This window comes from Nerophis lumbriciformis, linkage group LG02, assembly GCF_033978685.3.
Source record: "Nerophis lumbriciformis linkage group LG02, RoL_Nlum_v2.1, whole genome shotgun sequence".
Taxonomy (NCBI): domain Eukaryota; kingdom Metazoa; phylum Chordata; class Actinopteri; order Syngnathiformes; family Syngnathidae; genus Nerophis; species Nerophis lumbriciformis.
This window is the reverse complement of record NC_084549.2, coordinates 43,277,927-43,350,015: the sequence shown is the minus strand read 5'-3', so window position 1 is coordinate 43,350,015 and position 72,089 is coordinate 43,277,927. Positions and strand designations below refer to the sequence as shown.

The window sequence follows — 72,089 nt, the reverse complement described above, 5'->3', positions numbered from 1 at the left end:
CAAACGAGAACCATACAGTAACGTTACGCTAACGTTAGGTGTTACCTGGGCATATATACAACATATAACAATGACCATGTACAATATTACAGTATATACAGTATATGTGCCAGCAGCAGCATACAATAGAGAGTAGATCCAGCAGGAAATAGAAAATAGACTTTATAAACATTAAAAACAAAGAGAAATAGCTAACATGTCAGGTGTCAGGTAATAGGCAGATGTCATCTATTGCTGTATGGCGAGTGATTATACAGCTGGATGGAGTGTGGAATGAAGGAGTTCTTGAATCGCACAGTGCGGGAAGGAAGTTGAAGAAGCCTGTTGGAGTATGAGCTCCGCTGTCCCTTAATTGTCAGGTGGAGTGGAGTGGAGTTGGAACAGTTTGAATCAAATAAAAAAAAGTGGGAGTTGTGGAACTTTGAAGAATTTGGCAATTTCAGGAAAAGCAGGATTTTTTTAGAAAATGGTAAAAAAAAAAAATTGAATGGTCTGAATGAGTTGAAATGGTTGGTGTTGGAATTTTTTCAACCGGTTGAGAAATGTTGAAGTGGTAACATGTTGAATTGAAAAATGGTATTACGGAATTCCTGGAATTTCGGGAAAACCGGGAATTTTTCCAGTTCAAAAAACAACTTTGTTTTTTGTCCTGATTAAGAGGAATGTTTTGACGGTGGAACGGTTGAAATGCATTGAAAAATGTGGAAGGAGAAGTCGCCAGAAAAAAGGGTGGAATAGGGATTTGGAAAACCAGAAATTCTGGAAAATTCTGGAAAATTCTGGAATTGTTTTTAACTTTGGAAAAAAAGTAGTTTAAATTTCCAGGATGGTGAATGTGTTGAAAGTGGAATGCTTTGAATCGGTTGAAAATGTGGAAATGGTGGAAGTTTGAAAAATGGCCAATTAATTTTGAATGGGGAAAGATGTCCCGGAAAACCTGGAATTCTGAGAAATCTGGTACTTTTTGGAACTTGTCAAGGGAAAGCCTGCGATTCCCGAATAGGCTGGACAGTTTGAAGTTGTAACGGTTTGAATCGGGTGAAAAATTTGGACGGTAGAGCGCACCAACATCTGGAGTATGAGAAGAATTCTAAGAAGTTTATTAAATACATTAATTTTGGTGTAGAAACCCATGTGTGAATGCTTTGGAGCATCCACACAAAAACTGTTTTTCTTCCGAGGGCAACTGAACGCATCCGGAATCACCGCCCTGCAAAGCGTGTGGTAGACAAGTTGCGTGGTGACTCACTGCTGACTCACAACGTCGTGTCCCGCCCACACTGTGTGGCGGCCAATCAGGCTCAAGCGGTAACAGACAGCGGTGAGCTGTCACGCTGTCCAACTCTGTGTGCGTGTGTGCGTGTGTGCGTGTGCGTGTGCGTGTGCGTGTGCGTGTGCGTGTGCGTGTGCGTGTGTCTAAGGGGACCCCAGTGAGACTTGTGGGCGATGAAGAATGTTACAAGGCAAAAATGTAGCATTAGACTAATAATACTAAAAAGACTTCACATATGTTATCTTAATTGTGATAATGCTGACTTGGTACCTGCATGGTTTTGAGGTTTGGGGTGGAGCTCACTAGTAAGTAACTGACTTGATCTGGACCCAGGTCAGGATGTCACCACCTGGTTCGGGCCCCTACCTCCATCAGACTCCTAATTAGGTCATCAATTGGCCCCCTAACAATGTTCAAAACGCTCATCTGTATGATATTCACTATTCATGTACTGTAATATGTCACTGACTCATCTTTGTCTTTCTCTCTCCAATGTGCTTGGTGCTCCCTGCTGTTAGACTTTAGATAAGGCCAGCAATAGGGCCCTCACATTTATCGGCAGACCTTACCATTGCTGTCACCATCATGGTACTATTATTGTTAATGATTGGGGATGCAACGATTGTAGATTTTCACTGTACGATTATAGCCTGAGTAGGGTTGTACCGGTCTTAGTATAGTACTGTGATACTAATTAATCATATTCGGTACTATACCACCTCTGAAAAGTACCAAAAGGTATCGGTACAACACTAAGTCTGAGTAATAATCATGATTTCACGATTATTATGCATTGATTAATTTCACAAGAAAAAATAAAATAAAATGACATAAATGATATTCCTTAAAGATTTTGAAATTGTTAGAAATAACAGTAATCAACAAATAATATTATAAAAACAGTACAAAATAATTCGTATACAAACAGAATTATTAAAAATAAATATACATTAATAATTTCATTATTAATATACAACTAAAGTTAACTTTATTGAGCCCTAGCGTAAATTGTTACTCATGTGGGTAATACACTTAAGTGTTAGTGTCATCAGCTGTCATCCATGCCTATTTTTTAATTCATTTTTAATAATCTATTTTACACTGTGTTAATAATAACTGGAACGTACATAATTAGATTCCATGGTACAGTGCTGTTATTCTACAAGCGCCTGATGTTATGTTAGTGTTTTACACTAACATAAGCTACTGATTGGAAGTGACACCCTTTATCCAAGTATCATCTAGCCACCTTATGTTGTATATTTTCAAATATAAGTTTCCCAGTTCATTTTATCATCTATTATTACACCTGCAAATGTGATTTATTTTACTCTATCGATGTCTGTTTTTGTCAATCCATCTCTTTCATGTATTTATTTCGATTAAACTAATTCCACTTCTCAAGCGGTGTTCCTGAGCTTCAAAATAAAAGTCACCATCAAGTTTTAATGTGTAAGTTTGAAAAAGACTTATCTAACTAATGTCTGTCTTTACAAACGAATTTCAAAGACCTTCAAATATGTTCTTTGTAGGTTATCCATCTTTGTACAAAATGTTTATTTTGTTTACTTCGTTGTTGTAATAAAATTATATTTTAGAGCTATGTCCGGTTTTACCGGAATAGGAATGTGTTATTTTTACTTTATGGATATTTCTATGTCCTTCCATCCACTGATAACGCTCACTAAAAGTGATTCTAACCATGTAGAAATATGACTGATGTAAACATTTTAAGTTAAAATCCTGACTAATCTTGGTGTGATATGGTCACATATCAACCTGAAAACTAAATCACACCTTCTTGTTCAGATGTATCACAGTCGTGTATAAAGAGAGTATGGCCAACTAACTTTCAGGCGATCTCCTCAATGATTGGTCAAAAGGCAGTCACGTGACTACAGGGCGCCATGACTGCTACTAACTTTGAGCTGATGTTAAGCCTTTGAAGGCGATTCTTCGTTAGTTTATTTACGTGTGAAAATGCCCTGTTATGCAGCATGGGGCTGCTCCACCCGCGAGAATTGTGGAAAGCTTTTAAATTGTTTCCCCGCAACCCGGAAAGAAGAAAAGAATGAGAAGTGAATGTTTGGTGTCAACACTGGAGAACCACCGATTACAGCGTCTTGTGCCAGGGTTAGGGTCACGACAAAAAACGTCTGCGTTTTTGTTCAGGAGAAAACACACAGAAGACAATACAAATAATAACAAAATAAATAACAACATAAAGTGGCAAGAAATACCCTGCCTACTTGCCGAGTGCAGCGGCATAGGCTCCAGTCCCCCCCACGACCCCGAAAGGGTCAAGAGGTAGAAAATAAATGGATAGATGTCCTGGACCAAAAATCACTTCAAATTCTCTACTGTTCACCAGTGTTACCATACCTGAGTTATTGTGCAGAAATATGGGAAAATAACTACAAAGGTATACTTATTCACTTAGCAGGATACAACACAGAAAGATCAGAATATTACATAATGAGTGATACATACAGTGATTACAAATACATTGGAGGCAGACACCACAGTTGACATACTTCACAACAAAGTCACAATTTCTCCGAGACTGTTTGTCCAAAGCTAATGAAGATTTTGACAAAATGAGGGTAATAAGTTATTTTTTTGGTCGTTCTGTGTATTTTTTACATGTATTGCGTGTGAGAGTGCCTGTTGGTCATGAAACACTGCAGGAATGTAGTGGCATAGTGCGTCAAATACGCCGCAAAATTATCATACTTGCCAACCTTGAGACATCTGAATTAAAGGGCCGGGTTTGGTGGTAGCGGAGGTGTATATTGTAGCGTCCCGGAAGAGTTAGTGCTGCAAGGGGCAGAGGTGTGGACTCGAGTCAGACTCGAGTCATGAATTTGATGACTTTAGACTCGACTTGACAAAATGTAAAAAGACTTGCAACTCGACTTAGACTTTAACATCAATGACTTGTGACTTCACTTGGACTTGAGCCTTTTGAATTGACATGACTTGACATGACTTGCTACTTTCCCCAAAACCCAAAGATGAAAAAGTTATTCAGGAGCGCTCCGTATTTTTCATTGTGTACTTGTCTATCAGCGTTGCGTGTGTCAGCTGGTGTGGTCTCAGTACAACAGCCAATCAAATTAGATCTACTTTGTTTTCATCACACAGCATTCATCCAATCAAATTGCAGGACAACCAACGAAGAAGACATGTCCAAACCACACGCCAGTGAACAAAAAATGATACCTAAAATAATTTTGTTTGGGTATAAAAATTGCGAGGTGGTCAACACAAAACGGTTTGCAGTATGCAACACATGCGGTTCGAAAATTACTGATGGAGAGGCAACAACTTCCAACTTCGTCCGGCATTTGAAGTTGCACAAAGAACGGTAAGTTTTGAATGTAAGATAACGTTTATTGGCTAAGTAATGTGACTTTTATTTGCTGTGTAGTTAAATCAGTGAGGCTGTAAACTCACTGCTAACGTTATTGCAAACACGGGAATCTGTTGCAGTTCACTACCTTATTCATACTTTTTGTTCAGTGATTTTTTTTTAAGTAGGGTTACGTTAGTCAATATATCACACGTAACGTTAGACGGCGGTCAGCAGCACCGCGTATTTTAGCCACCTAAAAAAAGACAAAAATAGTAAAATAAAGGTCAGTTAAAATGTATACTATATTATGAATATGTGTACCGTTTTAGCTAGCTTTCTGACATACTGTTGGTTGTTTACCTCAGTGGTCCCCAACCACCGGGCCGCGGCCCGGTACTGGTCCGTGGATCGATTGGTATCGGGCCGCACAAGAAATAATTTTTTTTTTTTTTTTTTTTTTTTATTAAATCAACATAAAAAACACAAGATACACTTACAAGTAGTGCACCAACCCAAAACAACTCTCTCCCCCCTTTTGTTCTGGGCATTGAACATGAAGACTCTTCCTTCACTGTTCCGAGTGGCCATGAGAGTCTTGGCAGTGCCTGCCTCCAGTGCTCCAGTGGAGCGAGTTTTCAGCCATGGTGGCATCATACTACGCCCCCATCGTGCACAAATGACTGACAGACTCTTGGCTAATTTGGTCTTTTGCAAATGCAATGCAGCATAGGGCCCTGACATATAAAAAGTACAACTTTTTTGTTATGTTCACGTATATGTCATGTTTTTTCAATGTTAACATTTTTGTACAAATAAGTACATTTGCACTTTATTTTTCAATGTGTTTGTTCTGTAAAGGAATGAGTTAATGTTTAAAATGACTGGTTAATAGTGCTATTATATAGTGCAATGTCAGCACAATTTTATTTCCTGCAATTTAAAATGCACTTGTTTTAATAAATAAATACAGCGTTTGAAAAGCATACACAATCTGTGTTAATATATTAGTCTGTGGTTAAAAGGACTTGAAAGGACTCGAAACTCAAAATGCAGGACTTAGGACTTGACTTGAGACTTTCCAGTCTTGACTTTGGACTTGACTCGGGGCTTGCCTGTCTTGACTCGGGACTTGACTCGGACTTGAGGGCAAAGACTTGAGACTTACTTGTGACTTGCAAAACAATGACTTGGTCCCACCTCTGGCAAGGGGTTCTGGGTATTTGTTCTGTTGTGTTTATGTTGTGTTAAGGTGCAAATGTTCTCCCGAAATGCGTTTGTCATTCTTGTTTGGTGTGGGTTCACAGTGTGGCGCATATTTGTAACAGTGTTAAAGTTGTTTATACGACCACCCTCAGTGTGACCTGTATGGCTGTTGATCAAGTATGCCTTGCATTTGCTTGTGTGTGTGTAAGAGCTGCATATATTATGTGACTAGGCCGGCACGCTGTCCGTATGAAGGAAAAGCAGATGTGACGACAGGTTGTAGAGGACGCTAAAGGCAGTGCCTTTAAGGCACGCCCCCAATATTGTTGTCCGGGTGGAAATCGGGAGAAATTCGGGAGAATGGTTGCCCCGGGAGATTTTCGGGAGGGGCACCAAAATTGGGAGTCTCCCGGGAAAATCGGGAGGGTTGGCAAGTATACTTTCACGAAATAAAATAATGTTTTGCTGTATGTTTATGAGCTGGAGTATGTTTAGAAATATGTATAGATATATTATTTTTGGTTTATTTCTGTAGAAAAAATAACGTCAAAACGACAGCAATTGGTAGCAGTCATGGCGCCTGTAAAGTCGGCCATACTCTTTTTTGAGATGTACAATGTACTGCTGCCCTCTATGGGACTGGAACTGCAATACCATGCAGCATCAGCTACACTGACCATGGTGCCAAATCTTGTATGGCCCGCATGCTTATAGTGCATAATTTTTTATCAACTTGAGTATGTACAAATCATTACAGTACTATTAAGTCTTACTCTCACATGTATATTTAATTAATAGTTGCGTTTACAATAAAGGACTATCTCAAACTGTAGCTGCCCTTGCAGGGTGAGCAATCACACCTGCAAGTTTAGCAACGGTTTTCCCTATATGCTCTTCTGCCTTCTGAATCTGACCCATGACTACAGTGCCACATTTATCACAAACAACATCATTACATTTGCAGATGACTGCGGTGGGCCTGATCAAGGATGCCAACCAGGCTGCGGTGCAAGAACTCACAGCCCCGGGTGTGGGTCCCACAACCTTTTGCTAAGTGTGGACAAGACCAAATCTAGTGTGTGGGTGTGACTATCAGTGCTACTTTAACTTTAAATACAATGTGATAGATTATTTTAAAAACCTCACTTAGTCAGTATTCCTCTTTGAACAGCAGATGGCAGTCTTGTTCCATTTTAATCAAAGCTGGCCTCAGAATGTTTCTTTTGAAAATGTACAGTTTAAATATGTATCCTGGAGACTAACATTCCCGCTATTTTATTTTTCAGAGACCGTCATAAAAATACCATTAAAAGAATATACATTCACCGTTAAAAAACAAAAACAAACAAAAAAAACATTAAGTACACCTAATAAAGCGCTGCATTAAATGTACAGTATATTTTGTTGAATTAAAAAGCCAAAAGATTTAGATGACCTCCAGTTGAGTAGTTTTTTCTTTTGTGTGGTCATTTTTGCACTGTTCACTTGATTTTGATCAAATAATTGTATAATAGAAAGGGAATAGGTTTATGATTGTATATGTCTTGATTGTCTTATATTGTTGTATTTATACAGTATTTGTTCATCCATCCATCCATTTTCTACTGCTTGACCCTTTCGGGGTCGCGGGGGGTGCTGGAGCCTATCTCAGCTGCATTTGGGCGGAAGGCGGGGTACACCCTGGACAAGTCGCCACCTCATCGCAGGGCCAACACAGATAGACAGACAACATTCACACTCACATTCACACACTAGGGCTAATTTTAGTGTTGCCAATCAACCTATCCCCAGGTGCATGTCTTTGGAGGTGGGAGGAAGCCGGAGTACCCGGAGGGAACCCACGCAGTCACGGGGAGAACATGCAAACTCCACACAGAAAAATGACCCCGAGCCCGGGATTGAACTCAGGACCTTCGTATTGTGAGGCACATGCACTAACCCCTGTTCAAATTTGATTTAGAAAAATATTTGCCTTAAATATTTGTCCTGTGTATTATTCTGGATATAATAGTGATCAAAAAAATAAAAGGCAAAATAATTTCAAGTAAAACGCGCTGGTATAAGTATCTGCAATACTGGCCATTGGATCATACTTGCCAACCCTCCCGGATTTTCCGGGAGTCTCCCGAAATTCAGCGCCTCTCCCGAAAACCTCCCGGGACACAATTTTCTCCCGAAAATCTCCCGAAATTCAGGCGGAGCTGGAGGCCACGCCCCCTCCAGCTCCATCCGGACCTGAATGACGTGTTGACAGCCTGTTCTCACGTCCGCTTTCCCACCATATAAACAGCTAATGATAGAGGGCGAGTTCTTGGTTTCTTATGTGGGTTTATTGTTAGGCAGTTTCATTAACGTCCTCCCAGCGCGGTTACAACACACAACAACAGCAGTCAAGTTTTCGTCCCCCGTAAAGCAGTTCGTCTGCCGTAAACAGCAATGTTGTGACACTTTTAAACAGGACAATACTGCCATCTACTGTACATGCATATGTGACCCACCCATAATGTGTCACATTTTTGTGTTGATTTATTTATTTTATTTTGTGATTTGAATTCGTTTTTGGAGCTGTCATTACAGATTTATCAGTATTCACATTGGTCAGTAGGGGGCAGTAGGGCGTTTCTTCCCAATTGAATGCTATCACCTGCAGACCGGAAGTGTCTTGTCATTCTGATGAGCGCGACCAGTCTGTGAACAATTGAAACGTCCTGTGTGCTTTTTCCTCCTGTATAACAGGTTTGGTGAATCAACTCTCTTCTGATCCTAATTCAGACTCCCAAATTAGAGCTCCCGTTTTCTTATTGATTTTATAATGTATATTTGTATAATGTGTGTGTTCTGAAATAGTAACAGAGAATAGAACAAGGATGGACAATTCAACCCTTAACTCAACAATAATTAGATGAGTGTTATGTGTGTGTATGTGTAAATAAATGAACACTGAAATTCAAGTATTTCTTTTATTTATTTATATATATATATATATATATATATATATATATATATATATATATATATATATATATATGTGTGTGTATGTATATATATATATATATATATATATATATATATATATATATATATATCAATCAATCAATCAATGTTTATTTATATAGCCCTAAATCACAAGTGTCTCAAAGGGCTGCACAAGCCACAACGACATCCTCGGTATAGCCCACATAAGGGCAAGGAAAAACTCACCCCAGTGGGACGTCGATGTGAATGACTATGAGAAACCTTGGAGAGGACCGCATATGTGGGTAACCCCCCCCCTCTAGGGAGACCGAATGCAATGGATGTCGAGTGGGTCTAACATAATATTGTGAGAGTCCAGTCCATAGTGGATCCAGCATAACAGTAAGAGTCCAGTCCACAGTGGGGTCAGCAGGAAACCATCCCGAGCGGAGACGGGTCAGCAGCGCAGAGATGTTCCCAACCAATATACAGGCGAGCGGTCCACCCCGGGTACCGACCCCGGACAGCCAGCACCCCATCCATGGCCACCGGATCTGTGTGTCTTCCCCATATATATATATATATATATATATATATATATATATATATATATATATATATATATATATATATATATATATATATATATATATATATATATATAGCTAGAATTCACTGAAAGTCAAGTATTTCTTATATATATATATATATCTTAACCACGCCCCCAACTACGCCCCCCGCCCCACCCCCGACCACGCCCCCCACCTGCACCCCCCACCTCCCGAAATCGGAGGTCTCAAGGTTGGCAAGTATGCATTGAATAGATGCTAAAATTTGCATTATCGTCCACCTCTACTGAACTGTGTAATGCAGAGGTCTTCAATGTTTTCCAGGCCAAGGACCCCCAAACTAATGGAGAGATGGAGCATAGACCCTCTACTTATATATCCTGTATAAAATTGTGTTGGAAATCAAACTTGTCCAAAAAGGTACTCTGTACAATACTATGATATTCAAATAATGCAGTATAGCAGCGCTCATAACTATTTAACAAGGAGCGCGCTAATTGCTAGCTAACAAGAAGCACCTGAATCGCTAGCTGACAACTAACGTGCTAACCGCTATCTGACAACTGCCACACTCATCACTAGCTGACAACTGGCATGTGATTTGGGTGTCTCCATACGTTTCACATTGCCATGACAATATAATGTTGGAACCCATTTCCTCAGCGTATCAGCATATTGAGAACGACACTACCCATATCCTCATAGGTTTTATTTGTCAAAAATATATTTTGCCCTCTCAGTTTGAATACACATCAACAAGCGTATATTTCCGCCGTTAGCCTATGTGTCGTCGAACTGGGCTATACGTGTGCTCCCATTGACTGGGCTGGCATGCTAAGCATTCGTTGCACAAACATTCTAGCTTTGTTAGACAAGATCATAGACTGTAATGGACAATAAAGTTTGTCTAAGTCTAAGTCTAAATGCCTTACTTACCTATCAAGGAGGAAATTAGCAAATTTGGCGTCAAATTAAAAAACATTCTCCTCCTTCAATCGTCTCCATCTTTCAAAGGCATCCCCGATACAAATCCTAGTTTTGTTCCTGGCTTTGTCATGAATAAGTTGAGAATCTTAACGAGGCCTTTTAGATTTACTAAGGTCTGACATGTTAAGTAACTTTATCAGTGGCAGTAGCTAGATGTAGAGGGCGGTGCGTAACCGGCAACCTGGATGTAACACACTCACAGACTTTCTAATTGGTCTAATTGGCGGGACATCGAAATGTAAACCATAACAATATTTCGAGGCTGTAAATCTAATTTTGAAATGAGCATATCCCGGCTGGACTACTGTTATCAGTTATAAAGGTATTCGAAAAGAACATGATTTATTAATGCCTTTTTACATATCAGGGCCATATAATGATGACTTGACATGCAATTTTTACATATGGCTCCTTTAACGCCAATGTGTCTTATAAACAGTATAAAAATGAGTATGGAAGCTGGACAAATAAAAAGCTAAAAACAACCACTTTCATGTGGTGTTGGAAAGAGAGGAGGGCGGTTTACGTTCCACAATGTAAATTCAAAGTTGTGGAGCTTATCAGCAACTACTGTGAATCTTGTCTTATTATAAACCACGCAAGTAATCAGAATAAGGTAATACACTAACATATATGAGTGTGTCTGTATATATATATATATATATATATATATATATATATATATATATATATATATATGAGGTAGTTTACATCAACTTGGTCATTTGATAAGTTGCACACCTGCTGAAAAAGTGTGGGCACCCCTGGTTTACATGTATAGCTTTCTCCGATGCTGCCACAGAAAGACTAATGTTTTCCAATGTTGGAAAAATGCGTAGAATATATATTAAATATTAACATTTCTGTCAACGAAGATTTGCGTCAGCCTGCGACACACGTTTCTTTCAGCACTGCGTGCTGCCAGGTAGCTGGCTGTTGCAAACAAAACAAATACCTCTGCAAGCAGATATTCTCAAACATGAACAACATCAAATCTAAATACAAATAGGAGCTTGCAGTCTAATATAGCTAATATAGACACTTACATCATGTGTTGCTTTCATTACAACACTTATAGACGGCTTTTCATTTTTTGCGGCTCCTGACAGATTTGTCCAATAAGGCTCTTTGAACATTTTGGGTTGAGCCCTGGACTAGCGTTAGCTTGCTAACTCGCTTAAATGCTAACATGAACACAAGAAACATTAACGTCTTCCTCCATTAAGAAATCTAAACCAATCTAAAGCTGTATGAAGACATGACTGTCTGAACAAATAAGATATTCATTTTGATCATAAAGACTGTGCTGTTTTAGTACAAAGTGATCGATCTATTCTCAACACATAGTGGTGTCTTCAACAAGAAGTGAACTTGTGTGACGTCACATAAACCGTCCGCAAGTGAAGCAAATTCAACACCCAATTTGCATTTATCAAAAAAAACATTATAAAGTGTTTACTAATTAAAATAGAAGAAGATGAACATATTTAAAAATGTATATGGCTCCTATGAAGCCAGAGCAATATTTTTTTGTTTCTTCTGCTAAGAAAGTATATTGTGTGTCTATTTTTTTATTTTAATAAAACTTGTACATAATTACTTTTTGAGCACATTCAACAGTAATGCAATATTAATGATAACCCAGATAATTTTGGTCACAATAACTGTGATATTAAATGTTTATATCAGTGATTCTAATAGTGTGGTATATGTACCACTAGTGGTATGCAGGCTCTATCTAGTGGTACGCCAAAAAATTGTTTGATTAAAGAACAGTGTTTCGTTTTTATCAGTGATTCTAATAGTGTGGTATATGTACCACTAGTGGTATGCAGGCTCTATCTAGTGGTACGCCAAAAAATTGTTTGATTAAAGAACAGTGTTTCGTTTTCTTATATTCAAACAATGTATTACTGTTCAAACTGTGTGTAATGTTACAGTGGCTAAAAACATTGACTATACTACTATAAAACTGCTGCTTTGTGTTTTAATGAATATGTAGGCCTACTATGCTCCTGTATTTCAATATTGGTCATTATGGTGGTACTTAGAGACCCAAGTTTTTTCTGGGGTGGGACTTGGTGGAAAAAGTTTGAAAACCACTGTTTTATAACATTGCACCCTTTCAATAATATAACAATTAATTCATGTTTTTTTCTTTGATCAAGGTAGGGTGGTCATGTCACTGATTTTTTTTTACCTACACTACAGTGTGTTGAAACAATGTTAATGTGTATACCGGTATTAGTGTAATACCGCGATACTAATGAATCATATTCGGTACTATACCACCTCTGAAAAGTACCGGGTGGATCTACACCTAACATCCACTGTAATGATACCAAAGTACAGGAGTGTATCTAGTCGATACTACTATGATTATGTCGATATTTTTTGGCATCACAACATCTTCTTTCCTTTTTTTTAAAATGTATATTATGTTTATAAACTCGGTAAATATGTCCCTGGAAACATGAGGCTTTGAATATGACCAATGTATGATCCTGTAAATATTTGGTATTGAATTGATACCCAAATTTGTGGTATCATCCAAAACTAATGTAAAGCATCCAAACAACAGAAGAATAAATGATTATTACATTTTAACAGAAGTGTATATAGAACATGTTAAAAGAGAAAGTAAGCAGATATTAACAGTAAATGAACAAGTAGATTAATAATTCATTTTCTACCACTTGTCCTTAATCATTTTGACAAAATAATAGAATGGAAAATGACACAATATATTACTGCATACGTCAGCAGCCTAAATTAGGAGCCTTTGTTTGTTTACTTACTAATAAAAAACAAGTTGCCTTGTATGTTCACTATTTTATTTAAGGACAAACTTGCAATAAGAAACATATGTTTAATGTACCCTAAGATTTTTTGTTAAAATAAAGCCAATAATGCAATTTTTGTGGTCCCCTTTATTTAGAAAAGTATCGAAAAGTACCGAAAAGTATCAAAATAATTTCACTTTCGGGACAACACTAATTTGAATACATTCAAATTTGTAAAAGGGATGCATGGGGAATAGATAAAATGTTGTTGTTTTTCTTAACTCTAATCAACTAAACAGTTCACCATCCCCCGTAAAGTTCCTCTGCTGACCCCCTGTTGAAGACCTCTGGTGTAATGTGTGGATATTATTCCATAACATTAGTGTCCTTCATAGGAAATAAATACACATTTAAGAATAACGGTTGACAACTTGTAATATATTAGTCCGGAGTACTCAGAAATGTTTTTAAGTTAAAGTTAAAGTTAAAGTACCAATGATTGTCACACACACACACACACTAGGTGGGATGAAATTTGTCCTCTGCATTTGACCCATTTCCTTGTTCACCCCCTGGGAGGTGAGGGGAGCAGTGAGCAGCAGCGGAACGCCCAGGAATCATTTTGGTGATTAAACCCCCAATCCCAACCCTTGATGCTGAGTGCCAAGCAGGGAGGTAATGGCTCCCATTTTTATAGTCTTTGGTATGACTCGGCCGGAGTTTAAACTCACAACCTACCGATCTCAGGGCGGACACTCTAACCACTAGGCCACTGAGTAGGTTTCAAGTAAAACTTGCCAGTTTTGCAAATACTGTACTATTTTCTTGGTAAATGATCGATACCATTTATTTTCAGTATCGCCCACCTTGTGAATGTTTGCGTAGAGGAGAAGTGGACTGTTCCATTGTGGTATTAACACTTACACATGTACCAGCTTGTAGCTAGTTTTTGCATGCGATGTGTGTTTTATAAATTGTCATTATTTAAAACTTCACCTTTCAAAACTTTAGGCTACTCTTATTTGACTGTGGTTTTTTTAAAGAATTGGATGTCTGTGTGTAAAATGGTTTGGTCCACCTGTTGCCTTTAAGCTGCTAAATCTGTTAATCAGCGCCTCACTTTCAGCTGAGACTCGACGGCAAACATGAGCTACAATTCTTCCTCCTACCGGAAGGTGTTTGGAGATTCCAGCAGGTTCTCCGCCTCTTCTTCCCGCATGAGCAGCGCCGTGCCTCGGTCCTCGGCGGGGCTCAGGTCCATGGCGGTGTCCCGGAGCAGTAGCTCCTCGGTGGGTATGTACCGAAGGATGGTCCACCCCCAGACCTCCTTCTCTCTTGGGGCCTCGGACTCCCTTGACCTGAGCCACACCTCAGTAGTCAACAACGAACTGAAACTCATCAGAACCAACGAGAAGGAGCAGCTGCAGGTATGTGACGTCATACAACATATAACTGTATTTTACCCAATAACTAAACAACAAAAAGAAGATCAACATCAATGGAAGTGATGCAGCTGGTAGAGGAGTTGACAACTTCCATTCATACCAAATAATGTGCAGTGGGTACACTGCAAAAACTGAAATCTAAGTAAGATTAAATATCTCAAATAAGGGTGATATTTGCTTGTTTTCTGTCTGATAAAATCATTCTTCTCACTAAGCAGATTTTATGTTAGAGTATTTTACTTGTTTTAAGTCTTTTGGTCCTAAATGATCTCAGTAAGATATTACAGCTTGTTGCTGAGATGTTATGACCTATATTGAGTAAAACATGCTTGAAACTAGAATATCAACTGATGCAAAACTGTGTCATCAACAATCACAAGTATAAAACTATTTTTTAAAGTAATAATTTCTTATTTCAAGCATGAAAAAAAAAAAAAGATTTTTGACACAATTGTGTCTCATAATTAAAACAGATGACAGCCAAATTGACTTTGCTGTTTTATTTTCAATGAAACAATAGAAAATATGCACTCATATAGTAGTACAGTTGGCACAGTACAGTAAACTGACAGTTAATATTTAAACATTTAACATTTCAAACAATTTTGAACAGAAATAGTTCATGCACATTCAGATAAATTCCTCAAAAATGTTTGGCCGAAGGCCGGGCTGTATATATGCGCACTAATTGACTGAAAGAGCACGCACTTGGCGCGATGATGTCATGTTATCGATGGAAAAATGCATTTTTAGACTATATGATTTGCCTGAGCGGCTAGGAAACCCCAAGAGTAACAAGCGGTTGCCTTGTTGCCTTTCCATTAAGAACAATAAATTAGTTTTTACTATAAGTTTGCTGGTTTCAAGAAATGTAATGCTGAGCGCATATCATTATGTCAAGATAATGGCACTAGCATTTACTTAATTTAAGAATATTTTTCAACATATTGAGCAAAAAAGTCTTTTTTTTTTCTACCAAGAAAAGTGCACTTGTTATTAGTGAGAATATTCTTATTTTAAGGTACTTTTGGGTTCATTGAGGTTAGCTAATTTTACTTATTTTGGAAAGTCTTGACAAGCCAAATTTTCTTTTTCTATTGGCAGATAATTTTGCTTGGTTCAAATAAAATACTCCTAATTTTTGTTTTTGTTTTTCTTGTTTTTTAACACTGACTTTTTGCAGTGTATATTTATTGATTTAAACAAACTTATGACACAGTTTGAGAAACACTACACTAAACAAATAATCCCGAAGTATAATAATAACTACAGAAAGGTATTTAATACATATATTATTTTTTGATAATAATGAAAATATAAACTGTTCAACTGTGATGCACCACTGCAATCACATCAATTAACAAATTGAAACGTCCATCCATCCATCCATTTTCTACCGCTTGTCCCTTTCGTGGTCGCGGGGGTGTTGGAGCCTATCACAGCTGCAGCATCTTGATATAAAGCTTGCGAAAGGTTATGACCAACTGCAAATGCTTCATCTTCACAGCCAAGTATATTGTAAGGCTTTGATCCGAAACAAATGCTCAACAAACTACATTAATTCGATTTGTTCTTTTCTTCATTTTTTAGAAGCGCAAAACTTTTTTTAATGCAGATCTACAGGAGGCCAGTTGAGCCTTTAATGAACTGTGATGGACTAATCCCAGTACACTAGAACACATACTAAAAGTGGGCAGTGTGCCACAAAACGGCTCAGCCTTATTAACTTTTATATAACCGAGAGTATCGATTATTTTAAAGTCAAATAAGCTATTGATTTGTTTGTTCGATTAATTTAGTAATCGGATAAAACACACTTTGTAGCTTCAATGCGTAATTTCGGGGGAAAAGTTCAAATAAACAGATTTTTTTTTTTTTTCTAATAAATGCACCTCAGCATTTTAACAGCTGTGCATTAATAAGAAAAAAAAACCTTGTTTTGTGTTCAATTAGGACAAGGAGGCCAATTAAAGCTTCGGGAAGTGTTTAGTTTGTTGATTAGAGCGTAAACCAGTAGCTTACAATATTGAACGTTTTGACGATTGTAAAATTGTCACTGAATTTATTAATTTTTTATTCAACCAATTTTCGGTCAGTATGTGATCGCCTTTGCCAATGCCAATCACAAACACATATCACCTCTGGCTGAGAGTGTATTTCTGGGTTGCGTATGACGTCATAGAATATGTGTGGTGGTCAAGCAGTGTCCATTCTCGATGGGCACTGCGCGCTATTTAGCCTTTCTCGAAGAAAAATGCTCTATGGTTGCGTTGTTTTCGGTTGTACGAACCGTTCAAATCGCGAAAACAATAAACGTTTCTTCAGACTTCCTCGAGAGGTAATCAAGAAGGGCGGAAGAGTGCAAGAGTTTACGAAATGACAACGAGAAAAGTGGTACCCACTCCAGTCCAAGGGAGCAGTAGAAGAATGCATGAGTTTGCGGTCAGTCCCTTTTGTTAAAGGTTTGTTTGATATACTTTTAAGTAATATCTTGATATTATTTGTACATATTTTTGCTACGAGTGTTTCGTAAAGCACCAACTGGGCCACCCTAAATTAAAGAAAGTAAATGTGAGAAAAACCTAAAATAATTAAGCTTTTACCAAAGGCAACAATCATAAATTAATCTTTCAGCACATACACAATGTTGACATCTATTGTTAAATTCTGAAAAAGACGAAGGAAAAGATGCGTACTCGTAAATGACGCATGCAACAAACATTGCTGTAGATGTGAAGTTAAATCATGAAATGCAATCGTACCCAAGCAAAGACAATGCATATTTATCCGGGAGTCTTGATACCAAATTCCTTGACCCAGCCACACACAAAGAAGTTGTTTTCCAAGTTTTCATCTGTTTTGTCGTGTAGAATGGCGTCTGGAGCACACAATAGTTTGACGAATTGACGTGTCTGAAAGCGACCGATGGATAATCCTTGATATCACTCAACAAATCTTTTTTTTTTGATCAAGTATAAGGATCTATAGGAGGGTTGCATAAGACGTCATATTCATTTTTTTTCTTCGATGCCTAATCCACATGATGGTCAAGCAGCTTGAGTGTATAGCAGATTAAAACAAGGGAGTGTAGAGTTTGAGCAGAAAATGCTATATTGCTGTTCTGTTCTTGGGTGTTTCAGTCATTTAAATTGAGCGAAAGAAAATAGCTTTCATAGTCCCGAAAGAAGTCGTTCATAAAAGTAATAAAGTCGGGGGAAAAAACAAAAGTGCGTCAAAGGAAATTGCTCTTAAATATATCACTTTCATCATTGTATGGACTACAATCGGATCATGCTCTTGTCTGCAGCGATCACTTTGTAAAATGTTTGTTTAAACATTTGTTTGAGAAACTTTCTGTGATGCAATCCAGTTTATCCTCTACTATATTAGTAGTGTTGGAGAGCAGAAATAGATGTGATGAAAGGAAGAGAGATCTCATTAGCTTGTGTTCTTTTGTGGTTGCTATGCCTAAATATTACTACCAAGACCTGCTTGTGCAAATAAACTAACGTCATGTTAAGTCCTCAAAATAAATACTGTGATTGTTGGTCCAACCCACAGTATTTTCTTTCTCGATTTCACAACAGAAACTGAAAGCTTAGTAGTAGTAGTAGTAGTAGTAGTTGTTGTTGTGCAGGTTTTTGGACACGGATGACAACATTATAGGGTCTTTGGTGATGTTTGTTAGCATCAAGAAACTATCCTTAATAGTAATAATAAACTAGATGAATAAATCTCTCGTATATAGGCTCAACAGCCTATACTGAATCTTGATGTCGCAAGCAAAGATTCATGCTGAACAACAGGGAAATATATAGCTAAATAATGAGACAAAATATGAACTTCATAAAATAACTGCAGACATGAATTGTAGATTAGACTAATATTTGCAGCAGGAAATAAACTGCAATTTTTTTCCCCGTTTTTCTCATTAGCCTCACATTCACAGCATGGCACTTATGTCAATGTCAATTAACGATACTTAGCAATGCACAAATAGGTCCAACATTGTCTTTCACGAATTAATGTTTAATTTGTGGATCCCTCAGATGATAAATGGTTTAAATCTTTTAAAAATATTTTTCTTGAGTGTAAAAATTCACTGCATCCCATTTAAACCATTTTTTCATGATCACTTTTATATTTGCCTCTAAATCTGCACTGATGCAGGTAAATAATCAGGAGCCTAATGGGGGCTTAGACCATCACCTGAAACCTGGAAGAACCCGGATGTGCCTCTCGGTCACGTGATTGCAACCCACCTATCCCATTGCATAGTTAGATATTTTTCTCGTATCTGCTTTTTGCAGGAAGATCTAGGACCCTTGCGTACTCCGTTTGCGTGCCGCGCAACAGCCATCTTGGCTTCGTTTACAATCGCTGTTTTTCACTTCGGGGAAGAACTCGCGTGTCGGAATACAAGCAATTAATTTTGCGTCCACCGGCTGACAAGCTAGCAACTAATCATGCATCTCCTTAAACAGTGTACAGCCGTTGCTCATATAACCTTTTGAAGCATTCAATGAGCTTTATTTGTCATACCGTTCCCACTGCAGCAAACTTTGGTGCTGGAGTAGATTAAGTTTGGCGTCGGACGGGCGTTGGCAGCCGAAGTGGTTATACACTTGGTTCATTTTCCATTGCCCTCGGAAGCCGTGTCAATGTGTCACAGTGGTTACACCTTCGATATGATAAGAAAGGGAAGTTAGCGCGCAAACTGCGACATATTCTTCATCAACAATGACATAAACAAACATGCATATGTTGTTGCTGCTGGCTATGCAATTAAAATTAATAATTTGGTTATGTCATTTATTCAATAATAATCACCTACATTCCAGCAAATAGACTGCATATCGTAGTATCTTAAGTATCATTGTTAAGTGTCATTAACGCTGGAGACCGAGGCTAAACATGTTACACACCGAGAGTAAGCCTGGAGCAAGCATGCTAATAGCTAAACTAACCAGCTTAAAAAAAAAAAAAAGAAATACAGTAAGTACTTACTAAAGTTTAAAAAATGTTGATGGAACCGCATTGCAGCATAATGTGAGCAGCTATTAACAAGTAGATTCATTAGTGTCGAGAGAGGCTCTTAAATCCATGAATTGATGGTGTTGATACAGGGTGGTATCAGTATATGATCGATACTAGAGGGATTATTTGATTTTCACAAAACCTTTTTTTTTGTTTGCAAACTCAGAATAATTCCTTGGACACACGAGGGCTTTGGGGGCAAAACCCAAAGAATTTAGATAAGAAGTCGATAGTATTAGTTTTTGCTTCTGTTAAGTTATTTTGTACTCTTGACTATGTATTGATCAAACAATTGTATGTAATAAAAGAAAAAAAAGACTTAATTGTGTTGATATTGTTAAACTGTCAATAGCACTCACCATAAATACATTGAAAAATTTACAATACATGTGATCGGTATTGGCTAATCTTGCTCACAGATGATCGGAATCGGCAGCATAAAACCCTGATTGAAACATCCCTAGATTTTTTTAATGCTGTAAATTATAATTTATCACCAAAAATGATTGACAAATACATTGTTGAAATATTTCACTGTGTACAATTTGGGTCGCTGCCTATTTTCAAGAGGTGCTTACGCGCCAGTAAGAATTCAAGTGCAATGTTATCGCAGTTTTCTAATCTTGAATTTCTGACCATTAGTTAAATGTTGGATAGATCACCAAAATAGGAAGCCTTTTAAATATCTCGGAGTGTTGCAAGCATTTCTTTACACATACAGTATTATGGTTTAAGCCAAATAATGCAGGCTGTATGAATGGTTTATAAAGAGTCAAATTGAACTTAAATGTGCAGTTGAGATGGACATCCCCAGTTCAACAACAATAAGAAAGAGATGACAGGACCTACCTGAGGACGGGTTGAAGGTGTGCAGTATAGAAACAGTCATTAGAATTCAGGGTAACCAAGTATCTCTACTGTTACACAGGGTCTGAATGATCGCTTCGCCATGTTCATTGATAAAGTCAGACACTTGGAACAGCAGAATAAAATCCTGGAGGCTGAGCTGGTGACGCTGCGGCAGAGGCAGAGCGAGCCGTCACGCGTGGCTCGCCTCTATCAGCAGGAGATGAGGGACATGCGGTCCCAGTTGGAGGAACTGAACAGGGATAACAGCCACATCCTAATCGAGAGGAACAACATGGAAGAAGAGCTGCAGGTACAAAAAACCCAACCAAGACTGTCAATGACATCAAATGGTATCAGGTTTATTAAAGGCCACACTCAACAAGAAAATATGAAAATAAATATATTTATAATGTTACCTTCTCCACCATCGATTGTTACATAACTGTTTATTTTATTAGATTAGATGGAATCATTTCTGTACAAGTTACAATAGAGTCAAAGACAGCCCTTTGATGAGACACAAACATGCACATGCCAAAGTCCCCTACTGGTTATATGCATTAGCTAGCATGTAGGCTAACGTTAGCTTTTTTGATCACATACATTCCATACAATGGAATATACTGTATGCAAAGTAATGACACAGCCCTATACCTTTTTATCTTCAGACCATTCCTCCTTGTATTCCTAAATCATCTTTTCCCTGCTTTGACACTTAAACACGCCCCACTGTCACCTCAACAAACAAGCAGTCAAGTCTAAACGGCAGTGTTACCAACTTGGCGACTTTCCTGCAATTTTCCGACTACTCTTAGGGTCTTTTTTACCTCAAAAGCGACTACTTTAGCGATTTTTTTTCGGATATTTTAGGGAAATGAAAGCAGTTAATGTCCTCAATGAGGAGTGGGTGGTGCCGTGAGCCACTCCTCACAGGCGCTCAGGTTGACAGTAGCCTCACGCAGCAGTTCCAGCTGCAGTCAGAGCAGAGAGGAGACCCACACCCCTCCGTGTCTGTACTCCAAATGACAAGCTAAAAATATATCACTGCAACAACCCAATCTTTATTCATGTTAATGAGTCAGTCAATAATTCTAGTCTTTTGATCAAATTTGATACTCTTAAGAATGCAGTCCAAAATGTTATTACAATTTTAAGAAAACAAACTAAGAATCAACAGAAGAAAGTTAATTTACAGTTGTAATCATACTTTTCATGTTTTAGCTCACTTTTTATCTCTCTCATGATGTTATGCCTTTCTCCTACAGTCTGTCACAATCAATTATGCAAATAAAGCGATGACATTATAAATAAATGATAAATGGGTTGTACTTGTATAGCGCTTTTCTACCTTCAAGGTACTCAAAGCGCTTTGACACTACTTCCACATTTACCCATTCACACACACATTCACACACTGATGGAGGGAGCTGCCATGCAAGGCGCTAACCAGCACCCATCAGGAGCAAGGGTGAAGTGTCTTGCTCAGGACACAACGGACATGACGAGGTTGGTACTAGGTGGGGATTGAACCAGGGACTCTCGGGTTGCGCACGGCCACTCTTCCACTGCGCCACGCCGTCCCCATTATCTAGCAACTTTTATGACTGCCAATACCTACTTTCCTTACTGAGGATTTGGCAACATTGCTAAACACTCATATTGACTCACTATTTGCCTATTTTTATTTATGGGGTCCTATAATACAAACCCCGTTTCCATATGAGTTGGGAAATTGTGTTAGATGTAAATATAAACGGAATACAATGATTTGCAAATCATTTTCAACCCATATTCAGTTGAATATGCTACAAAGACAACATATTTGATGTTCAAACTGAAACATTTTTTTTTTGCAAATCATTAACTTTAGCATTTGATGCCAGCAACATGTGACAAAGAAGTTGGGAAAGGTGGCAATAAATACTGATAAAGTTGAGGAATGCTCATCAAACACTAATTTGGAACATCCCACAGGTGTGCAGGATAATTGGGAACAAGTGGGTGCCATGATTGGGTATAAAAACAGCTTCCCAAAAAATGCTCAGTCTTTCACAAGAAAGGATGGGGCTAGGTACACCCCTTTGTCCTCAACTGCGTGAGCAAATAGTCAAACAGTTTAAGAACAACGTTTCTCAAAGTGCAATTGCAAGAAATTTAGGGATTTCAACATCTACGCTCCATAATATCATCAAAAGGTTCAGAGAATCTGGAGAAATCCCTCCACGTAAGCGGCATGGCCGGAAACCAACATTGAATGACCGTGACCCCCGATCCCTCAGACGGCACTGTATCAAAAACCGACATCAATCTCTAAAAGAATATCACCACATGGGCTCAGGAACATCATGGACGCCCCTGCTTATTTCAGCAAGACAATGCCAAGCCACATTCAGCACGTGTTACAACAGCGTGGCTTCGTAAAAAAAGAGTGCGGGTACTTTCCTGGCCTGCCTGCAGTTCAGACCTGACTCCCATCGAAAATGTGTGGCGCATTATGAAGCGTATAATACGACAGCAGAGACCCCGGACTGTTGAACGACTGAAGCTCTACATAAAACAAGAATGGGAAAGAATTCCACTTTCAAAGCTTCAACAATTAGTTTCCTAAGTTCCCAATCATTTATTGAGTGTTAAAAGAAAAGGTGATGTAACACATTGGTGAACATGCCCTTTCCCAACTACTTTGGCACGTGTTGCAGCCATGAAATTCTAAGTTAATTATTATTTGCAAAAAATAAAAAATAAAGTTTGAGTTTGAACATCAAATATCTTGTTTTTGTAGTGCATTCAATTGAATATGGGTTGAAAAGGATTTGCAAATCATTGTATTCCGTTTATATTTACATCTAACACAATTTCCCAACTCATATGGAAACGGGGTTTGTACAAAACCAACTATTCTTACCTGTTGATACCTGTTTTTGTGTATTTGGGATCCCCATAAGTCCTGAAAATGTGAAATCAAACTAGCTGTTTGGAATTCGAGACTTTAGTAACGTTTTTTTTGCCTTAGTTACCTCTGGGATATTTCCATTTATGTACAGGTTTACCTGAATAGCTTTGCGCAAGTCTGCCTTTTGTATTCAGTTGTAGTCAATAAGTTCCTTATTTTTGTCGATCCTCTTGTTGCGGGGCAGACTGGCTCGTACATGCAGACGCATGGTAAAATCCTCTGCTGTTGCCATTTCTTAAAAAAAAATTGTAGTGTATAGTTCTAACTTTTATCGGTCGGTAAGCTCTAAAGAACAACATGGCTGTCAGGGTGGAGACGCAGTCGAAGGGGGCTTGGCCTGGAGGAAGGCTTCGGCACATAATTTAAGACAAAAAACGGTGCATCCGGAAGAGATGGTCAGAAAGCGTCTCGAAGATGGTCTGTAAAACATAATCTATGCAAAATGTTGACCAAAAAAACAACATAACATGTTATGTAGACCACAAGAGGTGTTGTAAAGGTAGAAAAAAAATCATATTTTCATTGCGATAACACGTTTGAGACGCTTGGTCTACAATATATTGAATATTGTACAATATTAAGGATAACATTTGTTTGATTATCTAGCTATATTTGTTTTAATTGACTTTATTAGCTTCTAATTAGCCTAAGTCCTGAAGCCCATACCACAGTACACCTCAACTTATGAGCTCAATCAGTTTCACAACCGAGCTCGTAACTCAAAACACTCGTATATCAAATCAGCGCTATTCATCGAAATTAATCTGTGTATCTTTTAAGATGTCTTTTTAAAAGAAATACAATTTTTGGATAGAAAACAGACTAGTAATGTACTACAACTGCAGTAGTTTTATGAAATAGTGTAACAATTATATAAAGCATTTACCTCTTCCAGCAGACTGAAGAGGACTTCAAATTTTTTTTGGTCTGTTCTGATTGGTCTCTTGTCGTCTTATTAGATCCAACATGGTCAATGAGCCAGGCTACAGAAGGAGGGCTGATCAGCAAGGTTGAGATAGCAGCCAGTAATGGTAGTAAAAAGCAGATATTCCGAGTTAGATTATCTTTCACAATCAGAGCCGTGGGTGAGAAGAGTGGCCACTTTTTAGGCAATTTGTTGGGAGGGTTAATATCACACTAGGCTAGGCAGCAGTGGGACTGGATACACCGCCGGTTTGAAGTGCAGCGAAGCTACAGAGCCGCTGGACACCCGGCGCTGCCTCAAGCGTGCGCAGGAAGCCAAGCCTCAGCAGCACCAACAGAGGACGTTGGCGACTTTATGAGGTTGTGGAATAGTTCGAATACAAAGTTATTGCAATCTCTTGTTATAAGCTAATGCCAACAAGTAAGAATGAATGATTTTGGGCAGATCTTCCGGGTTTCACTGTGGCATTCATTACGCCATCTAGTGGCAGGGAGGCTTGTAATTCAAATTGATGCAACTTGAAGCATAAAAAAAAGCTGAAAGACCGCTTGTATCTCAAAATACTCATAAGTTGGTGGTACAACTGTACGGTACCACTTCGAAAAAGGAGAATGGGGGCGGCGCCAATATCCCGCCTGTAGAAGGGGCCATCCGACACGCACATCCTGACCTGATTTATGAATAGCGTAAGTGCTTAGCTTATTTTTTCCCAGAATCCTTTCGGCACCCCTTATTGACCATCGCCCAGGACAATTGTGGCCCATATCTAATACCACCATTGCCCAAACATTTAAGTACAAGATGTAAGTGACTAAGTTGAGAAATTAATAGTGTTTATTTTGTCTGATTTCCTGTAGTTTCTCTACTTTGCCATTCAAAGCTCATGTGGCTTTTTGTGCTACCAACTCTGCATAGCAACAAGCTCAGATGTTGACGTTTTGAGGGTGGGGAAAAAAAGCTTTCTTTCAACTTTTCCCTCTCTCTCCCCTCATGTGTATCTGCCAACATGTTAGAAACTTAATGCAAAGTATGAGGAGGAGTTTAGAGTGCGGGAGGAGACAGAAAAAACCTTGAGGTCCTTCAGGAAAGACGTGGATGACGCCGTGGCTGTTCGTCTGGATCTGGAGCGTCGAGTCGAATCACTGATGGAGGAAATCTCCTTTCTGAACAAAGTCCACGATGAGGAAATCCAGGAGCTCAGCAGCTTAATGGAGGCGCAGCAGGTCTCGGTGGAACTGGAACTCGCCAAACCGGACCTCACATCGGCCCTGAAAGAGATCCGCAACCAGTATGAGTGCATCGCCTCCAAAAACCTGCAGTCAGCAGAGGAGTGGTACAAGTCCAAATTCGCCAGCCTCAGTGAACAGGCCACTCGGAGCAGCGAGGCCATGCGGGCCAGCAGGGAGGAGATGAATGAGTTCAGGAGACAACTGCAGGCCAAGACCCTCGAGATCGAGACCCTGAGGGGAGCCAATGAGTCACTGGAGAGGCAGACCGCAGAGATGGAGGATGCTCATAATGGTGAAGTCACAGCAATGCAGGTATGGAATGATCTATCTTGACATTACTATAAAAGTACTATATTTGATAGAGAATAAACTATCAAATGTGGTCAAATCAGGGCATAGCGTGTTTAAAAAAAAAAAAAAAAAAAAGCCCTACCAAATTATTGTTATGGCAACACTGAGTCAATTTATACCCAAATTATACTTATACACCAAAGTCATTGACACAACACAGAACACATGGACGACACATACAATACAGTAATGAAGTTTAAATACAATGTATTGTTGTCTTGGACACTTGAAGGGGCATTACACTGGGAGGTGGAAGTCTAATAATGAGACCAGTACGCTGCTTAATCACATGTTTAAAGATGCCATCTCTATCCTTCATGATGGTCACGTCATTGGTGTGCAGCCAATGTTGGTCGGTATTTCTCTACTTTCAGGGCATTTTTCAATGTCTTAACTTTTCATACATTTTTTTTGATGCACTGCCATCATAATATGCTGCCTTATGCTTGTGGGACATACTGAAGGTTCAAGTTGAAAAATGAACAAAAGTAATGTCTGTCCCTCCTTGGTGTAGCGACACACATCTATAACTAATTATTTTACTTTTTGTACAATAATAAAGTGCGTAACAACAAAACGTAAGACGAGGATTGCCTAAAATTTTTTATTGATTAAAGCTATTTCTTAAACACACACAGAAAGTTTGAGGAACACCAGTATGGAAAATGTTGCGGTTTCCAAACAGTGAGTTGTTAACAAATGTTTAAGTGTTTACAAATACTTCCACTAAGATTTTAAGCGGTGCTAAAAAAAAAAAAAATTACCTGTCAAGATTTGCATCTGATTCATCAACGATTCATCGTATAGAAAAAAGCCCTGATTTATACGGTGTTGCTTTAATCGTCAAGATTTGCATCTGATTCATCAACGATTCATCGTATAGAAAAAAGCCCTGATTTATACGGTGTTGCTTTAATCGTTTAAGAGTGTATCTAATACAAATTGACAGCCGCTGCAATAGAGCTCACATGAGAGCGGGCGTGTGTTAATGCTTGATCTTTAAAAAAAATGTTTTGAAGTATTAAAGCACGCATGTTAAAAGTGTAATTTCCATGTAGATGTACATTTATTTTGAAAAAAAAAAAAGAATTAATCTAACAAGTGGAAAAATATTGATTTCAACTATTTTGCATAAAATAGCAATTGAGGCTCTAAAGTGTTTGAGCCGAATAATTGAAAAAAAACTAATCAATATATTATTCGATTACTAAAATAATCAATAGCTGTAGCCCTAGTTCTGAGAGTATATAGTTACAGTATTTAAAAATACCCTCTATGGTGAGGTAGTAATGATGTGAATCTTACAACTCACAATTCTATTCAGATTCTTAGTTGACAAATTGATTCTTTATTCAACAAGATTCTCGATTCAGATTCTCACAACATATTTTGTAAGCAAGCTGCCCAAGGGGTTCAGCCGGCAAGAGGCACACCGAGCTCCGTGTCTGACAGCAGCGCGCCTTGACAAGCCGCAATCCACCCCTCCCCCCACACACGCAGAAACATTCTCCCAACATTAGTAAAACATTATTGTGTACAGACAAATAAGTATACACTAAGAGATGTAGTGGTCCAAAATACAGCCAGTTGTTTCCAAGACGTCACACTAGGAAGCACAACCTCGAAGCAGCAATTTCTCTCTCCAAAATTGTGAGCAGATAATAATTACCTTACTCCTCTAAAAACTACAGTATTTGTCTGTACATGAGTCCTTTACTAATACTTAAAGACAACACCATGAATGCAATCAATTTGTCCTCCCAACACACCTGCTTGACACGGGGACCCAGCATGTATTAATTTGCCTTCCTCCCACTGGGGGAGGGTAGAGATTTAATATCAGGCAAATTAAGTTTGAGGTTGGTAGTCGAATCAGACTGCTACGAATCGAATCGATGACTATTTGAAGAGAGCCCTAACCCCAAGTGCTGCGACCGCCATTGTCACTTGCCATGATGCCTTAAAAAATTGACCAGAATCGGCGGAAAGAACATGCCGTGACCGCCCTTGACTTTTTAAACACCATGTTTTTTATATTACTTATTTTTTTCATGTCACAAAGGTATTACTTAAAAAATCATTCATGTGACACAGCATTTTGTTAATATTTATTGTGTATAGTTAATTCCTATACAACATATTTCTGCTCAAACTCATAATGGATCTGTCCTGATACAGCATCTACATTATTTTTTTAAGTTATGCACATGTAAATGTGCATAACTTAAAAAATATATATACATTCTATATATATATACATCATTTTATTAAAATAGACTTTGACTTAGACTTCCTTTTTATTGTCATTCAAATTTGAACTTTACAGCACAGATAAGAACGGAATTTCGTTACATAAGCTCATGATAGTGCAGGATAAAAAAGCAATAAGGTGCATATATACATAAATAAATATAAATATATATGAATAAATAAATAGATTACTGTACAGATAAATATATTGCACTTTTTCACATGCGTCCACGTTTATGGATGTATGTTGTATTGTCTTTTTTTATTCCAGCGAGTTAATCCATTTTGGGGGGAGTTGAGGGTATTATTTAATTATGATGCGTTCAAGAGTTTTACGGCCTGAGGGAAGAAGCTGTTACAGAACCTGGAGGTTCTGCTTCGGAGGCTGCGGAACCTCTTTCTAGAGTCCAGCAGTGAAAACAGTCCTTGGTGGGGGTGGGAGGAGTCTTTGCAGATTTTCTGAGCCCTGGTCAGGCAGCCGCTTTTTGCGATCTCCTGGATAGGAGGAAGAGGAGTCCTGATGATCTTTTCCGCCGTCCTCACCACTCTCTGGAGAGACTTCCAGTCTGAGGCATTGCAGGCTCCAGTCCAGACAGAGATGCTGTTGGTCAGTAGGCTCTCTATAGTGCCTCTGTAGAATGTGGTGACAATGGGGGGAGGGAGCTGTGCTCTTTTCATCCGACGCAAAAAGTGCATGCGCTGCTGAGCTTTTTACAAGAGCTCCGGTGTGTAGGGACCAGGTTATATTGTCAGTTATCTGCACCTGCAGGAACTTTGTGCTGCTTACTATCTCCACTGCTGTGCCGTTGATGAAGAGTGGAGCGTGGCTGGACTGGTGCTTCCTGAAGTCGACGATGATCTCCTTGGTCTTGTTGACATTCAGGACCAGGTTGTTGGTTCTGTACCAGTCAACCAGATGTTTCACCTCCTCCCTGTAGTCCATGTCATTGTTGTCACGGATGAGGCCCACTACTGTCGTGTCATCCGCATACTTCACAATGTGGTTAGTAGTGGACCTGGCGCAGCAGTCATGAGTCATCAAAGTGAACAGCAGCGGACTCAGGACGCAGCCCTGGGGGGAGCCGGTGCTCAGGGAGATGGCACTGGAGGTGTTGTTGCCCACTCTCACAGATTGGGGTCTGTCTGTGAGGAAGTCAAGCAGCCAGTTGCATAGGGGGGTACTGAATCCAAGTGGGGCCAGTTTGCTCACCAAGTGTTGCGGGATGATGGTGTTGAATGCTGAGCTGAAGTCCAGGAACAACATCCGCACGTGTGTGTCCTTTCCTTCCAGATGTTCTAAGCTCAGGTGGAGTGCAGAGGAGATGGCGTCCTCTGTGGAGCGGTTAGGGCGATAAGCAAACTGGTATGGGTCGAATGTGGGGGGAAGTCTGGAGACAATATATTCCTTTACCAGCCTCTCGAAGCACTTCATTATGATAGGGGTGAGTGCAACAGGGCGGTAATCATTGAGGGAGGAGATTGTGGGTTTTTTAGGCACTGGAATGATTGTGGCCGTCTTAAAACATGATGGTACCACAGCCTGGGTCAGCGAGATGTTGAAGATGTCTGTGAGAACCCCAGCCAGCTGGTCTGCACATCCCTTAAGCACCTTGCCCGGAATGTCATCAGGTCCCGGTGCTTTCCGGGGGTTCACTCTCCTCAGGGTTTTCCGGACATCCGCTATATCCAGGTTGAGCGGCTGCTCATCAGGGCGAAGGATGGATTTTCTCGCCGGAATGGTGTTAAGTGCCTCAAACCTTGCAAAGTAGTTGTTAAGGTCATCTAGGAAGCTGATACTGTTATCACATGGACAGGGTGCAGCTTTATAGTCCGTGATGACCTGTATGCCCTGCCACATTCATCTAGTGTTTGTGGGGTTATCAAAGAAGTCCTGCACTTTCTGACTGTAAGCACGCTTTGCAACCTTAATGGCACAGTTCAGGTTAGCTCTGGCTGATTTTAATGCCACCATGTCGCCAGGCTTAAAAGCCTTGTTCCGAGCCTTCAGCATTGCACGTACCTCACTGTTCATCCAGGGTTTCTCGTTGGCCCGTGTGGGGATGACCATCCTCCATGGACTTCTGAATGTATGCGGACACAGACTCTGCATACTCCTCCACACATGTGTGGTGATTTTTGGTGGCGGCTGCTTTGAACATGTCCCAGTCTGTGGTTTCGAAGCAGTCTTGTAATGCTGACATTGCTCCCTCTGGCCAGGTCTTCACCTGCTTCACTGTAGCTTGCTTCCTGATCAGCAGGGGCTTGTATGCAGGAATTAGCATCACAGAATGATGGTCTGAGGAGCCGAGGTGGGGGCGTGGTGCAGCTATATACGCCTGTTTAGTATTACTATAAACCAAGTCCAGCTTGCTTCCACCCCTGGTTGCAAAATTCACATATTGATGGAAATGAATGTAATGTAAAATGTAAAAAGAGAGATAAAGGAATCATGTTATGACAAAAAGCTGACAAGTTGATAATATGAATGAATAAAAAAAACAAATTTGTCTTTAGATATATGGATAACGTTTATCTATAGCCTTTTTATTACACATTACTAATGACATTATGGTATTACGTTCACACCAACACTGCTTTACCTAACAATCAGTCATCATGATTTCTATATTGATAACAAGAATGTTAATTATTACTTTGGCCATAATTGGCAGCCCGAGATCTCATACATGAACACTATTTTTATATATATGGACAAAAAGTGCAGTTCCGTCTTATGGCCATCAGGTGCCATCTTACAAAATTCTTATATACCGGTACTGTATATGCATGCTTTGGAGCCCCTGCCTCGAAAGAAAATGTTTGTCTCGGTGTCCTAAAATGTGAGCCCTCCTTTAAGACAACACTTGCCTTGATTTTAAAAAGTTAAAATTTGAGGCCTGAATTATGGCTGTATACTGCGGTGTATTTATAGAGACCTGAGAACACAATGCAACCTAACCGGAAATTGAGTTAAAATGTATTTGAAAGACATCACTTGAGTAAATACGTGGCGATAGTGGGAACTCTGTCCAGTAATGGGATTAGATGGGGTCAAAGTCCTCAATGATGTCACAGCTTCAGTAAATCTATTAACTAACTGCATCCTGCTGGCTTGTCTCAACTTTTCTGTGTCAAGGACAGGTTGAAGAGAAAGAAAACCCTATGAACTCTATTTTGAATTGTTTGGGATTTTAACATGTTTGTGAAATTAGTCTTGTTTTGCAATAAGTAATACATACACAATCAATGCATTGCTGATTTCTCCTGGCAGTATTATTATAATCCTGTGTATATAGTACCGGTAGCTAAAAGATGCCCATTCAGCAATGAACAAGGGACATGCTAAGGCTCATAACCGCTCTCTTAGGGATGACAAAATTATGCTAATTGTTAGGACGTTTACTAATTCCTCTGCTGATTTACACTCAACGTATTGCGTCCATTTCTGTATTTGAATCCGGTTTTGTAACTTGTAGCTCATTTCATGAAAACGGTCTCAACACTAAGTCCAAGATCTTGTGTTTAACATGACCTTTAACTTCTTTTTCTTCATAGTGTTTGTAGACTTTGTCCCAAACAGTTTCCTAATCGTCTTTCGTTAATGCAGAATAGTTATACAGACTTCAGGTCAACACGGCTGGTCCCAAAAAAAGTGTGGCTTTAGTGTGAAAGTCACTTTGGCTTAGACAGAGAAAGTTCTTAGTGAATTGATCCTACATGTTTACTAGATTAACCGGGACTGTTGCTAAATCAGGCCATCTTCTTTTCCATGGCTTTTTTTAGGGAGGCTCAAATTAAGTACGGTCCCTTGTTTATCGCGGTTAATTGGCTCCGGGGTTCCGTCAAGACGTGCTACCCGTTGGAATTCAAGCACCCCCTGCACCTGCACGAGTGTATAAATCCAAAGAATGCGGTAATGTACGGTAATTAAAATAATATTTTACCGCAGTACAATCGTTATACTAAATAATGTTATTTTTGTCAATTAATATACATGCTTCACACGACAAACTATCAAGCGATCTAATGTACAATTTATCAGGTTATGTATTCATATTGAGATGTCAAAAATCAAGTGCCGCAAGGGCTTGCTGGGAGCGTTTTCGGTTTCCCAGCAAAAATAGTAAATACCTGATATCATACATTTGATCGTTTTGTAGTGTCAAATCTGTATGTTTCAGTTCAGTGTAGTTAATTTTGAACATTCATCCAATACAATTACAATGTAATGCATCACATATTTCCAGTTGTTTCAGTACAGAATGTCCAAAAAGGAGAAGGAAGAAGCAGAGTTTAAATTGCAAAAATATAGATTTAGGCTAACGATTGTACTCGCGTGAAATATTTTATATTACATTTCCGCATTCCTTTGGCTCATATGCATGCACAATGCAGAGGGGATGAATACCAACAGGGAGCCAACAAACCACGGTCAGCAAATGTCTGCGAAATAAGAATCATTAATCATAAATAAAATATTTTCAGAGCAAGAGCATAAACAACCTCAACACATGTTTCAACATGAGAGCATGTACATCAAATAACATCACCTAGTAATCTTTACACTCTTTTAATCTAATAAAGTAATGCTCCCTGAGACTGAACATATCAGTAGTCACGGTACTGAACAGCAGGTTTGTTCACCTGTTGGCCAAAACTACTGTTTAAAAAAATAAAAACAAAATGTATATACAGTGTATGTATGTATATGTATGTATATATATATATATATATATATATATATATATATATATATGTGTGTATGTATATATATCATATGATATATACTGTATAGCTATATATACATACATACATATACCTATATACTAGGGGTGTGGGAAAAAAATCGATTCGAATTCAAATCGCCATTCTCATGTTGTACGATTCAGTATCAATTGTCATTTTTCAAAAATCGATTCTTTTTTTCTTTTAATTTTTTTGTTGTTGTAATTTTTAAATCAATCCAACAAAACAATACACAGCAATACCATAACAATGCAATTCAATTCCAAAACCAAACCCGACCCAGCAGCACTCAAAACAGCATTAAACAGAGCAATTGAGGAGACACAAACACGACACAGAACAATCCAAAAGTAGTGAAACAAAAATTATTATCAACAACAGTATCAATATTAGTAACAATTTCAACATAGCAGTGATTAAAAAATCCCTGATTGACATTAGACATTTATAAAAAAAATAAATAAAAATGAACAATAGTGTCACAGTGGCTTACACTTGCATCGCATCTCATAAGCTTGACAACACACTGTGTCCAATATTTTCACAAAGATAAAAAAAAGTCATATTTTTTGTTAATTTAATAGTTAAAACAAATTTACATGATGGCAATCAGTTGATAAAACATTGTCCTTTACAATTATAAAAGCTTTTTACAAAAATCTACTACTCTGCTTGCATGTCAGCAGACTGGGGTAGATCCTGCTGAAATCCTATGTATTGAATGAATAGAAAATTGTTTTGAATCGGAAAAATATCGTTTTTGAATCGGAAAAATATCGTTTTTGAATCGAGAATCGCGTTGAATCGAAAAAAATCGACTTGTAATCGAATCGTGACCCCAAGAATCGATATTTAATCGAATCGTGGGACACCCAAAGATTTGCAGCCCTACTAAATTATATATATATATATATATATATATATAGATATATATATATATATATATATATACATATATATATATATATATATATATATATATATACATATCTATATATATATATATATATATATATATATATATATATATATACACAGGTAAAAGCCAGTAAATTAGAATATTTTGAAAAACTTGATTTATTTCAGTAATTGCATTCAAAAGGTGTAACTTGTACATTATATTTATTCATTGCACACAGACTGATGCATTCAATTGTTTATTTCATTTAATTTTGATGATTTGAAGTGGCAACAAATGAAAATCCAAAATTCCGTGTGTCACAAAATTAGAATATTACTTAAGGCTAATACAAAAAAGGGATTTTTAGAAATGTTGGCCAACTGAAAAGTATGAAAATGAAAAATATGAGCATGTACAATACTCAATACTTGGTTGGAGCTCCTTTTGCCTCAATTACTGCGTTAATGCGGCGTGGCATGGAGTCGATGAGTTTCTGGCACTGCTCAGGTGTTATGAGAGCCCAGGTTGCTCTGATAGTGGCCTTCAACTCTTCTGCGTTTTTGGGTCTGGCATTCTGCATCTTCCTTTTCACAATACCCCACAGATTTTCTATGGGGCTAAGGTCAGGGGAGTTGGCGGGCCAATTTAGAACAGAATAACCATGGTCCGTAAACCAGGCACGGGTAGATTTTGCGCTGTGTGCAGGCGCCAAGTCCTGTTGGAACTTGAAATCTCCATCTCCATAGAGCAGGTCAGCAGCAGGAAGCATGAAGTGCTCTAAAACTTGCTGGTAGACGGCTGCGTTGACCCTGGATCTCAGGAAACAGAGTGGACCGACACCAGCAGATGACATGGCACCCCAAACCATCACCCAACCATGCAAATTTTGCATTTCCTTTGGAAATCGATGTCCCAGAGTCTGGAGGAAGACAGGAGAGGCACAGGATCCACGTTGCCTGAAGTCTAGTGTAAAGTTTCCACCATCAGTGATGGTTTGGGGTGCCATGTCATCTGCTGGTGTCGGTCCACTCTGTTTCCTGAGATCCAGGGTCAACGCAGCCGTCTACCAGCAAGTTTTAGAGCACTTCATGCTTCCTGCTGCTGACCTGTTCTATGGAGATGGAGATTTCAAGTTCCAACAGGACTTGGCATGGTTGGGTGATGGTTTGGGGTGCCATGTCATCTGCTGGTGTCAGTCCACTCTGTTTCCTGAGATCCAGGGTCAACCAGCATGTCATCTGCTGGTATTGTGAAAAGGAAGATGCAGAATGCCAGACCCAAAAACGCAGAAGAGTTGAAGGCCACTATCAGAGCAACCTGGGCTCTCATAACACCTGAGCAGTGCCAGACACTCATCGACCCCATGCCACGCCGCATTAACGCAGTAATTGAGGCAAAAGGAGCTCCAACCAAGTATTGAGTATTGTACATGCTCATATTTGTCATTTTCATACTTTTCAGTATGAAAACCATCACTGATGTTGGAAACTTTACACTAGACTTCAGGCAACGTGGATCCTGTGCCTCTCCTGTCTTCCTCCAGACTCTGGGACCTCGATTTCCAAAGGAAATGCAAAATTTGCATGGTTGGGTGATGGTTTGGGGTGCCATGTCATCTGCTGGTGTCGGTCCACTCTGTTTCCTGAGATCCAGGGTCAACGCAGCCGTCTACCAGCAAGTTTTAGAGCACTTCATGCTTCCTGCTGCTGACCTGCTCTATGGAGATGGAGATTTCAAGTTCCAACAGGACTCATCGACTCCATGCCACGCCGCATTAACGCAGTAATTGAGGCAAAAGGAGCTCCAACCAAGTATTGAGTATTGTACATGCTCATATTTTTCATTTTCATACTTTTCAGTTGGCCAACATTTCTAAAAATCCCTTTTTTTGTATTAGCCTTCAGTAATATTCTAATTTTGTGACACACGGAATTTTGGATTTTCATTTGTTGCCACTTCAAATCATCAAAATTAAATGAAATAAACATTTGAATGCATCAGTCTGTGTGCAATGAATAAATATAATGTACAAGTTACACCTTTTGAATGCAATTACTGAAATAAATCAAGTTTTTCAAAATATTCTAATTTACTGGCTTTTACCTGTATATATGCGATGTGCATGGCGAGGGACGTCTGTACGACTTAAAGCTTATCGTACAAAAACTGACCCTGTCAATGTACCAGCTGGATCAGTGGTGTTACAATAATTGTCTTTATAATGCTTTGCTTGTCCTCTTCTCCTAGGACACTATTGGTCAACTAGATACAGAGCTGAGGAACCTAAAGGGGGAGATGGCACAGCACCTGAGAGAATATCAAGACCTTCTCAACGTTAAGATGGCTCTGGACATTGAGATAGCTGCTTACAGGTGGGATTAATTATGGTAAATCAAATCTATGAGGCATGTTTGTTTAGCCAAAGCGGCATAATACCAAACACTTTTACAGTAAACCCTTAGATACAATACTGCATACGAACATCTACTCCAAAACAGATGGGTAAGGTAAAAAGTGAAAACAATTAAAAAAAAGATAAAAAAAAGGCTTTTCATACTTTTATTTTTGCTAAAATGAAAACAACAAATCCATTCAGCAAGAAAGAGTGTTTTTCATTGTATGAATTTTTGTTCTGCACATATTTTCAAAACAGAATTACAAAGTTGTTATTGTCAATGATCTGAAATCAGAGACTGTTAGGTTTACTTTATTAAGAGATTTCTAAAAGCTAAAGCCAAATTATTATAGTGACCAAATGTTTTACTGTACTGCAAAGTATAAAAAGGGACTGACTTCCCACCTACACTCAAATACCGAAAACTGAGTATTGAATTGCCTCCCTTCTTTCCGGAGTAAAAAATAAACTATGGTTGACTGTTGTCAAAATGTGCTCACTACCATCACACTCTCCAAGTCCCTACCCCTTATGAGCACCCCTTTTTTAGGAACTTTGCTTATTGTTCACAATCATTATGTAAGACACATTTTTTTTAATGCATTCTAACTCGTTAATATAAGTCTGCTTACAATGGAGTCAATGGGAGGTCCTCTATTCCATCCATAAAGCTCCTTAAATAACAATCCAAAAATCGCTAACAATATTCCATTTATATTTTGTGACCTGAATATTAACCAAGTATTAGTAATATTGTTATTATGAGAGCTAATGCAGACAAGCTATAGCGGCGCATTGTCACAGAGGGCTAACAAGCTTGTGCTATTTCGACATCAGTTGGTAAGCTGCTTTCATGCCCCGGAGCTTGTGAAAGTTTATTTACAAACCCCGTTTCCATATGAGTTGGGAAATTGTGTTAGATGTAAATATAAACGGAATACAATGATTTGCAAATCATTTCAACCCATATTCAGTTGAATATGCTACAAAGACAACATATTTGATGTTCAAACTGATAAACTTTTTTTTTTGCAAATAATCATTAACTTTAGAATTTGATGCCAGCAACACGTGACAAAGAAGTTGGGAAAGGTGGCAATAAATACTGATAAAGTTGAGGAATGCTCATCAAACACTTATTTGGAACATCCCACAGGTGAACAGGCAAATTGGGAACAGGTGGGTGCCATGATTGGGTATAAAAGTAGATTCCATGAAATGCTCAGTCATTCACAAACAAGGATGGGGCGAGGGTCACCACTTTGTCAACAAATGCGTGAGCAAATTGTTGAACAGTTTAAGAAAAACCTTTCTCAACCAGCTATTGCAAGGAATTTAGGGATTTCACCATCTACGGTCCGTAATATCATCAAAGGGTTCAGAGAATCTGGAGAAATCACTGCACGTAAGCAGCTAAGCCCGTGACCTTCGATCCCTCAACCTGTACTGCATCAACAAGCGACATCAGTGTGTAAAGGATATCACCACATGGGCTCAGGAACACTTCAGAAACCCACTGTCAGTAATTACAGTTGGTCGCTACATCTGTAAGTGCAAGTTAAAACACTCCTACGCAAGGCGAAAACCGTTTATCAACAACACCCAGAAACGCCGTCGGCTTCGCTGGGCCTGAGCTCATCTAAGATGGACTGATACAAAGTGGAAAAGTGTTCTGTGGTCTGACGAGTCCACATTTCAAATTGTTTTTGGAAACTGTGGACGTCGTGTCCTCCGGACCAAAGAGGAAAAGAACCATTTGGATTGTTATAGGCGCAAAGTTGAAAAGCCAGCATCTGTGATGGTATGGGGGTGTATTAGTGCCCAAGCCATGGGTAACTTACACATCTGTGAAGGCGCCATTAATGCTGAAAGTTACATACAGGTTTTGGAGCAACATATGTTGCCATCCAAGCAACGTTACCATGGACGCCCCTGCTTATTTCAGCAAGACAATGCCAAGCCACGTGTTACATCAACGTGGCTTCATAGTAAAAGAGTGCGGGTACTAGACTGGCCTGCCTGTAGTTCAGACCTGTCTCCCATTGGAAATGTGTGGCGCATTATGAAGCCTAAAATATCACAACGGAGACCCCGGAATGTTGAACAACTTAAGCTGTACATCAAGCAAGAATGGGAAAGAATTCCACCTGAGAAGCTTAAAAAATGTGTCTCCTCAGTTCCCAAACGTTTACAGAGTGTTGTTAAAAGGAAAGGCCATGTAACACAGTGGTGAACATGCCCTTTCCCAACTACTTTGGCATGTGTTGCAGCCATGAAATTCTAAGTTAATTATTATTTGCAAAAAAAAATTAAAGTTTATGAGTTTGAACATCAAATATCTTGTCTTTGTAGTGCATTCAATTGAATATGGGTTGAAAAGAATTTGCAAATCATCGTATTCCGTTTATTTTTACATCTATCACAATTTCCCAACTCATATGGAAACGGGGTTTGTAGGTCAAATCTTGTATCTCACCTTGATAGTAGTAGAAGAATGAGGACGTAATCCGACAAGTTGGGTCAACTTTGGCATCCGATTTTAGACTCTGCAATAGCGGGAGACACGAAAAGACGCTTGGTTCCACTTCCCTTTTTTCTTTAAGGTTTATGAGTCATTCTTCATTTAAACAGGAATATATCAACATCCTAACAGTTAGCATCCCAGTGACAGCAGACATTGTACAGTAAATGTTTTATTACTATGTTGTCTCTCACAAAGTCTGCAATGAGTAGTAATTGGTGATGTTGTCGAAGGAAAAAGCGAATGTTGAGATGCTTAAAATGAGCAAATTCGGTAAATATTAGGTTATAAATGTGCCTGTCACTACATTACATATTACACCCTGGACAAGTCGCCATCTCATCGCAGGACTAATTTAGACAAGCATTCACACACTATAATTTTAGTCCAAATAGTTTGTTACTGTTGAATATATATTTACATTCATCCTCCAAAGGAAGCTGCTGGAAGGGGAGGAGACTCACTTCAACTCAGGGATGTCCTTCGGAACTTCCACTTACAGTTACCAGGCACCCGCCCCTGCCGGCTCCTCCAGGGGCAGCCAGCGAGAGAAAGAGGGAGCCAAGAAGGAAAGCCTCAAGGAGGAGAAGGATGAAGCAGACATCAACTCCAACAACTGAGGACAAAGACACACTCCGTGAAGGCAACAAATAACAAATAATGTATAAGTAATAGTATCACAATTATGTGACCGTATAAGCAATAGTATCACAATTATGTGACCGTAGAATTACTTAAGATAGGTCTCAAAGAACTTGATATGAGTGATTCGTTGACTTCTTTGGTGCAGACGTCAAACACACTGAAAGTATTTCTAAGACTACATTACAATAAGTGCTAGTATTCAAGTAATGTGTGTCAAAAGTGGAAAAGTTAACAAGCTAAAATCCACCGTTAGCATCAGCTCTAACATTAAATGTGAAACCTTTGTCAGAAGTGGCTGTGAACATATGTACTGTATACACAAATATGTTAACCATATTAATGTCTTCCCCGCTTATGAGGTCCTTTGCGCCAACTGGGGGATGAATAAACAAAGCTGAATAAAGTTGTCTCATCTTTGTGACACATGACATACTCAAAGGGGGAGGATAAGACCACACGATGTAAGATCTCCACCTGCATATAAGAGGATGCATCATAAGTCCACTGATAATTATCAGTAATCCAATGTGGTTGTCAGAACTGAGTTATTAATGGAAGAGAAAAAGCACAAACCACAATAGGTGTTTCAGTTTAAAATTTATTTAAAAAGACAAATTGTATCAAACTTACTGTAATAATATACCAATGTAAATGTACAAACCTCAATTCAGCAGCTAGAAAATGCTACTGTCAGTGTATCGAATACAAAAGTTCAATTAGGTAAATCTAAAGAATGTACATTGACATCACAAATATTTGGCAGTAATTCTCCTTGTGCAAAGCCCTTACCTTGACTATTAAATACATAAGTATTTATCCCTGTATTGCAAAGTACACAAACATATAGTAAGCTGTGTCCAACAAGCACAATAGACGTGAAAATAAAGCTTTTCCCATACTCGACATATTCAAAGAATGGTTCACAGTCAATATTTAGTGAGTGAATTTAAAGTTAACACAATAACCAATGCTTTCAAGCCTTTCTGAGGACCCCACTATAAGATACTTAGGATGACACAGATGGGAAATTGCTAATTCCCACAACAAGTGTGTGATACGGTCAAGAAATCCAACATTTGCATTTAACACTGATTGGGCAGGACTAAGCCAAAGTGCAGCACCAGCAGGCCATCCTGTGGGAAAATGGAAAAACATCACATTAGTGTGTTACGGCATCAATTCCCCGCCTGTTAAACCACCAATGAGCGCCTCTAACTAGGATGGCAGTCTGAACGGGATAAGCGATGGATACCTGCAGACAAATGAAACATTAAAAAATAGCAATGTTTATTTGTTATAAACTGTATACTAGTCAACACACAGGGACTATTGTCTAAATAGTTGTTCTCACAAGTGAGTAGATAATTGTGTCTTGCCTACGGTATAGCATGGCATAGGTTGCATCATGGTCTGGGGCTGAACGTCCACAGCAAATTGAGCACCTGTAGGGCATCCTCAAGTTGAAGTCTTAACATCCAGCAATAATATCATCATGGAGGAGTGAGAGGATTCCATTGACTACCTGTGCAGCTCTAATCAATTCCATACCCAAGCAGGATTGAGGCAGTGCTACATAACAATGGTGCTTACATTAACTATTTACACTTTGGGCACAATTTGGACATGTTCTCTGGGAAATGTTCACCTGGTTTTCCAGTGAATTAGAATATAATGGCTGTGTGTTGACTTTGTGTGGAGACAATAAATCTATGCTGCTTTTAAGTCTGTTAATTAAGTCATAGCATAGTAATATCAATGGGACAGCCTCCAGCTTGGCCACGATCCTAATGAGAACAAGTGGCACAGAAATTAGATAGGCAGAGAGATGGATGGATGGATATGGTGCAAACTTCAGATATCTTGGATCATATTCTGTGGTACAGCAGTTTAAAGTTATTAATCTGTTCCAAAGTATGTGTCTAACAATTTTCCACGTAGAAAACCTTTAAATCGAATAAATCTGTTGCAGACAGCCAAAATGTTAACACAATCACTTAATGTAGAACAATTACAGTTTTACATTCAAACAATGTGAAATACGTAAAAACATGAATAATAAAATGGATAAATTAACATTTTATTTATTTCTCTTATCTATTTAAGACAAAAGCTGCAATGGGGGGGGCAACCACATGGACGCTGCATTTGTACTTTGCTGCTACTTTGTTCTTAAATTCATTGGTGCTTCAGACTTTATCAAAGTGCCTAATAAATAACAACTAACCCCGTCTTTGACCACCTTTCAACAGTGTTGGCGCTAGGAATTTTCAAAATGGGGTCATCAAGTCATAAAAATGGGGTCCCACTTTTTTGTAACCGTTTTGAAAACCAATTATAAATGTATGCATTATCCTGTAATATCTCAAGGTTCAAGGTTCAACTTTATTGTCCCCGCGGGGAAATTTGTCTTGGGCACAGTGCATCATTGCTTTCTTAACATACACAAAAACAACAGAACAAAAACACAAGCACAGACACAACCACAACCAGACAACTAACATTTAAACATCAGAACATGGAGCTTGATAGACATAGGTGGCACTTTGATGTAGGCATAAAATCTACAGTATGGAGATAAAGATAAAGTACCAGTGTGCATTGCACTAGAGCTCATGGATAAAGTGCTGTGTGCTAAAGTGCTTAGTTCTAAAGTGCTATGTGCTAAAAAAAAAAAGTGCTAACCTATGTATTAACATTCTATTGCACATTGTTGGTCATCTTAATGGAGGCTGGGACAAATGATAATTTAAGGCGGTTAGATTTGCATAGTGGGGCCCGGAGTCTTCTCCCTGATGGCAGGGTTCCATATTCAGGGAAGAGTGGGTGTTGTGAGTTGGAAATAATTTTCTTAGCTTTTTTCCTAACTGCCTGCTCATAGATGCTCTGTATAGGCTCATATTATCTCACATTCTATATTGTGTTTTGGAAAAAGGTTGTCATAAACGTTACTTAATTCATTAAAAAAATAATACAAAAGAAAACAAATGTTTATGCATATGTAAATGTATTCAATTACAAACATCTTCTTCTTCTTCTTTCCTTCTTGGAAGTACAGGACATGTCCACGTTAACACATACTTTAAAAACTAATACTTTTTAATGCATTTTGGCCTCTTGTCCACACACAAATATATATTTTTGTCTTTTACATACCTGCCAACTTTTGAAATCAGAAAAACCTAGTAGCCAGGGTCCAGGGGCCGCAGGCCCTGGTAGGTCCAGGACAAAGTCCTGGTGGGGGGTTCAGGTTCGCCCCCCCGACGCAAAATGATTATTAGCATTCAGACAGGTTAAAATGTTGCTAAAACCATCACTTTTCTATCAGTCACAGTGACTTTTCAAAAATATTACAGCAAAAATCATATGGGTTGATTGACATGTTTATTCTGTAAACTAACTTCAATAGTTTGAAATTATTTTGACAGTTAATGCCAGTTATCCTGTCAACCTTTCACAAGACTTCAATTTGTTAATTGAAAGTATAAACAGTATAAACACTTTTTACAGTAAACAAATGGTAAAACAGTACTAAACAATTCCATTAAAAAAAAAATTGGTGTCATTAACTTTCTGTCCAAGCTTGTATAATCTACTGCCTTGTTCAATTGTAAAAAATATTCTGTGCCTAAAATTCACATTTCTATCACAATTATCATACTGTAAACATGGTAAGCTAACTTCATTAAAATTAATAGTCCTGTCAATAGCATGGAATTACAATTCAAATGTAGTTTTTTTGTAAGCCTTTCAAAAGAATTCAAAATATGAAAAATTTATGAAAATTAATTTAAGCCATCAGACACTTGAAAAGTGGCACATCACATCTCTAATGTAATCATTTGAACTTCTCAACAGAAATAGCACTGCAAAAATATTAAGGACATACTTCTGTATTTTGGTAGTTATGCTGTCAACATTTAACAAGATTTCTTCAACTTGGACTTGAAAGCATAAATAGTATAAACACTTTTAACAGTATAACAGTACTAAACAATTCCAATAGATAACATTGGTGTCATTACCTTTTTGTGGCTAAAATCCAAAAAACGTTGAAAGTTTTCCACTTGTATCGCTAGCAACGGCATTAGACTTGTGTTTTTTTGTCCCAACGTGGTCTTTTACATCGCTAATTCCTCCGTGTCCAATCGAAAAATCTTGTCTGCACAAGGTGCAATTCGCGTAGTTTTCACCCTTTTTGGAACGGATAATATATAAATAGTTTTCTTTTCGGTTTAAGACTCGTTTGCGATTTTTCTCCGGCTGATTCCATGATCGTTCGCTCGTTTGGAAACAATGGCAACAGGTGCCTCGTGCTTGGCAGCGGTGCTATAAATAGCCTCGCGCATGGCATTCGGAATGGCTCGATAGGAAGTTACGGGAAGCAGTGTCGATTGTCATTGTTGTTACGCGATTTCGTGAATAAAACTTTAAAAAAAAAAATTTTTTTTAATTAATGAAAAAACGTATTTTTTATCACTGCAACCGTAACCCGGAATAGGTTGATGAAAACCGTACTAATTACGGGAAAACCGGAGTAGTTGGCAGGTATGCTTTTATAAGCACACTTTTGAAAACGCTGGCCAGAGTGAAGCTTCATACTGCTTTCCTCAGCGTGTGCGTGTTGAGGGGTAAAACAAAGACTTATGTCACAATTGTGCACGGTCATTTCCACAATGAAATAGTAAACACAACTGGCTTGCTGGCTTTAAACACACGAAGAGGAAAAATTGTCCCTTAAGGTAACTAAACGTGGCGCACCACCACGGCAAAATCATATCCGCTACAACTTGAAAATAAGGGTTCAGCAGCGCTAAACAAATATGACATCATGCTCGCTGCAGCTTGCTTTTCGTAGGGGTCATCGAAGGACAGAAGTAGAGTTGTACGAGTACGGTCTATACCAGGGGTGTCAAACATACAGGGTTTTTTTACCAAGTACAAAAATGAGCTGAAATTCTTGAAAGAAAGAAACTGTTCTAATGTGTCCACTCGATGTCGCAGTAGCAATTCTTTGTATCCCCTGCTGCAGGAGCGCAAATGGCTTAAGAGGGGGCGGAGCTATGTGCCGCAGTAAAATAGAGGCAACACTTCAGTGTTTGGACACTATGTACTTACACTGCTTACGGTATTAGTGATTGTATACAAAATGTGCATTGTTACATTCAAGCCTTGATTGTCAAAGATGTTGGTAATGTAACCTGTGACATTTCCACTGAAATTAATGCTTTTGATAATCTGTTACAGTTCATGTTGTACTTATGACTGGGGGACACATTTTCTGGTCATACATAAATATGCTGAAATAATACGTATCCCGTTTTAACTTAATGTGTAATTAATGGAATGAGCCTAAATTCACAAGTTTTGTAGTAGATGATGCTACATATGTACAGAACAAACCACATGTTAGTACATCAGTTGAGGAAAATTACTAAATTACATTAATAACATCCTGTAATTTGATTTTGATATTATTCATTTAACCTTCTGATTGATTAAAAATTCACACTAACGGGAGCATTTTAAAACTCTACTAGACGCCATTCCACTTATTTGACTGATAAACATTATCACATCATGTATTCAAAAAGTATAAATAACGACAAATAAAGATAGAATACTATTATTATTTGTAAATTTTCATAAAGTGCTTGGTCTGTTTTTAAACAAAGAAAATCTGAAGTTGTCTTTATTTTTAAGTTATCATGCCATGATTTTACCAATCCGGTCTACTTGGGAATATGTTTTCCTCCACGTGGCCCCTGAGGTAAAATGAGTTTGACACCCCTAGTCTATAATAAGACCAGAAAAAGATGCTAGATTTGTTGCTAGTCGTTTTTAATAAAAAAAATTTAAAAAATCACAAAATCTCTAGAAACATGAACATTCTCAACAAAGTACATTGGACAATAAGTAGCAACAACTGAAAATAGGGCAAAGCGATATAATATGATAAATATGTTGTTTATTATGTATGTTTGGGCCTTTTTAAAGAAAATCTTATATGGTGAGGCCATGGTGACCACGCCCCCACCGCCACAGGTATTTTGGCAATCTAAGGGAAACTCTGAAACACACTGCTACTTTAATTCTACATTGATGAAACGATGCATCAATATAGGCTTTGAAAGATGCTGCTGCTGCTACACTGTACTTCTGCTGTGGCACTTTTGGATTAGATCCGGACACCCTGCTGATGGGACAACTTTGTGTCATTAAAAAGGTGCGAAATCATCTTATGTTTTAAATCTCTTTAACAACAGAACATGAAGTAATTTACTTACGAGTAAGGATGCACGATATTATCGGCGGCCGATAATTATTGACTGACAATGGCAATTATGACATCACATCAATAATTACGATAATAAAAAATCTACCTATAAAATGACGGAAGTTAAAAAATAATAATGGCTTATTTTCGTGTTTGTCGGTCACTCTGTTGTGGCTTGTGCTGCTGCCTGGCTCCTCAATCCCTCCCCTCCCCTCCAGTATGGTTGCATATTTGTGATGTAATGATACTGGTTGCACGGCCTGTTGTCCATCCATCCATCCATTTTTTACCGCTTATTCCCTTCGGGGTCGCGGGGGGCGCTGGAGCCTATCTCAGCTACAATCGAGCGGAAGGCAGGGTACACCCTGGACAAGTCGCCACCTCATCGCAGGGCCAACACAGATAGACAGACAACATTCACACTCACATTCACACACTAGGGCCAATTTAGTGTTGCCAATCAACCTATCCCCAGGTGCATGTCTTTGGAGGTGGGAGGAAGCCGGAGTACTCGGAGGGAACCCACGCAAACTCCACACAGAAAGATCCCGAGGCCGGGATTGAACTCACGACTACTCAGGACCTTCGTATTGTGAGACAGTGTTTAGAGAAAAGCAACATGGAGCAGCATTCATCAGTGTGGGCTTTATTTACCGGGTCAAAAGAAGACGGCGGCTGCCGCATCAAATATAGAGCCACAGGGCTGATGAGAAAGGTTTTGATAAGAGACACCAAACAACTTGAACGAAATGACTTTATGGAGAAATAACTTCAAAACAAAATGAGTAATTGAATATGTTTTAGTTCAAGGTTCATCGGGAGGCACAGGCTTTAGGAAGCGTTTATGATTTTTTTTAATGGAAAAAATGCACTGTATCATTAGAACCCTGATTAGTTTATGTTGCATTTCTAAATGGGCAAGCATTAATTGCACAATTTTATTTATTACTGTCTGGAAAAAATATCATTTTATTTTTGTCAGTCAACAAAAGATGTGACTCCACTTATTTCGATGTTGTTGCTAACTGCAATGCACTCTTATTGGCTTAGTTCTGCTGGCCTCATTTATGTATGTTGTGTTGGACAGATTGTTTTGATTTATGGAAGTTTAAAAAAAGTAAAAACATTTTTTCTCAAAAACGGATTTTCCTCTTTGCAATTTTTCTACCAAAAGTTTATATTTATTTAAAATGTTTATTTAAATGGCATATCTGTCAATTGACATTATCGGTATCGGTTCAAATTTATATTATCGTGCATCCCTACTGACGAGTGTCGTTTCATTTCTTGCAGCGGCAGATAGGGGTGCAGTTTATAACATGCCTTTTCAACTAAAAAAGGTTTTCTGGGCTCCTTGTTAGCGTGTGTTGATTTTAAAGACAATGTACATTTCACTGCACATGTAAAATCACTATATTGTTGATTAAATGCATTATAATTCAACAAATGTCGGTTTAATTTCGTGCAGCAGCACACGCACATATCCGTGTGTTTTAGGCACATAAAAAAGTATGTTTTCTGGGCTCTGTGTAAGGATGAGCTGATGATTTTAAAGATAGTGTACATGTTATTGTACGTCTAATATATCACAATTAACATTATCACATAAAAAGAGGCTTAGTGCCACTAAGTCATCAATGGCTGCTTTTCCAGGCTTTTGATTTGACAAAATGTGCATGACCAAGTGAATATATTTGTGTGTAGACAGAGACTGTTTTGAAACTACACTCATGTGGATTGAGATCATTTTAACACCCGAGATGCTTTTTTGAAATCATTCGTAATTGTGTGGAGATGGCGTTAGTGTGCTGGACCTTTCCATTGGGGCTGGTACACGTGCATTGAAAGCAGTACAAAACTATGAAGGACAGCCAGTGAATTTGTTCGGCTCACCGTAGCAGTGTAGTGCATTTGGTGATTCTGGAAACATGGACTCTTAATAGCTTTTGTTTACCTTGATTGCACTATCACCGAATGCTACAACTTTTCTTTTGGCCCAATGGTGAATTATTTTGCAGCTGTACTCCAGAGACCGAGTTACCAAAGTGTGGTATGGTTTGTTTAGGCACTTGAGTACGATAAGAGCAATGTTTGGCTGTGTAATAAAAGCATGTTTGAATTGAAAACACATTTTTACCAAAATCAAGTCATGCGAAAACTTGGGTGTACAAAAACCGGGGTACCACTGTATTATAGTTGTTTAGTTTTTGCCACATCCTTAGTAAAGTGCTGCTTACCTGCAGTGCCTCTGCTCCCACAGACCTCTGTACATCGTTCAGTGCCTGATAGGGATCCAGTAGATGATCTCCACAAACCATATCTACCTGCAAGATGAAAAACACTGCATTTATAGATCATGTAATGTCTTCTTAGGACTCAAAGGCATTTTGGAGCAAGAAAAAACTTAAGGTTAACAATCTGCCAGTTTAGTCAATCAAGCAATCTGAATGTTTACTGTTGTCCAGGTAAAATGATGAAGAAGATGTATATGAAGACATGGGGTTATGAGGCTCCTATTGTGCTGGTACAGCGAATTCCAGAAAAGATCCCAAAAGATCAGCCCCAAAACAGAAGAAGACACTGACCAAACTAGATAAACAGAACACGACCGACTGTGCAGCCAACCCAGCTCGAAGGCAGCATAAGTAGTCCAAATCGACTTAAAGGGGAACTGCACTTCTTTTGGAATGTTGTCTATCATTCACAATCATTATGAAAGACATGACGATGGATAGATTTTTTTCTTGCATTCTAAATATTATAATGCAGCCTATCAATTCTGCCTATTAAGCCCCTAAAAAAACATACAAACACCTCCATTAAGGTTTTATATACATGATGTAAGTGTATATGTAATGTAGTAACAGGTACATTCATAATAACTTTTAATATTTACCGTACGTATTTTGATCATTTTAAGCATACATGCCACATTAATTTAAAAAATGCATCATGTTTGCTTTTTTTTCATCACTGATTATTACTCACTGCAGACTTTATAAGAGCCAAAAAACATAATAAAACATCACTTTCTTTGCAACGCCAGCTATCATTACGATGTTCATATATTCTCATTTAGGTAAAGAATGTCTCATAATCCTCGTGAGAAAACGGGATGGGGGCGTGGGACGGACAGACGCAGACCCAGACCCAGACCCAGACAAACTTTTTGTGTCGTTTCTCGCTAGTTCCAGGTCCTAAATTGGTTATCAAAGTGTCCCAACTTGTCGGATTACCTACTCAAGACGTATCATGTCCAGGTGATATGCATGATTTATGATCTACAATAAACTTACAGGCAGCAGGGAGGCGAGGAAACAGCAGACCACTCGATGATGTAAACATAGGGACATACCGAAGTGATCACGTCGCTGCTATAAATAGTTTGACTCTGTTAGCACTTACAATAACAGTATCACTAATACTCAGTTAATATTCAAGTCACAAAATGTAAATTGAGTATTGTTGGTGCTTTTTAAATGGTTATTTATCGGATTTTATGCTCGGAATAGTGAAGCTCCCATTGGCTCCGCTGTAAGCAGAATTTTATTTACGTTTATTTCATATTTAGAATGCATTAAAAAAAAATACATCTGTCGATATATCTTTCATAACGATTGTGAACGATAGGCAAAATTCCCAAAAAAGTGCAGTTCCCCTTTAAGCGGCAGACAGGTCCTGTCCCAACCTGACAATATCCAAAAGGCAGTGATTTTTCTTGGTTTGCGATATTTAGATTTGATTCATTGAAATGCATAAAACTTCTAAAATGATGAGTAAATGAAGTCATGTTACTTTTAGACTGTCAATCAACATACCATATTTTCCGGACTACAGAGCGCACCGGGATATAAGCTGCACCCACTAAATTTTAAAAGAAAAAAATGTGTTTCCATATATTAGCCACACCAGACTGTAAACCGCAGATAAATACGTTGTAAAAAGAGTTATTTACCCAGAAAGATTTTGTAATCGTTCATTCATATACCTTAAGTCAGGGGTCGGCAACCCAAAATATTGATATATTGGGCCAAATATACAAAAATCAAATCTGTCTGGAGCCACAAAAAAAACTTTACATGAGTGTTATAATGAAGGCAACACATACGTTTCTATATTAGCCTATGATCAAAATGACTGTCTCGCAGGCTGACGCAAATCTTTGTTGACAGAAAAGTTTAAATGTATAATTTATTATACACATTGTTAAAACTAGGGATGTAACGGTAAACGGTATAATGATAAACCGCTGTAAAATTCCCGACGGGTACTAATACTGTTTAAACTTTTAATTTATTACTGCATTTTAGGCAACACTGCTTACTTCCGGAAACAAAGTCACGGCAGTGCTGGTGCATGCGCACATGCGTTGTTCAGCTTGAAAAAAACTTGGTGGAAGACAACTATCCGAACTTTGCTATAGAGATTTCCCCCTCGGAGTAAACAGAGCCAAGGGCTTGTTTTAACTTCATTTTCCCTCGCTTAATTTCCGTGGAGTCTCGGCGTGCGTTTAAGAGCCCATTGCTGTTTTTCCAATGGCGACAGGTGTGGACAATATTGGAGACAGACGCATTTGCCTCACACTAAAAGTATACAGCGAAGGAGAAAACAATTTGATGTTGCTTTTATTTTTTCAATACAGCGTCCATCAGCTGCTGTGACTTACAGTTAATGGCGTGAGGAAACATCAGCAGGGGATGTGTCGGGAACGTTGCCACAACTTGTTTACAAAGTCTTTAGTTTGTTTACTGGGATGCTAACTCGTCCTTTATTTAGCTGCACATTTTATCAGTGTTCAAATAAGATCAATAATAACTATAATGTTCTGTCATCTCATCAAAATTAACCCAGGCTGTGAAGATTGTGTACTCGATGTGAGAGGTACCACTCCTGTTTATTTTTGTTGGCCAAACTGTTGGTGGTGTTGGAGAAGAACAGTGCTTGTTTATTAGACTTTATTTTCATTAGCCAAATTGCCTTGTGTTTTATTTTGAAATCAACAAGTAAACAGCAAGTTTTTTTTACATTATTTGTGTTTTTTTCATTTCATAAAGTTATTATTTTAAAAACCATTCATGTGACATAGCATGTTAATATTTTATGGTGTATACGTAGATAATTCCTATACGACGTTTCTGCTCAAACTCTTAATGGATCATATAAATGTACATAACTTAAAGAATACCTCTCCCTTTCATAATGTAAAAATAGAGATAAAGGCATCATCTAATGCGAAAAAGATGACACGTTGATACTTAACTATTAATAAACAAAAAAACTAACAAATATTTGTGTTTAGATACATAGATAACGTGCATCTATAGCATTTTTATTCGACATTACAAATTGCATGATGGCACCCCAACACTGTTTTACTTAACAATGAATAACCATAATTTTAATATTGATCAAAATAATGTAAATTATTATTTTGGCCATAATTGTGCAGCCTATGTGTAAGACTAGATTTCATACATCAACACAATGTTTTATCCACATGGACAAAAGGTGCAGTTATGGCCATTAGGTGCCACCTTGCAAAATTCTTACATTTGTGTTTATTTTGTTATCTCTTATGTCCATAAAGTGCTATCTTGCACAATGTTCACATTTATTTTATTTTTATTTTTTTTCTACGACATTACTTTGTTTATAAAGTGTTGCTTTTATATGCACATTCAATTTCTACTTGGGGTCCATGAAACAGTGTTTTCAATGTGTTATGTTTTTTTTAATGAAACTTGGTTAAAACATTTTAGTTTACCGTATTTTCCGCACCATAAGGCGCCCTGGGTTATAAGCCGCGCCTTCAATGAACGGCATATTTCAAAACTTTGTCCACCTATAAGCCGCCCCGTGTTGTAAGCCGCATCTAACTGCGCTAAAGGAATGTCAAAAAAACAGTCAAATAGGTCAGTCAAACTTTAATAATATATTAAAACCAGCGTGATGTGGGCGCGCGTGGAATCGTATATCAACATGGACGGAGCTGCGTGAAGAAAGCCACCCGGCCTCTTCGCGTAAACTTAAACTTACCTTAACCACTCACTCGCTCATCTTTTCTTCATCCATCCCTTCGAGTTAGCTTTTATGATGACGCCGGCTGGAAAGGTCTCTTTTGGCAAGGTCTTCCTTTTGAATATCACCATGGGTGGAAGTTTCTGGCCATTAGCATGGCAAGCTAGAACCACAGTGAAGGATGACTTCTCATTCCCTGTGGTGCGAATATTCACCGTACGTGCTCCCGTTGTATCCACAGTGCGGTTCACAGGAATATCAGTTGCTGTGAAATAGTAATCCGTGTGCGGATGGAGAGATTGCGTCTTTTCATGAACCGGATCCTTGTCGCTTAGTAGGAGCCATTTTGTGGTCTTTACAGATGTAAACAGGAAATGAAACGTACGGTAATATCCGCGCGCTTTTTCTTCTTCTACGCGGGCGGGTGGTTGCTTACAGTAGAAGAAGAAGCGCTTCCTGTTCTATGGGGGCGGGTGCTTACCTTGGCGGTTGCTTGCGTAGAAGAAGAAGCGCTTCCTGTTCTACCGGGAAAAAAGATGGCGGCTGTTTACTGAAGTTGCGAGACCGAAACTTTATGAAAATGAATCTTAATATTTATCCATATATAAAGCGCACCGGGTTATAAGGCGCACTGTCAGCTTTTGAGAAAATTTGTGGTTTTTAGGTGCGCCTTATAGTGCGGAAAATACGGTAAGTTCTTTTTGAAAATTTTGAGCACATTTAAAAATACCGTGATAATAATGATAACCGTGATAATTCTGGTCACAATAATCGTGATAAGAAATTTTCATAACGTGACATCCCTAGTTACAACATTGGAAAACATTAGTAAAACGGAGGCTTCTCAGAGGGTGAGATAACTCCTGGAAATGGCTGGCTTAGTTAGAATGGTCAAAGGTATAGATGTGTGTGTCCAAAATGAAGGAAACGGCAGGCTGTCTTCTTATAGTGGGTTTATTAAATTTTTTGCAAGCTGCGTAACGTTTGCTGCAGTCTATAATAACACACTAACAACTATCAGGATATTGCAGCCAATATTACATATTGATAATGTGTCATGAGATATGCAAATATAAATTAAATACACAGAAGACATAAGTAAAGCAAATTAAATGAGCTCAAATATAACTACAAATGAGGCATAATGATGCAATATGTACATACAGCTAGCCTTAATAGCATGTTAGCATCGATTAGCTTGCAGTGATCAAAAAAGTGTGATTAGCATACTTGCCAACCCTCCCAAATTTTCTGGGAGACTCACGAATTTCAGTGCCTCTCCCGAAAATCTCCCGGGACAACCATTCTCCCGAAAATCTCCCGATTTCCAGCCGGACAACTATATTGGTGGCGTGCCTTAAAGGCACTGCCTTTAGCGTCGTCTCTCACCTGAAAAGGAGACTATTATATATGTCTCCATTATCCATAGGTTTATCTATAACCCATAAAGTAGGCAGGCACGGAGCTATTTCTCAGCGTGTGTTTATTCCAGCCGGGACGTTAATACTGTAGCGGCTGGCTACGGGGTGTTAGCCAATGACTTTGGCTGGGGGGCGGGACTTCCGGGAGAGATAGGGAAGTTACGTTGTTAATAGGAAGTGGGTGTTCGAGTTTTGCCGGGAAAAGGGATAGACACACATTGGAGCTGTTGTGTGGTTGAATTACATCTTGTGCAATAAAGACAAGACAAACAAAGAAGTCGTATGAGCCTACATTCCTAGGATTATTACAATACACTGACACACAACATCCGGATTCCCATAATTCCGTTTTCATTTGCGGATGTTTTCAACAAATCCGGGAAGGATATGTTTCCGGATTCAGGGATCGCTCGCCAGTACTCAAATGGCAGAACAAAAGCTACTCAAATAGTGAAAGGTAAGTGTTGTTGTTTTTTTAAGTAAGCAGCAAGTACAGTACAGTTAGTAGAACAACTGTGTTTTCATTACTGTTTACTGTACTAGTATATATATATATATATATATATATATATATATATATATATATATATATATATATATATATATATATATATATATATATATATAAATATATATATATAAGAAATACTTTAATTTCATTGAATTCTAGCTATAACTGTGTTTTCATTACTGTTTACTGTACTAGTATATATATATATATATATATATATATATATATATATATATATAAATATATATATATAAGAAATACTTTAATTTCATTGAATTCTAGCTATAAATATACTCCTCCACATCAACACCGTATGAAAAAAATAGCGAACAGGATGAGATAACGTCCGCAGTAACCTACCACATAGCGATTTGATTTCCTATTATGCAGCTCATTTTTATTTGACAGCAATACACAAGTGGTATTTGTTATTAGCACACTGATTGCATCTGCTTTTTTCTGTAACCACTTTTGATTAGCCAGCACGTAAAGTGTGTTTGACAATCATGGGTACTTTAACTTTAACTTTTTAACTTAAAGTATGTGGGGCTCAAAAATTCTGATTCAAAGACGGAGGAGAGAAACAAAAAACCTGAGCCTATTTAGGCTAGGTAATTGCAGTAATTAAAACCTCAGTGTCGATTAATTGTGCAGCCCTAAAGGCAGATATCTATCAGAGAAAAAATAAAATATAGAGAAGCTACTGATGGTATTCAAGACAGAGAAGCAGCTTAAAAGACACAACAGAAGACTGCTCTATCAAGTATAAACAACTGGCGATTAGAGTGGCCCTTCTCATGCTAGCTTCTCTCACCATGAAAGAGCAGGGTGAACTGCCGCTGTTGCTATGAGGTTAATATCCAACAATCAACGTGATACCAACTTCCCCACAGTCGTTCTCCAAGGTAAATGCTTTACATCAATACGCTACTTCATAAAACTACTGTCTGAAAGTTAGTTTTTCTTTTTAAAAGGTATGCTCATATTAAAACTAAGATGTTTTGAGGGGCTAAGCACAGATGAAATTGATTAAAATGTATTTCAATGGGCGACGCTGATTTAAGATACAGTAAAAGTGTTTTGGTAATGAGCTCAGACATGGAACCAATTGAGCTTGTAAATTGAGGTACTACTAACTGTATTTTTGACGATGGCCCACACTTCCAAATGAGATTCATACGTGTAAGAAAGGTAGATATAACATCTGGGGAGCACAGTTATCAGCTCAATCTATCTCAGCCTTTTTTGGGTGAAAGTCTGACAACACACCGGACTGATCGCCTATCAACCACAGTGGGTTTGCATGTGGGTCATTGAGTAGGACGGTAACTTTCTGTTTTTCCAACACCAAAATAGACCATACTAGGGTCCGCAAGGAGACTTTCAAAAGTAAAATATATTTAATCATCTGGTCTTGTATCTTATAAATAACTGTCATCATTCTATAAGGAATCATTAAAATGAACTTGTGTGTGTACGGTACATGCAATAGTTAAGTACACATTCTGCGTTGTTAAGCCTCCACGTCTAAAGCAAAAGCCAGGATCAAAGTGACTATGCTCTAATTAAGCTTGTAAGTAAGCTTGGTCGACTTACCTGACAGGTTGGGCCAAGTTCCATCTTCCTCCTGATGAACAGCTCCACATGCCGAATAGTGGCTCCACCTGACACACGCACGTATCGCCTGTCTAGGGGCTGGACAGGGACAGAGTTGAGTGAAAAGGATTGATTGAATATGTCACTACAAATGTTTAAGTGATATGTTGTTTTGTTAAGACCAATCCAAGACTAGATTAAAAAAACAAGACTTACTATATTTCACATATGCAAAGTTCACACTGGAATAATTTGTAATTACCTTGTAGCTGGCGATCCCCTCTTCAGCACTGAAAACAAAATGACAATGTTTTTGTTTTTTCACAAATAGAGACATCTGGTGGCATGTCAATGCAATATATGTGTTACAGTCAGGTTTAAAAGTTGGAAAAAATGGATTAGATGTTTTCTATTCAAAACTGCACTGTGACCAGCTTTAGTCCATGCAGAAAAATATAGCCCATTGAGAATGACTGATATGATTGAACCTCCAAGATCCCACAAAACAACTAAAGGCAACCCACCCTACAAACTCCAGCAGCAGAGACACATCCAGCTCAGGAGGAATGTTGAACACAGACTGAGTGACGCAATCCTTCTTTTGCCTTTTCAACCCAGAGGGTGCTGCACAGGAAAATATCACTGCCAAAGAGGGGAAAAAATACATGGATATGATGGCTATGGCGATTTGGTTTACTTATTATCACAGCATTCCATGTATGGTAGCAATCATGCACAGAGATTTAGCTACACATGATGTGCACCAGACCATATGCTATGTTGCATTACAGTCAGTTTTCATTGTTTAAAGATACATTTAACTTTTAAAAAGTGACAAGCACTTTACCTCAAGTGCTGCCCACACTAATATAAATGTTTGGTGGTGGTCAGAAAAGTCAGTTTGTAGCTTACACCACCAATCAGTGTGTGAATGTATAAATAATTACTGTAAAATGTTTAGGTATCTTTAAAGGTGCTACACAAATTATATCCATTATTTTTATTATTAAGTAGGGCAAAATGTAGTACACTCAAAACAGCCAATAGTCACCATCTTTGCTGTAGCAGTAGAAAGTACAGATCGACCGATATGTTTTTTTCAGGGCCGATAACGATTATTAGCAGTAAAGAAAGCCGATAACCGATATTTGGAGCCAATATTCATTTGAATCAGAAGTTATTCAAACATGAATAGGATGTCAATAAACAGCTGGACATGGCTTTAAATTGTTTTTAACAATATGTTTTAGGAAACGTCGGACCAGTAGCGACATAATGTTTAATGCTGCTTAACTACTAATGCTGCGGTTAATTTAGCACCAAACAACATCATGAGATTTCACAAACACCTTTATTGGAGGTGTCTAAGAGGAGCACCAACATTTGAATTTCAAAATATGGGAAATCTCCTGGGGAAATTGGTAAAAATATGGGATTTTTCTATATCACAATAACTTGCCATCTACTCGAACAGTTTACGGATTTAATACATTGTAAGGTTACTTTGTGAGAAACCATGAAATAATGGTTGATTAGTTGGTTGAAGTTTATTTTGAACATTTAATCTTACCCCTTTTTCATTTCATAGCAATTACTAACACATATGTTCACATAGGGCTGGGCGATATGGCAAAAAAAATGATCACGATTCATTTTTTCATATCATCCGGTCTCAGTTAATATTACAATTTTTTTTTTTTATTAAAGTCGGATTGTCCCGTGCAGGATTATCGCGAGTATCGTTGCATCCGTATTGTTTACTATTGCAGTATCTTGTAACAGACATTTCCACCATGTTTGAGCGAGGTAATATATGCTAACAGCTGATAATTGTCATTTTGTTCATATATGTAATTGTGTTTACTAGAGGTGCAACAGTACAGGTAACCCACGCTACGGTACGTACCTCTGTTTTAGCGCCACGGTGTTGCTTCATTTTCGGTACATTTTGTGTGAGTAAAGACAACTTTTTTCTAACTTAAAGTTATTTTGTTATTTTGCTTGTCATCACAAACTTCATTCTGCAGTAAACAAATTATCAGTGGTGTACTGAATACTACAAGACTTTTACTTTAAGTTAACATTTACTAAACAACACTTTCAAATGGTAAATTTTTATTTGTATTCTTTGATTATGTGTATACATCAGTGCTTCTCACCAATGCGTTGGCAATTGGAAAGCGGTGACTCAGATTGAATTTTTTTTAAACTCAAATACTGTAGTATATATTTAATAAAAATAAAAATATTGTGTAACAACACATAAAACAAGTTTAATGAAACGAAATGTTTTTTTATCCACCAACTCAAAAATGATTTGAACATAAAGTGTCGGTATGCAGAGTTTTTTAGTACATGTTATATCAGAGGAGTAGAATCTTTGCAGACACATAAAAAGTCAGATTAAATAATTTTTAGATGTAAAAATGCCTTTTTCTGATTCAATTAGTGTTTGTGTTTATTCTCCCAGTCGGAAATAACAAAGTCTCCTGTGAGTGCCTGCAAGTCCGCATTCAGGTCAGGATTACTGGTAAACTGCAGCAGATAGTGAAACTAAAGTGTTTCACCAAAGTCGCTGCTCCTTCTAAATGTGGTTTCAAATTCTATGCTTGTCTTAATCATATTTCTTTATTTTATTCTTCTGGGCTGCACTTCCAGCTGTGTGAGGAGGAAGGGGCACAACGCTGATTGAACATAAATTACGTCGTGACGAGCCTGACTATCGTGCGGTGGAAGGGGAGGTCGCAGACATACACGGACACAATCACTTTCAGAAAAACACACGCAAACGTACACAAACACACACAAGATCATGGTCAATAAAGGTGGATCGTTCCGTGCTGGATTATACCGATAATCGTAGTTTCCCTATTGTTTGCCACTGCGGTAACTTCTAACAATCAGTTCCGCCATGTTTGATCGAAGAAATATGCTAACGGCTGATCACTGTAATCAAACTCAAATTAATTGCGATCAACAATCACAATCATATAATCACCCAGCCCTATGTTCACTTCCTGTTCTCAATTTGTAACACAATTGACATCAATGATTTCTCAATATGTTATGATTAATATGAAATATGATTTCTAAATATGCCAAAAATGTAAATACAAACAATTCTGGGCTCCTTCATTTAGCTGACAGGTGAGACATTTTTCAAGCTGGGTAACATACATTTTTCCTGGATGTTACAGGAAGTGTGAGCTGCTGCCTGCTCTTCTTTACTTATTATATAAGTCTCCTATTTGTAAATGGAAACAAAGTTTACATTTTTGGCAGATATATTTTATGTAATATTCATGTTCATCCCTCTCTGTTGCGTTATTTGACTGAATCACGAAACTTCAAAACTTGCCGCGATCCCTTAATGAGCCCATGCTGCGAGTATTGTGTATGGAGGCTTTTTGTGTTACTCGCTGCAGTAGCGAAAACACACAAAACACCAGGAAGAGTCCAGAAAAGGACAAAAACAGAAATTTCCGGCAACATTTTTTTTATTTTGACAAGTGCATGTAAGCACCGGAGACGTGCTGTCGACGACCGGTATCCCAAGGAGAGATAGGGAGGGGCGTGGAAGTGTGAGCACCACAGTGCAGCTCAGCAGTCCCGAGCAGTGGTTATTACTATCTACTTCATTATTTATTATGTTTTAATATGAAATACTGGTCATTTATATGTGTTGTATCTTTTGATGTAGTCCTGTTGTACAAACCCCGTTTCCATATGAGTTGGGAAATTGTGTTAGATGTAAATATAAACGGAATACAATGATTTGCAAATCATTTCCAACCCATATTCAGTTGAATATATTCTACAAAGACAACATATTTAATGTTCAAACTGATAAACTTTTTTTTAGAATTTGATGCCAGCAACACGTGACAAAGAAGTTGGGAAAGGTGGCAATAAATACTGATAAAGTTGAGGAATGCTCATCTTTTTTGGAACATCCCACAGGTGAACAGGCAAATTGGGAACAGGTGGGTGCCATGATTGGGTATAAAAGTAGATTCCATGAAATGCTCAGTCATTCACAAACAAGGATGGGGCGAGGGTCATTACTTTGTCAACAAATGCGTGAGCAAATTGTTGAACAGTTTAAGAAAAACCTTTCTCAACCAGCTGTTGCAAGGAATTTAGGGATTTCACCATCTACGGTCCGTAATATCATCAAAGGGTTCAGAGAATCTGGAGAAATCACTGCACGTAAGCAGCTAAGCCTGTGACTTTCGATCTCTCAGGCTGTACTGCATCAACAAGCGACAACAGTGTGTAAAGTATTTACATCTAACACAATTTCCCAACTCATATGGAAACAGGGTTTGTACAAGAAAAAGGTAGATACCGATATACGTCAAAATGCCAAATATCTGCACCGATAATCGGCCCACCCGATAATCAGTCAATCCTTAGTAGAATGTAGTGAAGAGAAAAAGCTGCTAAATATTCCGATATCCGATTAGTGTGCAATGACAGTAATTCATTAGGAACAGCACTACACTGTCAAAATGTGTGCCCTCAGCAACTAATTACACAATTTACAGGGAACGTAGGACAGACGTATTCTATTTGAGCCAGCCAGAGGCAAGTACCCACCCAGTAGGACTGCACAATTAATCGATTTTTAATCGTGATCACGGTTTGGGCAACCGATGGACAGGGGATTCATGTGAGAGCGAGTAAGAGTGAGTGACAACAGAGGTTAAAAGGTAGATCAGCCAGTAGCTCTAGAAAATATTTAAAAAAATAAACGCATTATTACATCGATGCCCTCCCCTCTCGCAGAGTTACCTACAAGTTACCAACACAGGCACACATTTTTTACCCGGAACACGACCGCACGCCTTGCCGTTCTCTAGGCACTACTGTTCGTTTCCCAAAACGCTCCCATCCATCCATACATTTTCTACCGCTTGTCCCTTTCAGAGTCGCGGGGGGTGCTGGGGCCTATCCCGCGCGGATAAAACAGCAAACACCACAACGAGTTGCACGGCAAAGCGAGGCTGTGCACATCTAGACAAATTTTGCAGTTGCGGATACACTTCCCTTCTTTACTAAAACGCCGTCGTTTGCACGCGATGTAAAGCCGATTGCTAACAAAGCGAGCCGCCCGCCACCAGCACAAGGCCTCGACACACAGCTACAAAAGCGGGAGTGCCCAAATTACAGATGACCATAACAACCGTGCACCAAGGGACCCCGTATCCATCCACCTCTCAAAGACACGCCAAAATAACGGACGTAATAATGTTTTATTTGGGTAAAAACATATGTCCTATGTATACTGTGAGCAGACAATGAATGCGTTCCTTTCTATGTGCCTTTTGTGTATAATCTTATTTTTTACTTGTTTGCACTTTATGATCGCACTTTGCAATGGCATATTTCTTTAAGTTAGCCCGTTGTCTTTTGTACATCTTAATTTATTAACACAATATTTTTATAGTTTCATTTTGAAAAGAAAGCCACATTTACATACTATTTCTTTAAAATAAAAAGTACAGTAAAATATGTCTTAATTAACAATATATCATTGTGATTAATAATCATGATTTCAATAATTGTGATTAATATTTTGGCCATAATTGTGCAGCCCGAACACCCAGTACAAAGACCGAAAATACAAAACCAGGCGCTGTAAATTTGAGAATGATGGAAATTGTTATGTAATTTATTTTGCAAAGAAATATAATCTACACTTTTAATCATGACCCAAGGGGAGGCTAATAAATACTACAGGTGTTTCAATAACAATTTTACCTGATTTGGGTATGTCCATCCCTCTTTTTTTGTAGAAGTTACACATTTGTTCTTTTTCAGCTGCAATTCAAAAATGTTTGTCAGAAACTACAATAATAAAACACTTTTTTTGATAAGATTATGATTTTTCTGTAATAACGACACTTACATGCCTCCAGAAAAGGAACCATTTTGTAAACAAGATCCTGGAGTTGTCTGTCGAGCCTGTCGGAAGAAAACAATAAATAGACGGACAAAAGAATACAAAGCTTTTCATACAATTTAAGTTTTAATTTAACAAAAAATACCTGATATTGTAAAGCGGTTGTGTTTCGTGGACTACAATTTCACATGTTGGACACCTGTTGGTGGAGAAAAAATGCTTCACGATGCAACTTTTACAAACTGGGGAAAGACAAAATAAAACAACTAAATAAGACACAGATGCGACGTATGAATAGACTTAGCAAAGTTAATTTTACATGACCTGAATCGTAGTTTGAGTGTAGATATTTCTTGATATACTTACAGGTGTGTAAGCACTCTGTTACAGTGGTGGCATCAATAAGGAAGCCAAAGCATAGGGCACATCGGATGTATGGGTAGAACTGACTGAGGGAGATCTGAGGCTGTTGATAACAAAATGAAAACAATATCAAACCCATGGTAGTTTCCAAAATACTTCATTATTCCCCCCCTTTAAAAATATTTGACATCACATCACCCAGATACACTTGTTCAAATCAAAATCTAAATCTTGTTTTATCACGGTAGTATAGAACCCAGTCTAGTCAAATGGTTGTGTAAATTAAAATACCAAGTAAATGCATTAACAAAAAAATGAAAATGGACAAAATAAATTTGCAATTAAATTGCAGAGAGCTACTATTTTTTTGTTTTATTTATTTATATAGTTTATTTTAATCGAAACAAAGAGAATGCGGTTGTTTTTGCCAGAACATTAACAAAAGGTTATCTCAGGCTTCGTACACCTTTTCCATGGCCAAATTCAAGCACTTTTTAAGGACTTTCAAGATCAATTTTCCAGTTTTTCCAGTACTCTTCAAAAGGCAAAAACCAGTGTGAATCAATTCATAGCCATGTTGTTTGAGGTCACTAAATGCTGTCTGTAGGAAAAATTCGGAAAATCTGATAAAACCTATGCCTAACATTGAACCAGCAGTTATCATTAACTGAATGGGGCATAGAGAATTAAGCAGTGTTTCTGTAGACTATGCATGGTGTTTGCAAACATTGTTTACTTGTTTGTTTGTATCCTCATCATTCCTTACAAGAAATAACATTAATTATTATTGTTTACTTGTATCATAATTCATACATTTCATACACCATGTACATTAAACCGACAACCTCCCGGCATGATGGACCGATGCACCACTGTTCTCTTGGGGGCGACACAGAGCTGTATATACGGCTTTGGCATGACAACAACCTAATGTAAGGGCTCGTGCAAAGCCAACAGATCAAGCGTGTAGCTTTCATTTTTAAGGAAACTTATTTTATTTTTTCCATTTTATAATTACGGTAGCCTATTGAGTCAGACTGCTGAGAAATTTGATGAACATTTCCAAGCATTTACAAGCACTTCACCCAAAATTCAAGCATTTTCCAAACCTTGAAAACACAACATTAAAATCCAAGCATTTTTGAGGTTTTTAAGCACCCGTTCGAACCCTGTTATCTGCAACACACATTTTATTAAAAAATAAACAAAGATTTCATCAATGTTATGCATCTTGTATTTCAGTATGTATTTCCTCAAAATACAGAGTTTGAGAAAATATTATTTGACTCAAATCAGCTGGCGAGCTACCGGTTGGAGACACCTAGTCTAAAGGCTATGTTTCCACACTTAACTTCAACTGCATGTTTTATAAGCAAGCTTCTTATTGCACTGCCAATTTTCCTTGCTAAGAGCAGTTAGAGTTAAACAGCACACCGTTCTTATCCTTAGTTTAAAAGAAAAAACACAGTAGTTTTACATTTAAGCTTTAAAGAGTACAACAAAAAAATACCTCGACGTCGCTGCTCGTACAGCCGTCATGTCTGCGGACGCCGCATGGAGGCGATGACATTCTCGAAAGCACACTGGCGTGTGGGCAAGTATACTTCGTTCGCAACTATAGGTTTGAGATATCATTTAAGGTGAAATTAAGTTGCTTAATAGTCAATTGTGAGCTTTAAACAAGGTTTTGGTCAACTCGTGTCCTCGCGCGTGGTTATCTGGCTAGCGTTAGCTTGCTGTTTGTTGTGAGCGCTCCAAATACTGCCACTTGCATGTGGGCTGTAGCTGTAGCTTGATCGCAGACGCTACGTCAGGTTGACATAATCATGCGACGTTAACGAAATACTAAAAAAGAGTGTAAGAAAGTCGCGGAGTAACTTTTAACTTCTTAAACGACTCGACCAACTTCCTCGTTTGCTCGTGTTTACCCGCCAGTCAGAAGTGACTACTTCCGGTCTGAACTTTTCACAATAATACCTTAATTACTGTATATCCGTTGAGTCTGAGGGTAAAATGAGTTGAAATCACGTGACCCATAGGCTCATCCGGGCACTTCTAGGTTTCAGGCGATGGTCCGGAGCCCCATTAGGCAGCTGTTTATTTCCCAGAATCCGTGCAGATTTGGGCGTATTTTGAAAGGTTTAGATGCACAAAATAAAAGCATCATGAAATAAATATTTAAAATGGGATGGAGTGGATTTTTACACTCTTAAGGAAAATATATTTTCAAAAGATTTAAACCATTTATAATGTGTTGGCCCTGTGATGAGGTGGCGACTTGTCCAAGGTGTGCACCGCCTTCCGCCCGAATGCAGCTGAGATAGGCTCCAGCACCCCCCGCGACCCCGAACGGGACAAGCGGTAGAAAATGGATGGATGGATAATCACCAAGAGGGCATGCTTGCTACCACCTCACTTCATTTGATACTGAAGTGTATTTAGAGAAGAAACGATTGGAGGCACGCCATCTCTTTACATTAATTAAACATTAATCCATGAAAGACAAAGTTGGACTTATACGTGCATTGGTGGGTATTTGATCGACATAATGAGTGCCGTGCTGCTGTGATCATGACGCTCATGAGAAAAAGATACATTTGTTTGCAGTTGATTTCCTGCTTCAAAGATTAGTCTCATCTACAATTCATGTCTGCAGACTTTTTTTATGGTGAAGGTTATATTTTGTCTTATTATTTAGCTATATATGTCTCTGTTGTTCAGCAATGTTTGCTAGTGATATCACGATTCAGTATATGCTGTTGAGCCTACAAAAGATTTATTCATCTATTTTATTAATAGTAAGGATATTTTCCATCCATCCATCCATCTTCTTCCGCTTATCCGAGATCGGGTCGCGGGGGCAGCAGCCTAAGCAGGGAAGCCCAGACTTCCCTCTCCCCAGCCACTTCGTCCAGCTCTTTCTGTGGGACCCCGAGGCGTTCCCAGGCCAGCCGAGAGACATAGTCTTCCCAACGTGTCCTGGGTCTTCCCCGCGGCCTCCTACCGGTCGGACGTGCCCTAAACACCTCCCTAGGGAGGCGTTCGGGTGGCATCCTGACCAAATGCCCGAACCACCTCATCTGGCTCCTCTCGATGTGGAGGAGCAGCGGCTTTACTTTGAGCTTCCCCCGGATGGCAGAGCTTCTCACCCTATCTCTAAGGGAGAGCCCCGCCACCCGGCGGAGGAAAGTCATTTCGGCCGGTTGTACCCGTGATCTTGTCCTTTCGGTCATAACCCAAAGCTCATGACCATAGGTGAGGATGGGAACGTAGATCGACCGGTAAATTGAGAGCTTTGCCTTCCGGCTCAGCTCCTTCTTCACCACAACGGATCGATACAGCGTCCGCATTACTGAAGACGCCGCACCGATCCGCCTGTCAATCTCACGATCCATTCTTCCCTCACTCGTGAACAAGACTCCGAGGTACTTGAACTCCTCCACTTGGGACAAGATCTCCTCCCCAACCCGGAGATGGCACTCCACCCTTTTCCGGGCGAGAACCATGGACTCGGACTTGGAGGTGCTGATTCTCATCCCAGTCGCTTCACACTCAGCTGCGAACCGATCCAGTGAGAGCTGAAGATCCTGGCCAGATGAAGCCATCAGGACCACATCATCTGCAAAAAGCAGAGACCTAATCCTGCAACCACCAAACCAGATACCCTCAACGCCTTGACGGCGCCTAGAAATTCTGTCCATAAAAGTTATGAACAGAATCGGTGACAATGGGCAGCCTTGGCGGAGTCCAACCCTCACTGAAAACGTGTCCGACTTACAATGCGGACCAAGCTCTGGCACTGATCATGCAGGGAGCGGACTGCCACAATCAGACAGTCCGATACCCCATACTCTCTGAGCACTTCCCACATGTAAACTGGTTGGGCAAACTCCCATGCACCCTCAAAGACCCTGCCGAGAGTATAGAGCTGGTCCACAGTTCCACGACCAGGACGAAAACCACACTGTTCCTCCTGAATCCGAGGTTCGACTATCCGTCGTAGCCTCCTCTCCAGTACACCCGAATAGACCTTACCGGGAAGGCTGAGGAGTGTGATCCCACGATAGTTAGAACACACCCTCCGGTTCCCCTTCTTAAAGAGAGGAACCACCACCCCGGTCTGCCAATCCAGAGGTACCTCCCCCGATGTCCACGCGATGCTGCAGAGTCTTGTCAACCAAGACAGCCCCACAGCATCCAGAGCCCTAAGGAACTCCGGTCGGATCTCATCCACCCCCGGGGTCTTACCACTGAGGAGCTTTTTAACTACCTCAGCAACCTCAGCCCCAGAAATAGGAGAGCCCACCACAGACTCCCCAGGCACTGCTTCCTCATAGGAAGACGTGTTGGTGGGATTGAGGAGGTCTTCGAAGTATTCCCTCCACCGATTCACAACATCCGCAGTCGAGGTCAGCAGAACACCATCCTCGCCATACACGGTGTTGATAGTGCACTGCTTCCCCTTCCTGAGGCGGCGGATGGTGGTCCAGAATTGCTTCGAAGCCGCCCGGAAGTCGTTTTCCATGGCTGCCCCGAACTCCTCCCATGTCCGAGTTTTTGCCTCTGCGACCGCTGAAGCCGCACACCGCTTGGCCTGTCGGTACCTGTCCGCTGCCTCAGGAGTCCTATGAGCCAAAAGAACCCGATAGGAGTCCTTCTTCAACTTGACGGCATCCCTCACCGCCGGTGTCCACCAATGGGTTCTAGGATTACCGCCACGACAAGCACCAACTACCTTGCGGCCACAGCTCCAATCGTCCGCCTCGACAATAGAGGCGCGGAACATGGTCCATTCGGACTCAATGTCCAGCACCTCCCTCGTGACATGTTCAAAGTTCTTCCGGAGGTGGGAATTGAAACTCTCTCTGACAGGAGACTCTGCCAGACGTTCCCAGCAAACCCTCACAATGCGTTTGGGCCTGCCAGGTCTGTCCGGCATCCTCCCCCACCAACGCAGCCAACTCACCACCAAGTGGTGATCGGTAGAAAGCTCCGCCCTCTTTTCACCTGAGTGTCCAAAACATGAGGCCGCAAATCCGATGACACAACTACAAAGTCGATCATGGAACTGCGGCCTAGGGTGTCCTGGTGCCAAGTGCACATATGGACACCCTTATGTTTGAACATGGTGTTCGTTATGGACAATCTGTGACGGGCACAAAAGTCCAATAACAAAACACCGCTCGGGTTCAGATCCGGGCAGCCATTCTTCCCAATCACGCCTCTCCAGGTTTCACTGTCGCTGCCAACATGAGCATTGAAGTCCCCCAGTAGAACGAGGGAATCACCCGGGGGAGCACTCTCAAGTACTCCCTCGAGCGAATACAAAAAGGGTGGGTACTCTGAGCTGCGGTTTGGCGTGTAAGCGCAAACCACAGTCAGGAAGCTACCCTCTCGTCCACCGGGTTGAACTCCAATGTGCAGGCTCTGAGCCGGGGGGAAACAAGAATTGCCACCCCAGCCCGTTGCCTCTCACTGCCGGCAACGCCAGAGTGGAAGAGAGTCCAGCCCCTCTTGAGAGAACTGGTTCCAGAGCCCTTGCTGTGCGTCGAAGTGAGTCCGACTATTTCTAGCCGGAACTTCGGATATTTTCTTGATTCTTGATTTTTTATTTTTTTATTTTTTTATCTTCTTGATTCTAAAAAATATCACCAAAGACGCTATAATGTGGTCATCGAATAAAGCACTTGGCTTTCCTGCACAACAACTAAGCTTTTAGTTTCTGCTATTAAAATGGACAAGGAAAATACAGTGTATTTGACCAACAATCACAATATTTATTACTAGACGTAAAGGGGAACTGCATTTTTTTGGGAATTTTGCCTATAGTTCACAATCATGACGACAGATGGATTTTTAAAAATGTATTCCAAATTTTAAATAAACGTAAATAAAAGTCAGCGTATAGCGGAGCCAATGGGAGCTCCAATATCCCGCCCATAAAATCCAATAATTAACCATTCATAAAGCGGCAACGATACTCAGTTTACATTTCGTGACTTGAATATTAACCGAGTATTAGTGAAATTGTTATTATAAGCGCTAATACTGACAAACTATAGTGGCAACGTAATCACTTCGGTGTGTCCCTATGTTGTCATCATTGAGTTGTCTGCTGTTTCCTCGCTTCCCTGCTCCCTGTAAGTTTATTGTAGATCATAAATCATTCATCTCACCTGGACATTAGGCGTCTGAGTAGGTAATCTGACATGTTGGGACACTTTGCCGGCAAATTTAGGACCTTGAACTGGCGAGAACGACACAAAAAGCTCCTTGCCCACCCCACTCCACCCCCGTTTCTTCGTGAGGAATATGAGACATTTTTCACCTAAAAGGGAATATATGAACATCCCAGCAGTCGGCATCCTAATGACAGCTGACATTGCACAGTAAGTGATGTTTTATTATGTTATGTTTGTTGACTCTCATAAAGTCTGCAGTGAGCAGAAATCAGTGATGCAAAACAAAAAAGCAAATGTAATGCGTTTTTTGAAATTATGCTTCAAATAATCAAAATACGTAAATATTAGATGTTATTATAGATGTGCCTGTGACTTCATTACATATATACGTACATCATATATATAAAACCCTAATGGAGATGTTTGGATGTTTTTTATGGGCTCAAATGGCAGAATTGAACGGCTCCATTGTAAGCTGGCTGTTGATTGCATTTATTTAATATTTAGAATGTATTTAAAAACAAATCCATTTATCGTCATGTCTTTCATAATGGTTGTGAACAATCGGCAAAATTCCCAAAAAGTGCAGTTCCCCTTTAACATGAGGTTAGTTTTTGCACAAGCAGTTCTTCATAGTTATATTTAGGCATAGCAACCACAAAAAACACAATCTAATGTGATCCCTTGTCCTTTTGTTATTTTTAGTTCTGCTATCAACCACAACTAATATACTAGAGAATAAACGTGATTGCATCAAAGAAAGTTTCTCAAACAAATCAAATGTTGAAATATACATTTTACAAAGTGATCGTTGCAAACACTAGCATGATCCGATTGTAGTCCACAAGCTGATAAAAGTGATATTTTTGAGAGCTATTTCCTTTGACGCACTGTTGCTTTTTCCTGTCTTTATTATTACCTTTATTTTTCGGGACTCTATAAAAGCTCTTTCCTATCTCTCTATTTCAATGATTGGAAGACCCAAGAACAGAATAGCAATATGGCATTTTCTGCTTCAACTCTGCATTCACTCTCACTTGTTTTAATGCTACGCTCAAGCTGCTTGACCATCATGTGAATTAAGACACAAAGAAGAAAAACGGATGACGTGTAATGCAACCCACCTATGAACTTTGTTAAGTTTAAAGACACAGACAATCAGTTAATGCTTGGTTCCTGCTTCTATTGATTCAACATTTTATCTTATTAAAATGGCTGTTTGCAACACTTATGCAGCTGCCTCGAGGGCACTAGCTTTTTTCAAAAATAACGAGTTAACACGTGTGATTAATCACAAAAAAGTCAATCATAGTAATCACCAATACATGCAGATTAATCATGCAATTTATTTTGACTGCACATGCTAAGGCTCGGCGATACAGCTGTAAACTGTATTGGTCGATATCGATAATAATAATAATACTACATTTCATTTGTAAAGCACTTTAGATATGTCAATCTCAAAGTGCTACAGAGTTTAAAAGGGTACAATAGTAGTTAAAAACACATAAAACATATTTAAAAAAAAGCAAAATTAGCAGTAGGCTTTTCTAAAAAGATTAGTCTTAAGGCTCTTTTTAAAAGCAGCTGTAGTCTGTGGGGCCATTTAGGTGCTCAGGAAGTGCGTTCCATAGTCCTGGGGCAGCAGGAGAGAAAACCCTATCGCCCATGGTGCAGAGCTTAGTCCTTGGTGTTACGAGGGTGTGTGGATGTTGACCGGAGGATGCGTGAGTTAAGGCTGCAGCTAACGATTATTTTTCTATCGATTAATCTATAGATTATTTTTTCGATTAATCGGTTAATCTATAGATTATTTTTTTCGATTAATCTATAGATTATTTTTCCTTTTACCGATTATTTTTTAATTTAAAATGAAGATGAAAAAATAAATGTAGGCCAGTTTTTTCAAAAGGCATGGCTTTTATTTACAAAAAAAAAAGTATGGCCACTCAGTCAACATTGACAACAACATGACAAAATATTCTGTAACAATGTAAACATTTAAAACTTTAACATTTAACAAAATTAAAAGTAGCTTATTTGCTTTTTAATGTGCAAATATAAAAGTAAACATCCAGTGCAAATCTTAATATTCTGCAATAGTATAAGCATTTCTAAAGTAAAAGTATTGCTTATTTTGCTATAAAATGTGCAAAAATAAAGATAAACATCCAATTCAAAAAAGTGCAAAACTGAAATATTCTGTAACAACAGTGTAAACATTTCAACAAAAGTAAAAGCATTGCTTATTTGCTAAAATGTGCAAAAATAAAGATAAACATCCAATACAAAAAAGTGCAAAACTAAATATTCTGTAACAACAGTGTAAACATTTCAACAAAAGTAAAACTTTTGCTTATTTTGCTTAATAACACAACAATGATAGTATGATTAAAGTGAAAGTTAATTGTTCGTTTGTACATAGTATACGTAACTGTTAATGTTGTAAAAGGTATTTGCACAACTAATTAACGTTAGCGTTAAAGAGGAGCGCGTCTTTGTAAACACTGAACAGGCACGCCAAACTCTCCTCTCAGAGCGAAACGGTGCTTTAGTTTATGAATTTACAACGCAGATACAAATGACACATTCATGTTTTTGTGTAATGATGACAACGTATACTCACGCGGACGATTGACTAGTTGATGGTGATGGCAAGAACGCTGCCGTTGTGCTGCTATGATAGGCCATTTCCGCTCGACACAGTGTGCATACAACAACATTATTAGCAGAGGTGGGTAGAGTAGCCAGAAATTGTACTCAAGTAAGAGTACTGTTACTTTAGAGATTTATTACTCAAGTAAAAGTAAGGAGTAGTCACCCAAATATTTACCTGAGTAAAAGTAAAAAGTATGTTGTGAAAAAACTACTCAAGTACTGAGTAACATACACACACATATCATATATATATATATATATATATATATATATATATATATATATATATATATATATATATATATATATATATATATATATATATACATACATTGATATATACAGTATATAATTTATATTTATTTATTTTGCCGTTTTTGTTTACATGTTAAAGGTGTTTTAATAATTATACATGCATGTTTAACATATAGATTCCTTTCTTTCATGAAGACAAGAATATAAGTTGGTGTATTACCTGATTCTGATGACTTGCATTGATTGCAATCAGACAGTAGTGCTGGTAACGTCCACGTTTTCAGATGGAGGAGAAAAAAAGTTCCTCCTTTCTGTCTAATACCACATGAAAGTGGTTGTTTTTTGGCATCTTATTTGTCCACCTTCCATATTCGTTTTTATACCCTTTACAAGAAATACATTGGCGGCAAACTCCGTAGCTTGCTAGCTTGTTTGCGCTGGCTTTCGGAGACTCTTGTTTTGAAAGCGCAGGCGCGATGGAGCGGGACTTTTATTGTGAAGACAGGAACTGTGCAGTCAGTCTTTAGGCTTTTGACGGGGTGTACGGTTGAAATACGGTCTTTTTTCCTTCACACTTTTGATTGATTGATTAATTGGAACTTTTATTAGTAGATTGCACAGTACAGTGCATATTCCGTACAATTGACCACTAAATGGTAACACCCGAATAACTTGTTTCAACTTGTTTAAGTCAGGTCATGTGACCCCTGGCTCTGTTTGATTGGTCCAACGTCACCAGTGACTGCATCTGATTGGTGGAACGAAGTGAAACGTCACCAGTAAGGCAGGCACTTTGAAGGTCTGTCTGACAGACCAAAACAAACAAAGCGTGCATTAACAGATCGATAAAAATTAGTAGCGAGCTGAATGTAGATAAAAGTAGCGGAGTAAAAGTAGCGGAGTAAAAGTAGCGTTTCTTCTTAGGCCGTTTATTGAAATACTCCCACACTTTTGACGACTTTTGGCGTGTTTTTTTCCCCTTGCTCGCACCGCTCGCATGGTCTGCTTTGCGCTCCGCCATGACGGTAGTGTGACGTAAATATGCGACGCGTCGACGAACAAAAACGTCCTCGGCGTATTTACGTAACCGATGACGTCGACTACGTCGACGCGTCGTTTCAGCCCTAGCGTGAGTGTACTGGGGGGTGAGGAGCTTCTAGAGGTAAGGGGGGCAGATCCGTGGATGCACTGATGGGTGAGGAGGGAGACATTATACTCAATTTTGAGTTTGACGGGGAGCCAGTGAAGGGATTTGAGGATGGGGGTGATGTGTTCGTGTTTGTGCACCCTCATCAGGATCCCGGCAGCGCTGTTTTGAATATACTGGAGCTTCTGGATGCTCTTGCCAGGGATAATTATTTGTATTTTTTATGTCCTATGGTAAATATGGATGGATGGATGGATATAACTTTATTGTCATTGCACAAGTACAACAAAATTTTGTTTTCAGCACAAACCTGTTCAAGATTAGACAAGCAAACATTGTATAGGGTTACAGAACAAGAACGTGGAAGGGTCGCCACAAGGCGCCCCG

The 72,089-nt window shown here is 38.8% G+C and overlaps 2 protein-coding genes across 4 annotated transcripts; one reads left to right on the top strand and one right to left on the bottom strand.

Annotated features, from left to right (window-relative positions):
• The first annotated feature begins 14,237 nt into the window (after positions 1 to 14,237).
• inaa (internexin neuronal intermediate filament protein, alpha a) lies at positions 14,238 to 39,775 on the top strand. 2 transcript variants are annotated; one of them, XM_061963324.2, is made up of 5 exons: positions 14,238 to 14,552; positions 20,536 to 20,766; positions 25,348 to 25,875; positions 36,059 to 36,183; positions 39,168 to 39,775. In XM_061963324.2, the coding sequence occupies exons 1-5, from the start codon at positions 14,271 to 14,273 to the stop codon at positions 39,379 to 39,381; spliced, it is 1,380 nt and encodes a 459-aa protein (XP_061819308.1). In that variant the 5' UTR covers positions 14,238 to 14,270; the 3' UTR covers positions 39,382 to 39,775. The 2 variants fall into 2 exon arrangements, with proteins under 2 accessions (XP_061819308.1, XP_061819317.1); XM_061963333.2 differs by having other exon boundaries at positions 39,164 to 39,775.
• A 185-nt stretch (positions 39,776 to 39,960) lies between these two features.
• On the bottom strand, positions 39,961 to 63,547 carry pcgf6 (polycomb group ring finger 6). Of its 2 annotated transcripts, none has more exons than XM_061963356.2 (10): positions 63,438 to 63,547; positions 61,464 to 61,563; positions 61,243 to 61,339; positions 61,104 to 61,159; positions 60,956 to 61,015; positions 55,717 to 55,834; positions 55,455 to 55,482; positions 55,193 to 55,291; positions 47,884 to 47,970; positions 39,961 to 40,505 (listed from the first exon to the last, which is right to left on the bottom strand). In XM_061963356.2, exons 1-10 carry the CDS (start codon positions 63,495 to 63,497, stop codon positions 40,455 to 40,457), a joined length of 756 nt encoding a protein of 251 aa, XP_061819340.1. In that variant the 5' UTR covers positions 63,498 to 63,547; the 3' UTR covers positions 39,961 to 40,454. The 2 variants fall into 2 exon arrangements, with proteins under 2 accessions (XP_061819340.1, XP_061819331.1); XM_061963347.2 differs by lacking the exon at positions 63,438 to 63,547 and adding an exon at positions 62,971 to 63,402 and having other exon boundaries at positions 39,964 to 40,505.
• Positions 63,548 to 72,089: the final 8,542 nt, after the last annotated feature.

Coding starts and splice junctions, on each gene's coding strand:
- inaa (XM_061963324.2), top strand. CDS start 14,271: ATGAGCTACAATTCTTCCTCCTACCGGAAGGTGTTTGGAGATTCCAGC. Junction 14,553..20,535: donor ACGAGAAGGAGCAGCTGCAG/GTATGTGACGTC, acceptor ACTGTTACACAG/GGTCTGAATGATCGCTTCGC. Junction 36,184..39,167: donor ATTGAGATAGCTGCTTACAG/GTGGGATTAATT, acceptor CTCCAAAGGAAG/CTGCTGGAAGGGGAGGAGAC.
- pcgf6 (XM_061963356.2), bottom strand. CDS start 63,497: ATGGGTCACGTGATTTCAACTCATTTTACCCTCAGACTCAACGGATAT. Junction 61,564..63,437: donor ACGGATATACAGTAATTAAG/GTATTATTGTGA, acceptor TGTTATCAACAG/CCTCAGATCTCCCTCAGTCA. Junction 55,835..60,955: donor GATGGACATACCCAAATCAG/GTAAAATTGTTA, acceptor CCTCTTTGGCAG/TGATATTTTCCTGTGCAGCA.